We start from the raw sequence: 71,213 nt of genomic DNA on the forward strand, positions 1-71,213 counted from the left end.
AGCTCTTTTGAGGGCTCTTCCTCTTTCTTCCAGAGCAGTGGAAGCCTGTGTCTGTGTATCTTAGGGAAATAATATTTGTTCCTTTACAATGTGTCTACGTTGGAGGAATTTTAGAAAGATTTCCACCGTAGGCGCTGGCCTTTTCCTTTGCCCAGAGGTGCTCAATGCCTGCTCAGCCCCAGGCCTGCCCCCACTGTACCCCTTCCTGTAAGCTCCCACCCCAGCCCCACTTCTTCCCACCCATGCTCCGCCCCCTCCCCACCTCTTCCTCTCCCTCCCCTGAGTGCACCCCATCCCCACTCCTCCCCCGCCCTCCCAGTGCCTCCAGCATGCCGTGAAACAGCAGATTGTGGTGGGTGGGAAGTGCTGGGAGGGAGGGGGAGGAGTTGAGTGGCGGGGCCACTGGCAGACTGGAGGCACTGGCGGGGAGCTGGCTGCCAGTCCCACGGAGTTGGCACCTACGATTCCCACCAATGCTCCTGCTTGGTGTCCTAATATAGACAAGACTCTGGTGCACAGGCACCAATGTGCTTCTTTCTGGGTGGGTGCCCCACCCCCACTCCACTCCTTCCCATCCCCGCTGCACCTCCTCCCCCAAAGCCCTGCCCCCACCTCACCCCCTCCCCACAGCACTTCCCACCCACCGCCGAACAGCTGATCAGGGGGGTGGCTGGTGGGTGCTGAGCCCTGGAACACCCACAGAGTTGGCGCCTATGCTCTGGTGCTGTGAGTACTGGTTAAACCTGCTGAGTTAAACTGGTTAAACCTGCTGAGGAGGTTGTAGGGGAGACTAGAGGCCAGGGCCTGGAAATTCCTGGATGAAAGAGGATAGAGAAATGCACAATATCAGAGTTTTCACACGCAGGTACCCACTTACAAAAGAAAAAAAGTCCCCATGCTGGTTTTCAGCTTAGATTAGCAGGTTGTTCAGAATCAGCCGTGGAGCCAGGACTTAAATCCTGTTTTGGTTGAAAACCTGGGAGGGAGTCATGGTTCCAGCCCCAGGCCTTCCAGCTTTTGGCCTTCCGGCGAGACAGTGGGGCCTGCAAACCTTCCTGCCGAGCGTGCATTGTGTAAATGTGTCGTGACTATTCATGTAGATTCTTAATATAGATAACGGGCATCCTAATGACATAACACAATAGATCAGCACAGTTTCATTTTGCCGGGCACTGAACATGCTTCTGAAAAACACCCACATAATTACATCATTACCCTGGAGACCGGAGAGGTGGCTCGGGATTCATTCCAGAGCAGGCGAGGAAAGTTTGAAAACCTTCAGGGAAATGTTTCTTCGGGGGGCGGAATTTCTATAAACACACAGAGCTACACGTAAATTACCTGTGTCAGGCCCCGATCGTGGATTTTGCAAACAAAAAGGCTACCAAAATCTAATCAGAATTGGAATGGACTCAGAGGAGAGCCAGGACTATGATTAAACGAGTGGAAAACAAACCTTATAGGGTACATCTATAGGCACTGATTCCATGGGTGCTCTGGGGCTGGTGCACCCATGGGGAAAAAATGCGGCAGCCCCCCCACCCCACCCCCATTGCCTCCTGCCCACCAGCAGGCCCCGCAGACCAGTACCTCCCCCTCCCTCCCCGCGGCTCCCACCCACCGCGATCAGCTGTTTTGCGGCATGCAGGAAGCTGGGAGGGAGTGGGGAGGAGCGAGGACCTGGCACGCTTAGGGGAGGGGGTGGAACTGGTGGGAAGAGGCAGGGCAGGGGTGGAGCGGGGCAGGAAGAGGCAGGGTTTGGGTGAGGCCTTAGGGAAGGGGTAGAATGGGGGTGGGGCCTAGGGCAGCTGGGGGTCAAGCATCCCCTGGTACTTTGGAAAGTCAATGCCAGTGTCTACACTGCTCAAGCTAATACCTAAAAATAGCAGCGTGGCCCAGGCAGCGTGGTGGCGGCTCAGGGTAGCACCCGAGTACGGCTCCAGGGGAGCGGGTGGGGCTGCAATCCTTGGCTCCATAAACAGAGGAATCCCAAGTAGGAGCAGAGGGAATCTTGAGTACTGTGTTTGGCCCTGGTGCGACCGCTGCTGGGATCCTGTGTCCAGTTCTGGTGCCCACCATTCAAGGAGGATGTTGATAAATCGGAGATGGGTCAGAGAAGAGACACAGGGATGATCAAAGGGTTAGAAAACCTGCCTAGCAGTGATAGACTTAAGGAGCTTAATCTACTTAGCTAAACAAAGAGAAGACTTGATCCTAATCTATCAGCACCTACATGGGGAACAAATATTCCATCACGGTCTCTTCAGTCTAGCAGACTAACACAATCCAATGACTGGAAGCCATTTCTAGCGACAATGCAGCCTAGGAGGGTTGTCAGCACTTCACTGGCTTGCTAAAATCTGGTGTCTTGATTGTACTCTCATTCTCCCACCCTGAATCCAGGTGCTCTATTCATAGAATCATAGAATCATAGAATATCAGGGTTGGAAGGGACCCCAGAAGGTCATCTAGTCCAACCCCCTGCTCAAAGCAGGACCAATTCCCAGTTAAATCATCCCAGCCAGGGCTTTGTCAAGCCTGACCTTAAAAACCTCTAAGGAAGGAGATTCTACCACCTCCCTAGGTAACGCATTCCAGTGTTTCACCACCCTCTTAGTGAAAAAGTTTTTCCTAATATCCAATCTAAACCTCCCCCACTGCAACTTGAAACCATTACTCCTCGTTCTGTCATCTGCTACCATTGAGAACAGTCTAGAGCCATCCTCTTTGGAACCCCCTTTCAGGTAGTTGAAAGCAGCTATCAAATCCCCCCTCATTCTTCTCTTCTGCAGGCTAAACAATCCCAGCTCCCTCAGCCTCTCCTCATAACTCATGTGTTCCAGTCCCCTCATCATTTTTGTTGCCCTTCGCTGGATTCTCTCCAATTTATCCACATCCTTCTTGAAGTGTGGGGCCCAAAACTGGACACAGTACTCCAGATGAGGCCTCACCAATGTCGAATAGAGGGGAACGATCACGTCCCTCGATCTGCTCGCTATGCCCCTACTTATACATCCCAAAATGCCATTGGCCTTCTTGGCAACAAGGGCACACTGCTGACTCATATCCAGCTTCTCGTCCACTGTCACCCCTAGGTCCTTTTCTGCAGAACTGCTGCCTAGCCATTCGGTCCCTAGTCTGTAGCTGTGCATTGGGTTCTTCCGTCCTAAGTGCAGGACCCTGCACTTATCCTTATTGAACCTCATCAGATTCCTTTTGGCCCAATCTTCCAATTGGTCTAGGTCCTTCTGTATCCTATCCCTCCCCTCCAGCGTATCTACCACTCCTCCCAGTTTAGTATCATCCGCAAATTTGCTGAGAGTGCAATCCACACCATCCTCCAGATCATTTATGAAGATATTGAATAAAACCGGCCCCAGGACCGACCCTTGGGGCACTCCACTTGATACCGGCTGCCAACTAGACATGGAGCCATTGATCACTACCCGTTGAGCCCGACAATCTAGCCAGCTTTCTACCCACCTTATAGTGCATTCACAGAGTTTCAGGCCAGAAGGGATCATTAGATCTTCTAGTCTGACCTCCTGTATAGCGCAGGCCACTAAATTTGCCCCTTACCCCTGTATTGACCCCAGCAACCTGTGTTGGGCAAAAGCATCTTCCAGAACGGCATCCAGTCTCCATCTGAAACACTCAAGAGATGGAAAATCCACCACTTCTCTTGGGAGTTTGTTCCAGTGGTTACTCTCCCTCACTGGTAAATGTTTAGGCCTAATTTCAACCCTGAATATGTCTGGCTTCAGCTCCCAGCCGTTGGGTCTTGTTCTACCTTCCTCCACCGCCATATTCAAGCCACCTCTCAGTCAGCTTGAGCTCTTTAAATCTCTTATTGTAAGACATTTTCTCCAGCCCTTGCACCATAATGTGTGTATGAACTATAGATTGTCTCCTTTCTTATTTATCTGTACAGCCCTAGCACAATGGGAATTCAAACCCTTGACTGGGGTTCTTAGAATCATAGGGTTGGAGGGGGTCACTTAGTCTATCCCCCTTCGTCTAGCATTAACCTCTCCTGCAGTATTAATAACAGAGGTTGCGGGTGTTGCATACTTAAAGAGATTTTTTCTTCCCAGTGTTTTCTGTTAACAAGAAAAAGCAGTGTTTTAAAAAGTCTGGGGGGGGGGGAAATCATTCCCTCTCTCAGTTAATCAGGTTCTGTAACCTTAGCCCAGCTGATGTTCTAACCCTACCTGTTCTCTGGTCTTCCACCGAAACTTCCAGGGTAAACAAGACCTGGATTTTTAAGGGGGTGGGGAGGGACAGGCAGAAACTTATTTTTCCTTGAAATAAATAAATAAATAAAAGTCAGGCTGCCTTTAACCCTCATGAAGCATTAAAAAAGGGCACAAACCGTTTTTGTTTGTTTGTTTGTTTGGCCAGGTCACCTTTAATACAAAGACTGTCTGGCTTTCTTCAGCAGATGCATTCTCGATTGAAGTGGCTGGGTCAAAGGGTCCGGTAGAGTTATTTCTGGGCTATTTGAATTGGGATGGCTCCCAGAAACCCCCATCAGGGTGGGGGCACTATAAAAACAGATCATAAGACAGGGTCCGTGCCGGGAAACATTCGGCCCAGATCACCAATGGGAGTTAGGAGCCTAAACACCTTTAAGGATCTGGGCCTTTCTCTAATTTTATTTGCCTTTGCTTGTTGCCTGCTCCTCTCCTATCACTGAGTGACTGTCCCTTTAAGGGGAGATGGGTCCAGCCCTACCTGCAAAGCTCTTAGCTTACCTCCTCAGGTGGAGAAAGTGAACAAGGCCACATGGCAGGCAGGGCTTGGCAGGGGAGATAAAACAGAAGCCTGTAGCAAGCCAGAGGCGAGTAGGAAGATTCCAGGAAGCTGCTGCTCAGTACAGAGCAAGGTGTGACCCACAGCAGCAAGACTGAGCAGCAGCAGCAGATCCTGAAAAGCAGAACCCAGAGAGTGGGGTGAAGAGTGCCTAAAACTTAGACGGACAGGTAGAAAGACCAACTGACCATTAGGAAGGAGGAGGTCTGTGCCTAGCTTGAGATGTGGGATGGGAGATTCTTCTGTGTTTGTTTTGCATATCCTGGAAGGGGGTTGGCTTTTTCCCCCCTTAATGACTTAGCTGGAAAGCCAAGACACTGCAGCAACCAAACAAGACTGGAACATTTGGGGGAATCCAACCTGAGGGGAAACTGAGGCAGCAGCAAGCATAGACAGCACTGCTACACTTCCACTTCAGGATGGCTGCATTTAGATGATGAAGTGACCCCTGTGTAGTCTGAAAGACCCAGATCCTCAAAGGTATTTGGGTGCCTAACTCCTGTTGGGAGCCTAAATACCTTCGAGGAACTGGGCCTAAGTCTTTAAAGAGCTTGGTGGCTAGCAAGGCTCTGTGTAACTTAATAAATAACTGCGCACTAGGATAAAGAGACGAAAATGTACAGAAGAGGCAGCATGTTATTTTCAATCAGTGATTGGAATGGTTGAATAGCAGGGACTCGATTCCTAAGACTCCTTTGTGGTTAGATGGTCGCGGCCTTCTGTAAACTCGTCCATGCGAGGTGGAAAATACTCACAGCCCAGGGTGCTGTGACTTGGGCAGCGTACAGCTGTTTGTGGATTTATCTTCTCAACATCCCTGGGAGGCAGAGAACTGTCATTATCCCGCTTTTACAGAGGAGGAATTTAAGCCTAGAGAAGGTTTGCCGGAGTTGCTAATACCGTTATAGTGGAGATGCCGCTTATATGGGTAACGGGGTGCTTTTGCCGGTACAGCTTATATCAGTGCGGCCAATGAAATAAGCTATTCTGGCAAAAGCACTCTTGTGGGGATATAAGCTGCATCTCCATTAGCAGATCCCATGCTAGGGTTTTTGCCAACATACAACAAGTCACACCCCTGACGAAAATACATTTCCAGTGTAACCTTGGCCTTAAGCCCAGAGATTCAAGGACTTGTTCAAGGTCCCCCAGGGAGTTTGCGGAAGAGCAGGGAATTGAATCTAGACTGCCTGACCTCAACACCGGGTTTTAACCACAAAACCGGCCTACTTGACTTATGTGGGTTCAGGAAGGCAAAAACTACAACTTCAAACTCATCTTCCAATCATTGGGGCCCATTAGAAGTCCCACCACTGAGCGTGTCTACACTGCAAAAAAAGGGTGTTATCTAGGGTTAGCTAACCTGAGCTAAAATAGCAATGAAGACACAGCAACTTGGCTTTTGTCAGGTTAGCCACTCCTGTACAATGCCTTTAGGCTTTAACTCAAGCCACTAACTCAAGTTAAAAGTCTGACATCATTATTAGTTTAACCTGGGGTAGAACACCCCTTTTCCTTCAAGTATAGACAGAGTATAGACATGGGTCATTTACAACTAAACTTGAGAGCTAATAAGGATGACTCAGTCTTTTCATTGTCTTAATTCTCCTGCATATGAACAATACAAGTGTGTACAGGAAACGGCTCTCAGCCAGCCCTAGGAAACAGACTTTTATCCTAGACACCTCTGTGCTGAATACCAGGCCAATGCAGGGACACTATAAACAAACAGTTAGAAGCTATTGACTGCACCAAGTGCAAGAAGCAAGACAGCCTGGTTGGAGGATGATACTCTGGGGGTGGAGAAGGATGAAGGAACCAAGGTCGGGATATCTGCTGCCCAAGAATCAATGCGTCTGCCCCGCCACCCCTATTTGAGGCATCGCCACTAAGCGGTAGCTGCAACCAGAGCTGGCGTTTGTCTTTGGCTAAGACCTTCTGAAGTATTGTCTTTATGGAGACTGAAGAGCCCCAAACACCCCTCTAATAATCACGCCATGGGCTACATTCACAAAGATATTTAGGTACCTACGTCCAACCTTTAAGAACCTCAGGCATTCACAAAATTCCTGCTCAGCTGCTACCTAGCCCTGGGAGTGCCTAAATTTCTGCCATTAAAGTTCCCAAGGCTCCTACATTTCAGCTGGTGGGTGTGTGCACAGCCACCTACATCCTGGCACCGCCCAGCAAGGCAGTGCCTAGCTCACCTCTAAGCCTCTGGGATTCACAAACTAGGCATTCCTCCCCCACATAAATTGCCTTTGGGCCTCAATCCAGTGGCTGTGCTCAATTCCCTGCCTGCCCCTCTGCCCCCGAAGCTGTTCCACGGTGTATAAATACTGAACTATACCTGGGGTCAGAGAGAATCTGCCTCTAGCTCAGTGGTTAGGGCTCTCCCAGGGAGACGGGAGACCCACGTTCCAGTCCCCGGGCTCCAAAGTACATTTAAGTTATAGCTGCCAACACACAAGGGCAGCATATGCTCTGGATCTGACAACATGACCATAGTCACTGTGGGCCCTGTCTGGTATTCTCACAGAACATAATGGCATATTTCGAGGAGGGGGCAAGCTGAAGGTAGAAACAGACCCCCAAGTGCAGCCCATGTGACTAGTGAAACACTGAGGTCCATTAGCCCCGGTCCCACTGAAGAAGGAACAGGCAAGCCTGCAAAGAAGAGGCATCATTACACCTGTGGAACCTAGCACCAAAAGGGTCAGCAGCGGTGAGAACTGAGGATCTGCACAGAGCACTGAAAAGAAGTCACTGCCCGTTAAGGATGGAGGACACGCTGCCCGATCTAGCCAAGGCAAACGTGGTCAGTGTTTGTGACGGCTGGTGTATTGAGCTAGATCAGCCACACGGCCACCCTCTGCCCCGTCCTTTGGCAGGTTCTGCTGGGTACAAACACCTGTGGGCATCAGCCCAGCCCAGAGGTGTTTCAGTGTAAACTGAGCCAAGCACTAGAGGGACAACCAAGATTGTCATTCTTATTGTAAGAGAAGAGCCAAGGAAGAGGCAATCCAGGACCTTGATACCAAGCTGGGACAGCTCCTAAATGGGTGCCGGGAGCAGGGTACCAGTCTGAATGCCAACAAGCTGAAACAAACTGAGGTGCCCTCCATCAGCCGTCTGTTGTCCTCTGAAGGACTCTGGCCAGACACTGAGAGGCAGTAAGGAAATGATCAGAGTCGAGACTATGGAGGGAGTCCAGCGAGTTAGACGGGCGAGTTTTTCAGACTCTGGGCGCACCTGTCAGAAGCCCGTGAGCCCTGGAGACAGTTAACACACAATGATGCAATGTGGGAATGGTGAGAGACCCAAGAGCAGGCATCGGAAAGCATAAGAACAACCCTAAGCAAGGCTGCAGCCCTAACGTGCTACAGGAGAAGGCAGGAACCACGGAAGCTCCTTAAAAATGGAGGAGCCACTGGTGCCGGACCCGTGGCCCTGCCCCCGTGCCACCTGTCCCATGAGGCTCCACCCCTGCGCTGCCCATTCCCCCAAAGGAGAAATGATGGGCAGGACACAGAAACAGTTAATGCCAAGCTAGGAGGCAGTTGCTACAGCAACGGAGCCAGAACCTGAGGCCACTACCCATAGCTGACCAGGTCTGGGCCCAACCATCAAATAGCCAGACAACGCAATGGCGAGAGGCAACAGTCTCAGCTGCAGTGGCACACAGGTCACATGAGGTAGCTACGGACTCGGCACGGTGATGGAGCTGAACTGCAGAGCAGTGGCAGTCAGCCGGCATGCCCAGACAGATGGTGCCAAGGTCAGGACCAGGAGGACTTAGAAAGAGCCTCAGCGTCGGCTGGCCTGATGTAGGAGATTCAGAAGAAACAAGGAACATGAGCACTACAGGGGACCAACAGGATGCCACCCCTCAGAAGTCAGCAACTACTCCAACAGCTGCGAGAACACAAACAAGAAGGGCGGGGGGGTCACACTTGAAGGACTCTGAGAACTACCAGACTGCAATGGGCTGTCACTAAGGGCCATGTCTCCTGGGGTGGTCTATGTCCTCATAATCTCTGAACTCCCCAAGTCAGACAATGCTTGCACAACAGACACAACAACGATTAAAAAAGAGAGATGTGACAACCTGCATGGAACTTGGAGGGAGGTGCACAGGTTGCAAGGGGGAAGAGTTTGGAGGAGACCCCAGGGAGTCAGTTTGTGTGCACATGGCTGGAATACTAGTTACAAATGTGGCATCTCTGTAAATAATTCTCTTAATAAAAGAGCCAGGTTAGTTTCACAAGCGTGGAGGCCTTTCCTGGTATTATTCAGAACATGTTACATAAAACACTGTCCCCACTGACATGACAAAAAATAATTTGATTCAGAAAAATGAAGACAGGGGACCACCCGCCCCTTTTCTGTCACTGGAAGGGACTTTGACAAACCATGCAGACTCCCCACCACTTCCTCCAATTACTCCTTTGCCTCCACTTTCTTGTCGCACTTCAACTACTCCCCTCATTATTCCGCTTTCTATGGAGAAAGCAAGTATTATTATCCACACTGTAACTATGGAGGGACTGTGGTGACCTGGCTAGGCTAGGCTCTGCTAACTGTGAGGAGAGGCAGAGGCAAACCAATACAAAAGGGATCCTTTTAATTTGTTTTTTTAGAACTTTGTAAGGGAAAACTCAAATATTGTACCAGGAGCATAAATAATATAGAATATTACCAAGTACTCACTCCTTATCATAATAAACTATAGATTACCAACACATTGGGAGCTCGTACATGCTACTCTTCCTTACTCTGTGCCGTTAATACCAAATGCACTATTAACAAGAACAAAGGAGATTACTTAACAACATACTGTGTCACTTCAGCGAATAATTAACTTTTCCTCTTCTGGGCTGTACGTCCAGCTCCACTCTTTGCTGTCCTGTTCTTTGCTTTCTTTGGCTTGAAGTGCTCCTTAGATTCAATGTTCCTGAGGCTGTACCTCTTTTCACCGAGTTTATCCACAAACAGGGTTTCTTCACCTTATGGACCCTCACTTGTCCATTAGGCACCTTTGAACAGTGTTTCTTCAATAGCTGTTCACTCGGTCATTCTCTCTGTTCATACACTTTAGACCAGGGGTTCTCAACCTTTTGCTTTCTGAGGCCCACCCAACTTGCTACAAAAAATCCACAGCCCACGTGTGCCACAACAACTATTATACATATATATTCTACATATAAAAGCCAGGACCAACAATGGGGATAGCAAGCAGGGCAACTGCCGGGTCCCCGTGCCACAGTGGGGCTAAGTTACTCAGCTTTGGCTTCAGCCCTGAGTGGCAGGGCACGGGGCCCTGGGCTTCAGCCCCATGCAGTGGGGCTTCGGCTTTCTGCCCTGGGCCCCAGCAAGTCTAATGCTGGACTTGCTTGGCAGACCCCCTGAAACCTGCTGGCGGCCTCCCAGGGGCCCCTGGTTGAGAATCACTGGTTTAGATCCTTAGTAAGTGGGCGTCTTGTTTACTGCTTTCAGGATCTGTTTTAATCTAACACGGCTCTCTAATCTGTCCCTTTTTCACCAATTATATTTCTTTTCCGTTTTTTTCCCCTTGATACTCTCTCTCTCTGGTACATCTGTAGATTTTATTTCCCTTTACTTCCCTTCTCTAATAGTGTTTGCTCACATACCCTGGTTTGTTTTTGTTTCTGCTTCTCCTGACCTGAAGGCTTTCCTATTTTTCTGCTTTCCTCCTTCTCACTTCCCAGTCCCCTCCTTTCATTCTCCTATTCTTTTATGACTTCACCTTATATCCAGACTTCAGTTCGTCCGATAGCTCAGCATTTAGATTCCTATAGAATCGTAGGACTGGAAGGGACCTGCAGAGGTCTTCTAGTCCAGTCCCTTGCACTCAAGGCAGGACTTCGCCATCTCTAACAGGTTTTTTCCAGCTGCTCCCTTCAGGTGCCTTCCCAGCTCTCCAGCTCCAGTTGCCCTCATTGGCTGTCTGTCTCTCCCCAGGACAGCATTTTGTTCTGCTGCATCACATGCTAGTCCAGGTGTGGGCAAACTATGGCCTGCGGGCCCTGTCTGGCCCGTCAGAATTTTTAATCCGTCCCTCAAGCTCCCGCTGGGGAGCAGGGTCGGGCTCAGGGGCTTTCCATGTGGCTTCCGGACACAGCAGCATGTCCCCTCTCCGGCTCCTACGTGTAGGGGCAGCCACTGGGCTCCACACACTGCCCCTACCCCATTGGCTGGGAGCTGCAGGGGTGGCACCTGCGGACAGGGCAGCACGCTGAGCTGCCTGGCCAGTGCCGTGCCTCTGCATAGGAACCAGAGCAGGACATGCTGCTGCTACCAGGAGCTGCTTGAGGTAAGCACCGCCCGGAGCCTGCACCCCTGAGCCACCTCCCACCCCCTGCACCCCAACCCTCTGCCCCAGCCCTGATCCCCCTCCCACCCTCCAAACCCCTCAATCCCAGCCTAGAGCACCCTCCTGCACCCCAAACCCCTCATCCCCAGCCCCACCCCAGAGCCTGCACCCCCAGCCGGAGCCCCTCACCGCCCCACTCCCACACCCCAACCCCAATTTTGTAAGCATTCATGGCCCGCCATACAATTTCTATACCCAGATGTGGCCCTCAGCCCAAAAAGTTTGCCCACCCCTGTGCTCGTCCCAGGCTCAGGGTTACCACATATACACCACTAACATCTACTGGCTGCAACAGGGACTACTCAACTGTGTGTCATAGGTCTATATGCTGCTGCTAGCTAAGGGAGATTCTCCTTTAGCTCAGAGGGCAGAGGCCAGGGCTTTCAGAGCAGGAGGCTCAAAGTTCTAGCCTAAAAGTGATTACAACATAGAGCTAGAGGGTGTTCTACAAGCCTCCAAAAGATAAAGTCCTTGCTCTAAGGAGTTTGCATGTCGCTTTGATCTGTCTGGGGTCCAGTCACTGTGGGGTCTGGGCACAAAACACAAGTTTAAGCTAAGCTAAGCCCCTCATCCTCATAATATCTGAGCGCCTCACAGTCTTTAGTGAATTTATCCACATTGTGCAGGGGAGAAATTGAGGCCAGGAGAGACCAGGTGACTTGCCGGAGGACATGCAGGGAGCTTGTAGCCCTTGAGGAAGCAAGTCTGTCCTACAGCTCTGTTTAGCTACCGTTCCCGGTTTTGTGTCCCCCACGTAACCTCGCACAATCACAGCCCAGACCCAGCCGCCGGCTGCTGCGGGGTGGGGGGCCTCACGCCCACTATTGGAAGACAGGGCCCCGCTCCAGGACCAGAGCGTGCAAGGAACTGAGCCCACTGGTGCCTTCCATGATCTCGCCCCTGGGACGGGGGCCAGACTCAGGCAGAGTCGCCCTCCCCGCTAGCCCCGTTGCCCAGGATTGGGGGGCAAACCGGGCCATGAGCCGCCCCCCACCGCTGCCCCAGGTGGGGGAAGTGGCCTGGGAACTGCCCCGCTTCAGGGGGGGAACCGGGTCAGGTCCCCCCCGTGGTGTCCCGGGGGGGTGGTGGGGGGACCAGCTCGCTTTCCCCGGGGCTGCGGGGCTCTGGGCCAGGCTCGGGCCTACTCGGCCTCTCCCAGCAGCGGGCTAACGTAGGCAGCTCTCCCGACCCCGCGTGGAAGCTCCCGGCTGGGCCGCCAGGCGACTCCCCGGCTCCAACAGACCGCTGCCGACCCCAAGCACCGCGGAGCCCGGGCTCCCCCTGGCGGAGCCGGCGGGGAACGACACCGCCCCGCCCTGGCGGGAGGAACTACAACCCCCAGCATGCGCCGCTGCGGCCGCACGGCCTGCCGGGGGGGGCAACTCCGCCGGGCCGGCCGGGACTACGGCTCCCAGAAGGCCGCGCGACGGAACGGTGCCGGATATCCGGTGAAAAGAGAAGGTGTGAGGAAGCGGAGGGGAAAGAAGAAGGTCTGGGGGGCCTGGCTAGGACGGGACCATCATGGTAAGGGGGGGGCACCACTGTGGGGCTCTATGGAGGGATGTGGGTCTGGCTCCTTTTCCCGGGGGGATGGGCCCTCATCCCGAGGGGGAGGGATGTGGGTCTGGCTCCCTATCCCTGGTGGGAGGGGCACCATTGGGAGACTCTAAGGGGGGATGTGGGTCTGGCTCCCTAACTCTGTGGGAGGGGCACCATTGGAAGACCTTCTGGGGGGGGGATATGGGCCTGGCTCCCTCTTCAGCGTGGGGTGCCATTGGGTGGGATGTGGGTTTCATTCCTGGGAAAAGGGGGAAAATTGAGGGTCTTATAGGGGAGGGATTTGGGTCAGGATCCCCAGCCCCATGGATAATACTTTGTCCTGCCAGGAGTGCAAGGGAGAGGACTAGATGACCTCTTGAGGTCCATTCCAGGCCTATGATTCTGTGATTCTATCCCTCGGGGTTGTAGAGAGGCACCAGTGGTGGTTTCTCTGTAGGGGAAGGATGTGGGGGAGAGGCTCCCTATCCTGGGTGGGGAAAGGGGGTGCACCATTGGGGTATAAGCTCCCCCACCCCTGGGGAAGTAGGGAGCAGCCCCAGTGCCTGAGGAGGGAGGCTCTTGTAGGATAAGATATTTGGTAGGCAGGTAACAGAAGAAGATTGGGGCTGTAATTCTGACAGCACTCTTACTGCCGTGTGGGCTGTGTACAGGGGTTTCTCAGCCGCTGCTGACATGCAGCCGTCTCTGGTGTGGGATGCAGTAAGCTGTTTTTCAGGGGTCCCCTCGTCTAGCACCAACTGATTACGGAGATTGTCTTCTGCTTTACGGAGCAAGGGCAGGAGGCTCTGAGTTCTAGTCCCAGTTGTCTTTATGAATTTCCGAGGGGCCATGTGGTGTGGCATTGTGACAAGTGGGGAGATTTTAGATGATCACAGATTTGGGCTGATATTGTCCTCAACTAAGGGGTTCCTGGACCCCTTGAGTGGCCCCATCTGATCTAGTCTGGTTTAATCCAGGTGGCATAGGGGATTCATAATGACATCCAGTCGCTTCTGTGCCTAAGCCAGTTGTTCCAAGCTGTCATGGAGCTGAGTGAGCCAAAGCTATTACCATCTTGATGGGATGGTCGCAAAAAAACCCACCAGTTTCAGCCCTGGAGACTGAGGACCGAATTCGGTGTGCGTGCACATGTGTGTAATTGAATCGCAAAAGTTAGCGATGGAAAAGACCAATTCTCCAGTCCATTTCCTTGCAAATGCAGGAGTGTCCCCTTCAGTCTGACTCCTGGGGCCTTGACTAGTAGAGTTTGAAACACCCTAAGACAGTGATACTCAATAGGTCACCTGCAGGCCAAATGTGGCCTACCAAGGCTTCCTGTGTGGCCCACCAGCTCACCTTAAAAAATGTGTCTAATTAAACTCACAAACAGTGATGTGCTGCCTATCATTTGCCTATGACTTCCTTCGTTAGTAACTGACTGGATCTTAAGTTCTCACGACAGCATTGGCTAAAATTGCGCTTGGACACTGCCCATGTTTTCATGAGTGATGGAAATGGAGCCAAAAATGAATGTGAGTGAGAGCAAAAGGTGCAAAGTCAACAGTGAAACCCGAGCTGAACAGCAGATTTCCTTTTTATTATGCAAAAAGAAAAGGAGTACTTGTGGCACTTTAGAGACTAACCAATTTATTTGAGCATAAGCATCCGATGAAGTGAGCTGTAGCTCACGAAAGCTTATGCTCAAATAAATTTGTTAGTCTCCAAGGTGCCACAAGTACTCCTTTTCTTTTTGCGAATACAGACTAACACGGCTGCTACTCTGAAACCTGTCACTTTTTATTATGCTGCCTCATTTAAACGCAAACCCTTTGTGTTTAATGTGCCCCGTTTGTAAGGTCGTCAGCATGAGGCACCACTTTGAATCAAAGCACAGTAACTTCAATAAGGTCCTCGTGGCAATGTTGCAAGATGTGACAAAATTGAAAATTTGACGTGGTTGTAGCACACTTCAAATATCATTCTCCTAACATCAGCAACTGTATAGGGAAAAGCAATAACTGCTTCACTTCAGATACTGTTGGTACTAGCTAAAAAGAAAAGCCTTTCCTGGATGCCAGGCTTGCCAAGGAGTGCCATTGGAAATGCTGCAGGAGCTTTTTGCTGGACATAAAAACAAAGATGACCTAGTGAAACGTGTGAAGCAAGTTGCCCTGTCTGATTCCTCCACAGTGTGAAGACTGGAGATAATTTATGAGGATTATTTGTCAGCACTGCTTTCTGGTTTAAAAAAACGCCAAATATATGTTTCTTGCAGTGGAAGAATTAGGCGAGTTAAGTGACACTGCCCATCTATTGCTGTTAGATTTTTATGATGGTGAAATTGTCAGGAAGAATTTTGTGCTTAATACCATTAGAAACCTACATTACAGAAGAGAGCATTTTTGTAAAAAGTAAAAGGCTTTGGGGGGCGGGGGGAAGGTTCAGGTTTGCGGAAAGTAAACTTGCTTGTTACAGACGGAGGTCCCTCCATGGCAGGGAAAGAGAAGGGCTTTGCCTCACGTTTGGCAGTTCTACACCCTTCATTAAATACACTTCAGTGCATTATTCGCCAGATTGCCTTTGCGGTAAATTGTCTGGGGATTTTGAAGTGTGATGAGCTTAGTGAACTACATATGGCCAACTTCTAGCTTACAATATCGTCTGTTTAAAGCTATTTCACAAGATATTTCAGGCGAATATTGCAGCACAGTTGATGTTCGCTGGTTAAGTAGTGGCCGCGTGTTAGAGAGGTTTTGTGCACTTCAAAAAGAAATAATAGAATTTCCTTCAAACCACAAGACCAACAAGGCTTGCAAGTTCTGGAATTTTGAATGATGTCCCCTCTATGTCATAGGTAGCTTTTCTGTGCGATATTACTGTTCACTTGAATTCCCTCCATTTGCAGCTCCCAGGCCATGCAAGCAGTCTCAGGGATTTGTTTGAAAAAGTGTGTGTCTTTCAGAGGAATCTTGAAATCTTTCAGACAAACTTAACAGGAAAGATGGTGCACTTTCCCATATTGCATGTTGCTGCAGATAAAAACGATGCATGAATTCCTAAACCATCTGATGGAAAATTTCAAAATGCGATTTGAGAATTTTAAAATTTCAAAGGATTTGCTTTTGTTTGTGATCCATTTATTGTCTCTGTCGATGGACCTTGCCCTTCTGAAGCAAAGAACGTTCTTGATTCAATTGATGAAGATGCCTTTCAATTAAAAATTGTAAGTCTCCGGAGCTCAGATGTCTCGAAGGGAAAATTCAGAGAAGTGGGACTTTATGATTTCTGGATTCAATATGCTGACCAGTTTCAGAGTAGCCAGAATCTAGCCATTTATCTTTTAACGATCTTTAGATCAACGTACCCCTGCGAATCTGGGTTTTCTAGCGTGAACTTCATAAAAAACCAGCACCACAGTTGTGTGACATGAACATCTTCACCAGTGCACGCACCTTGCCCTGACCTCCCACACACCACTCTTCACAAAGCTTGCCGGAGATCCTCGATGTCACCTCTCCCATTAGAAAAAAGAAAAGGAGGACTTGTGGCACCTTAGAGACTAACAAATTTATTTGAGCATAAGCTTTCCACTGAATGCATCCAAGGAAGTGAGCTGAAAGCTTTTTGCGAATACAGACTAACACGGCTGCTACTCTGAAATCTCCCATTAGAGATTGCCACACACACAGGTAATAATGTTGATATATAAACTTTGTTAAAAGATAGAAACTCTAATACTTACGGTGCAGTCCAGGTCTTTATTGGCAGCTGAAGTTTTGTTTGCTTTGTTTTGTTTTTTTTGTCAGCCTTCTGCACAAATGGCCCGGCCCGCCTCTTGTTATACAATTCTCAAATTGGCCTGTGGGTCGATCTAATTGAGTATCACTGCCCTAAGCCAAGTGGCTTCCAACACTTCCCTCGGGGGGGCGATTTCATAGCCTAGCAGATCTTATGGTTGGAAAATGAATCCTGCTGAGAGCTGGCCAAATGCATGCGTGTCGCTCTGCAGCTTGGTGCACAGGGCACTGGCGTCTGCTATGGGTAGGGAGAGTGGTCACTTGGGATAAGCTATTACCAGCAGGAGAGTGAGTTTGTGTGTGTGGTTTTTGGAGGGGGGTGAGGGAGTGAGAGAACCTGGATTTGTGCAGGAAATGGCCCACCTTGATTATCATACACATTGTGAAGAGAGTGGTCACTTTGGATGGGCTATTACCAGCAGGAGAGTGAGTTGGGGGGGGGGGGGCGGAAAGTGAGAAAACCTGGATTTGTGCTGGAAATGGCCCAACTTGATGATCACTTTAGATAAGCTATTACCAGCAGGACAGTGGGGTGGGAGGAGGTATTGTTTCATGGTCTCTGTGTGTATATAATGTCTTCTGCAGTTTCCACGGTATGCATCTGATGAAGTGAGCTGTAGCTCACGAAAGCTCATGCTCAAATAAATTGGTTAGTCTCTAAGGTGCCACAAGTACTCCTTTTCTTTTTGCTATGGGTTTGACTCCCTGCTCTGCCTGCTTCAGAGCAGAGGTGTTCATCCCAGGTTGCTCCAAATCAGACCTGGTAGGGAGTTGAACCCACGTCCCAGGGCAGGGCCCAAAGCACCCAGCTGTAGCCAGTCTTTCTGACCCGAAAACCTTCATGACAAAAGTTTAATGGAAGCCAATAGGTCTCTGCGAAATGTTTTGGTTTGATGAGATCTTGGTGAATTTGTTCTGGCTAGCTCTAACTCTGACACGGAGTCTGTGTGTTCACTTTCCATTAACCTCCTGGCTAATGCGCCAATTAGTCCCCTCCCCAGCTGCTGCCCATCCTGCACATCCTCGAGGGGGTCACTAGAGTGAATCAGACCCCAGGACCCTCGGCCTGGCATTTCTCCCCTGCCATAAACTCTCTCAGGATTAGAAACAGTTCAGCCCTCCCATCTGCGGTGGGATCTGAGACGCCCTGATCTCCTGACGCAAAAGATCTCCCCATTCTGATCTGTTTTCTCGGCTGCCTGGCCCTTTGCTTTGACCCAGACAGGTCCTAACACATGCTGCACAAGCTCAAAACCAAGTCTCTTTGCTACAGAACAAGCCCACTCCAATGCTTGCTGGGAAGGTGGGGGCGGAGGGGGGACAGTGTTACTGTCTGTTGCCAGTTTAGAGATCCTCTGTCCGCCCACCCGTCTGAGTGGTTGTGTTGGGCGTAATCAAGGATGTTCTGAGCTTAGTATGTGGATGAGGAAAACGGAGTGGGCTCATGCCAGCCCCTTCACCCTGATGGGAGTGAACTCTGCAAGTAATGTTCAGTCTGAGCCCTAAGGCTCCTGAAAGAGATGGTTTTCTCCCTTGTTGCCCTTGGTGTTTGACACAGATGGGGCCACATGAAGCTCTCCCGCCTGATGTGATGTGTGGCTATAAAGGGAGGTCCCCTTGGAGTAGCTGCCCGGTCTCTCTGCCCTTGATGTTGCTAGCAATCTGCTCCGCTTGGACCCTGGTGGCCGGTAACTGCCGGGATGCAGAGGATGTACTAGCATGGCCGCTCTTGGGTTGCGCTGGGGGGCACTGAGGCCATCAGTTGTCTTGGCTGAGGGTGAGAGGGCTGCCTATCCCCCAGGGAGGGGGACTCAGAGCCTGGGGAGCGATGGAGGTTGGTTGGCGTGGGATCCAAACCCAGGGCTAGTGCAGAGATAAGGAGCAAGTGGCTGTTTGGTGACGTTGCAGGGCTCCGCAAGTAAAGCAGAGTAGTAGATAAATCCACATGGTCTGGCTGTGGGGGAGAGCTGGAGTTTGGAAAAGCCATACAGCACTCTCCACTGAGTGAGATCTTCCCTACCCTCAAACACGAAGCTTGGGTGAGTGGGGTGCTGCTGGAACTGGCCAACTCTCTGACCCTCCTGCCTGTCCTTCTCCTTGGTGAGGCCTGAATGTGGGACACAGGTCAAGACGGGAGTCCTGGGCTCCATTCTCTCTGCCACTGATTCACTGACACACCGACACACCTTGGACACCTCGCTTCCCCTCCCCTTGCTATCTGTGGAATGGGGACGGGCTACTTCCCAGCTAGTGACGTGAGGATTAGCTGCAGCGTGTGACGTGGTGTGAGATGTTTGGATGCTGAAGCCCAGCAAAATATAAGGAAAAACAAGCTTAAAATGCAGGGGTGTCTCTGCAGTGCTGCCTGTCCCCTGCATGTCTGCCTGCTGTCAATGGACTGGAAATGAGCAAGATCCCCCCCGTGGGTTTGTGCGACCAACCGGCTCTGTGCTGGAGCCATGCCAGCTGCTCGTCTGAATTTCCTCTGAGCAAGCCCTTTCTCCTGGCTCAGCAGAATGCAAGACCTTGCAGGCTGCTTGGACGACTCATGCCCTTCTCTGCTTAGCAAGGCCCTGCAGTATGGTGAGGCAGCTCCTTCTGGGGAGGAGCCATCTGCCGTGACCCCTCCCATGCTGCTGCTGATTCATAGATTCCAAGGCCAGCAGGAACCGTTGTGATCATCTAGACCAGAGGTGGGCAAAGTACGGCCCGGCCCGCGGGACCCTCCTGCCCAGCTCCTGGCCCGGGAGGCTCGCCCCCAGCCCCTCCCCCACTGCTCCCCCTCCCCCACTGCTCCCCCTCCCGCGCAGCCTCGTCTCACTGTGCCGCCAGCACAATGCTCTGGGCAGGGGGCTGCAGTGCCCGGCCTGACCCGGCGCACTGTGCCGTGTGGCACGGTTTTAGCTCCGCCAGCCACCGGTGCTCCAGGCAGTGCAGTAAGGGGGCAGGGAGCGGGGGGGGGGTCGGATAGAGGGCAGGGGAGTTCGGGGGGCGGTGAGGGGGTGGGGGTGTGGGTCGGGGTGGTCAGAGGGCGGGAAAGAGGGGGGTTGAATGGGGGCAGGGGTCCCAGGAGGGCAGTCAGGAAGGAGAGGAGGGGTTGGATGGGGTGGCAGGGGACAGTCAGGGGTTCTGGGGGCACTCAGGAAACAGGGAGAAGGGGTGGTTGGATGGGGCAGTGGTCCCGGGGGGGCCTGTCAGGGGGTGAGAAGCAGGGGGGTTGGATAGGGGTCAGGGGCCAGGCCACGCCTGGCTGTTTGGGGAGGCACAGCCTCCACTAACCAGCCCTCCACACAATTTTGGAAACCCGATGTGGCCCTCAGGCCAAAAAGTTTGCCCGCCCCTGATCTAGACTGAGCCCGTGGATAACCCAAGCCAGAAAACTGCCCCAAAACAGTCCTCAGAGCAGATCTTTTAGATAGACATCCAATCCTTGATTTAAACATGGTCAGTGCTGGAGAATCCACCGTGACCCTTGGTGAGTTTGTCTCCATGGTTAATTACTCTCCCTGTTAAAAATTGACCCCTTATTTCCAGTCTGAATTTGTCCAGCTTCCACTTTCAGCCGTTGGATTGTGTTAGACCGTCCTCTGCTAGACTGAAGAGCCCATTATTAAATGTTCGCCATGTAGATACTGATAGAGTGGGATTAAGTCATCCCTTAACCTTGTCTTTGTTAAAATAAATAAATTGAGCTCCTTGAATCTATCATTCTCATGGCTCTTCTCTGACCCCTCTCCAATTTATCCACATCCTTCTTGAATTGTGGGCACCAGAACTGGACAGAGGATTCCAGTAGCGGTCATCCCAGGGCCAACTACAGAGATAAAATCACATCTCTGCTCCTACTCGAGAGTCCCCTGTTGATGCATCCCAGGATTGCATTAGCTCTTGGCCACAGCGTCTTTAGGAGCCTGTGTTCAGCTGATCATCCACCACCACCCCTGAGTTTCTGTGAGTTGCTTGCTTTCCAGGATACAGTACCCGGTGCTGACACCCCAGAGGAGCTGTGCAAGCAGTGATCTCTCTGGCTGTTATGTGGGGCCTCGCTGTTATGGTGGGGTTCTTGGTGATGGGAAGGAGCCCTCAGAAAGGGAAGGAGGATCCACACAGGCCCGGCTTATGGCTGTGACATGAGACACAGGCTGGTGGGCGGAAGTGGAGGAAGGAGGCTGGACCAGCAGGGCAATGGACAGAGGAGTCGCAAACTATGCCTGTGGCTTCTCCTGCTCTGGGGTATCCCTGCGTCAACAACCCCCCTTGTTATCTGTTTTCCACACAGCCCAACAGAACGGGTGGGGTGGGAGGAGGCGCAAGACATGTTGTCTTTTGTGCACAGCCACGGGATGCCAGCGGGTGAAAGGAAGGGACAGGATCTTGTCAGAGGGAGCAGCTGACAAAGGGCCCCCGAAGTGGGGCAGGTTGGGAGAGACACCTGCTGAAGACGCCATGTTCGAAGGCAGTTCTGCATCTCTTTCCTCTGGGAGATACCTTGGTGAGGGGGAGATCTGCCCTGTCCTGTCCCGCACTCTGCCTGATTCTTGCTGTTGCTGTCCCTAGGAAGAGCTTCCAGGAGGCTAATGAACTACATGGGCCAGACAATGAGAACCAAGTTCCAGGGATCTTAGACCCTTGCCAGGGCAGTCTGCCTGGGGGAGCCGGTGCCCTTTTGGAGAGTGCCATGAAGGAGGTCTATGGGGGACACAGAATGACATGGGAAGAGCAGCTGGGACTTAGAGCAGCTCCCATGTCACTGATGGAGAATAACCTCACATGGGACTGGGAAAGTGACCTCTGCTTCTACCCCATACTGTGCCGACTGCTTGCTAAGGCACAGCTGTGCCTGCAGAAGGCACGGGCCACGCTGGGATGTTAGCGTACTTGGACAGACCCTCCTTCCAGGGTATGCTGCACCCACAGAGAGGCAACGGCTCCACCTCCATAAAGAAGTAGCCCCCAGACTCTACCGCGCAGCTGTTGCTGCTTAGCAGTCATGTTTATTACATGCCTAAAGACCAACCAAGATGGGGCCTCGTCGTGCAAGGTGCTGTACAAATGGTAGTGGACCGCCCTTGCCCCAAAGAGCTGGCAATCGAATAGACCAGACAGAGCCGAGGTGGGGCGAGGGGGCGAGCGTGAATAAAGCGATGGCAGTGACAGACATGTCCGTGCTGTGACTTTATTTTTGGGTGGGATTAGTTAGGGAGGGGATCAGAGAAATGGAAAGAGGAGGGGGAAGATGCAGGGGAGAACAGGGTGAGTGGGGCTGAGGGAGGGAGGGGGATGGAGCAAACAGCCAGTGAGCACAGGGCAGAGGAAGTCTAGATAGTTACAGAATTTTCTGCAGTTCAGAGTAAAGGTCCCTACATTGGTGGCTCCAGCTTTGAACAGCTGGGCTCTCTGCCAGCTGACATGAGGGAGAGGGGAGGCACCACCCTCCCGGGAGCCTGCGAGCCGCACCGTATTTGAGCAGCAGCATCCTGGGGGGGGGGGTGCTAGTGGTGGGGAGGGCTGGGTGGGATGCCCGTAACCCTGCCTGCTCTCTCTGCAGATTCGCTTCATCCTCATCCAGAACCGGGCTGGCAAGACGCGCCTGGCCAAGTGGTACATGCAGTTCGATGACGACGAGAAGCAGAAGCTCATCGAGGAGGTGCACGCCGTGGTCACGGTGCGAGACGCTAAGCACACCAACTTCGTGGAGGTAAGGCACCCCTGGCATGCCAAATGGGCAGCCAACCGACGCCCCAGCATACACTGCAGGCCTCTGAGGCTGTGGCAGGTGTAATCTCGCCCTCTCTGGTACAACCCTTCAATTTATACCAACCCTGATCTTGGAGATCTCCATGCCCGAGCCCTCCAGCTGCTGGGTCCTGCTGTGGCTGCAGCCCGTGTGTGGCTCTCGAGGCAGCTCCAAATACAGCATGCTCATTACACAGTCTAGGGGCGGTGGATCACCGCAGCTAAGAACCAGCCACCAGCTGCTCAGCCCTGATGCCCTTGAGCGGAGAGCCAGCTAGTCTGTTTGAGGCAAGCCCAGCCAGTTGCGTAGGGATTCACAATTCTCCTGGTATCTCTCCTCCAGCCACAAGCCATTAATGCCTCATCTCGTTGGAGTTGCTCCGATCAGCCTGGGGGCAGCAGGCCGACACTGAGCTGCTGTGATGTGATGACTGGACTGGTACGGGGGGTTGAGGGGGGGACAGACTTGGATTCTATTCCTGGCTGTGTCCTGGCCTGCTGGGTGACCTTGAGCAAGTCACTGCCTCGCTCTGTGCCTCAGTTTCCCCATCTGTAAAATGGGGCTAATGATTCTGCCCCCTCCTTCATAAAGCACTTTGAGGTCTCGGGGTGAAAAGCGCTAGACTAGAGCTAGGGATTTATTCTATAGGCTCGGCTATCACTGGTGATATGGGTGACCCCTTGGGCCATGCTGTCTCTGACTGCCTGCTCTATGCTCCAGAAGGGGGCTATCTGGGGGGGCTGGGGGGCTGTCTGATCCAGGGGCAGCACAGATGTCAGCTGGTCCTCTTCCTCTCTCTCCCAGTTCCGGAATTTTAAGATCATCTACCGCCGCTACGCGGGGCTGTACTTCTGCATCTGCGTGGATGTGAACGACAACAACCTGGCCTACCTGGAGGCCATCCACAACTTCGTGGAGGTGAGCACTGCCCACGGCCTCTGCCCTTCCCTTAGTTTGAGCCGTCTTGTGGCCTGGTCCTTTGTGCCAGCTCCTCAGAGGGACGGCAGCCCTAAAAAGACCGTGAGCTGCTTTCAACAGCCCCTCTCTGTGCTGGCAGGACAGTCAGCAGTTCCTGCCCCTCTGATCTCGGCTGTGATGGGACATAAAGACAGTGCCTCATCCTTCAGGTAGACTGGGGGCTGTGCCTGTGTTCAAGGGGGTCAGGGTTGCAGATTCCACTGGCTGCAAGGGATCTCCTTTGGTGCCCCTTTTGGGGCAGAGGCATATCCCGCCCAGGCAATGGTCTGACCCATTGTAGCGGCTGGAAGCTGAAACTAGAGGTAAGGTTGATACATTGGAACAGCTGATCCAGAGACAGGGGGAGATTTTTTCCATCCCTTGGAGTCTTAAATCCAGGCTGGCTGTGTCTTTCTAAACGACCCATGCTGGCTCAGGCAGGGATCCTGTGTGGGATTCTGTGGGCTGTGCTAATCAGGAGATCAGACTGGACAATCCCAATGGTCCCTTGTGGCTTTAGCATCTCTGACTGAAAGGTGGCGTGGCTCCTTCCTTCTCCCAGTCTCTGAAATCCAGCTCTCCTTTCTCTTGGCCCAGGTTTTGAATGAATATTTCCACAACGTCTGTGAACTCGACCTGGTCTTCAACTTCTACAAGGTGAGCTCAGCCCAGCGGAGAGGGGAGCGCGGGGCCCGTCACTGTGCAGTTCCATGCAGCTGCTGTATAACATGGTCTCGTGTCAGACGTACCTACAGGCTGGGGGACCCTATCGTGGGAAGCAGTGACTCTGAAAAAGAATTGGGGGATGGGGGTGGATAAGCAGCTGAACATGAGCTCCCACTGCAATGCTGTGGCCAAAAAGGCCAATGCGATCCTTGGATGCATCAACAGAGGTATCTCAAGTAGGAGTGGAGAGAATCATGTTTCTATGAGAAATTATTCTCCTTCTGTATTTGGCCCTGGTGCAACCGCTGCTGGAATCCTGTGTCCGGTTCTGGTGCCCACGGTCCAAGAAGGATGTCGATAAATTGGAGGGGGTCTGAGAAGAGCCACGAGAATGATTAAAGGATTAGGAAATATGCTTTATTGTGATGGATTCCAGGAGCTAAATCTATTTAGCTTAAGAAAGCGACTGTTAGGCAGGGACTTGATCCCAGTCTATCAGTACCTGCATAGGGAACAAATATTGAATAACTGGCTCTTCAGCCTAGCAGAGGAAGTCTCTAACGTGATCCAATAGCTGGAAGCTGAAGCCGGACAAATTCAGACTAAAAATTAGGAGTCAGTTTTTAACAGTGAGGTAACCACTGGGACATTTGACCAGGGGTCATGGTGGATTCTCCATCGCTGACAATTTTGAAATCAAGACTGGATGTTTTTCTAAGATCTGCTCTAGGAGTTGTTTTGGGGCCATTCTCTGGCCTGTGCTACACAGGAGATCAGACGAGATGATCCCAATGGTCCCTTCTGGCTGTGGAATCTATAAATCATTGCTGCGCTGAGCGTGCTTGGCTTCCCCATCTCCTGGGTGGGGAGGAGGAAGGATTAAACATTCAAAATATAACGTGTTAAATTGACAGCCCTTGTCCCTGATGACCCTTCCAGCTTCACAGGGCAGATCCCATGCAACCCTGTGGCATTCCGGTACATAAATCCCCGCTGCGAGTTGGAGGATTTTAGAGGGCTGGAATGTAGCAGGGAGAGGTTAAGCATGCTGGTCTCTATTTGATGGCTATGGACCCACTTGCCAGGCCTCAGTACCGTGAGGGTCCCTCTGTGCCAGGGTCACTCTGCTGCTCTGGGGGAGGACACAGGTGCCAGTCTTTTTACCCTCCCGTGGCACTTGGGATGCAGAAAATGGCAGAGGAAACAGCGTTGTCTTTGGAAATGCTTTTCGGTGCCACTTGATGGACGAACCCAGGTGCTGCATACCGGGCTACAGGTATGCTGCAGAGTTCCCCAGAGGGAGAGGCAGTGCTGAGGCTGTTCTCAGTGCGCCTTGCTCACGGGTGGTCTGTTTTTGTGGCAGGTTTACACCGTGGTGGACGAGATGTTCCTAGCCGGCGAGATCCGTGAGACAAGCCAAACGAAAGTCCTGAAACAGCTGCTTATGCTGCAGTCCTTGGAATGAGAGAACTGGATCGAATCGGCTCCGTGCCCCACCCTGCCTCTGGTCTCCTCCTTGCACCTAGTCCCTGAATCAGTGACTGTCTCAGAGCAAATGTAGCCACTCTCCACTGTGAGGAAGGGACGCCCCCTCAAATGGATCAGAACCACAAGTCGAAAATTTCAGTCCCACCTCCCCACACTCGAATGCGGCAGCTGAGATCCCGTGTGGGTGGGTCTAACGGGAGAGAGCAACTGTATTAAAAAAAAAAAAAAATCCTTTTAGGGCCCTGACACAACCATCCCCGAACCTCTGTGTTTTCCCTCCATATAACCAGCGTGCGCTGTCGTCGTCCCCCCGTTCGTGTGCCGAGTCTGCACTAGAAGTGGGACCGCAACTGTGTTACCCATTGGTGAGCGGCAGCCATACCGTATGGCCAGTGTTGTACTGAAATAAACCATCTGTGAAACGCTCCTTTCTCCGTGGTGGTCTCTGAAGAGCCCTGCAGAAGCAGGAGGGAGGGAATGGGGATGGGGTTCTTGGTGGTAGATTTGACATAAGGCTCTGAGGTACATGCAGGAAACTCCTGTTGGGTGTTGCTGTCTGGCATTGGGAGCAGGTCATGTTCTTAGTGGCCTCTGGTATTCCCCACTTTCAGAGCCTCTGCCGGTTCGACAGCACAGACTGTCACCAGAGCTGGTGGGGAACGATGTACGGGGGGAGAGGGTAGGTTTTTTCCCCCAAATTTTGCATGGACAACCTTGGCAAGAAAAACAGGACTATGTGTTTTCAGCCAAATGATTTCAATTCTGAAATGCTGCTGTGGTGCATGATGGGAGTTCAGGCACCTTATGCTCCCATTCTCCCCATAGGCTGGACTCCCTGGTTGGACTGCCACTCTCATGAGCCACCAGCGTCTTCCCTTTTGAAGGAAGGCAGTGCATCATGGGAGATGTAGTCTGGCTGGGGAGCCCAACCTGTAGAGGAGAACAGGAGCCATGCTTCACAGTTGCCATTTCAGGACTGAAATATTTTGGCTGTAATACTTAATATTTTGAGCTAAGTGGGTCTGGTCAGGAGCTGCTGTGTGACCTTCAGATGCTGCAGGGAGTTCACCATACACGCGGGGCTGTTGCTCTAATTGGCTTTCTCCAGAGCTTGGACTATGTACTGCTGAGGAATTTACCCTGGTGTCTCATGAAAGAGGCCAGGAGTACCAATCTCCAGAGCAGTCGTCCCCTGTTAGGGCTTTTCCCTCATGTTTTGTTTTTGTGGAGAATGCAGGCTGTCTTGGGGCAGCCCGGAATGCAGGGAAAGGTCCTTTCTTCCTGGGGTGAGGCCCAATTCTTTTTAAGGAAGGTCTGTCCTCTCACCGTGCATGAATGTTGCACTGAACCACTGCTTCCATCTCAGCTGGAGCCATGTTGGGCTAATAGCTGCACTGGTTCATTGGGCCCAGAATCCTGGATAAGATTTGTAGATCCCTCTCGGTAGCAGTCTGGTATCCTTGCTCCTTGTGCATCACGGTAATGGCTCAGAGATGGTGCCTACCTTGAATAATAAAACCTAGCTCTTACCACCCATAGCTTTCAAACGAGGACAGTATCACCATCCCCCATTTTAGAGATGGGGAAACTGAGGCACGGAGTAGGACTTGGCCTTAGGCCAGCAGCAGAGCTAGGAATAGAACCAAGCTCTCTTGTGTCCCAGTCTGGTGCTCTATCCACTAGGCATCACTGCCTCTCCCTAATTGCTGTGGTAGTACCCTGCCTGCAGCAACAGCCCCTGGATGTGTTTCTATTGGGGTCCCGCGGGGGTTGGTTCTTGGCCCTGCGCTATTTAGCATTTTTATTAATGACCTGGAAGAAAACATAAAATCATCCCTGATGAAGTTTGCAAATGACCCAAAAATTGGGGGAGTGGTAAACAATGAAGATGACAAGTCACTGACACAGAGCGATCTGGATCGCTTGGTAAGCTGGGTGCAAGCAAACGATATGTGTTTAATATCATATGACTAAATGTCAATATAGATATCTAGGAAGAACAAATGTGGGCTGTACGTACAGGAGGAGAGACTCTGAAAAAGGTCATCAACTGACCATGAGCTCCCAGCACGATGCTGTGGCTAAAAAGGCTAATGCGATCCAGGGATGTATAAACAGGAATTTCGAGTAGGAGCAAAGATTTTATTTTCCTTCTGGATTTGGCCCTGGTGTGACCGCTGCTGGGATCCTGTGTCCAGTTCTGGTGCCCGTAGTTTAAGAAGGATGTTGATTAAATTGGAGAGGGTGCAGAGAAGAGCCACGAGAATGATTAAGGCAGGTTTTCTAATCCTTTAAAGTGATAAATAGATAGACTCCAGGAGCTCAATCTTAACAAAGAGAAGGTTAAGGGGTGACTTGATCCCAGCCTATCAGTGCCAACACAGGGAACAAATATTTGATAATGGACTCTTCAGTCTGGCAGAGGAAGGTCTAGCATGATCCAATGGCTAGAAGTTGAAGCTAGACACATTCAGTTTTGGAAATGAGGTGTACATTTTTAACAGGGAGACTAATTAACCATTGGAACAATTTACCCAGGGTCGTGGTGGAGTCTCCATCATTGGCCATTTTAAAACCAAGCTTGGATGTTTTTTTCTAAAAGATCTGCTTTAGATCAATCAGGGCAGTCCTATGGCCTGTGTTGTCCATGGGGTCAGGCCAGAAAGTCACAATGGTTGCTTGGAATCTAGAACTTGATCTGGGATGCTTCAAAGGAAAGGGAAGGCCCAGAGGAAGTTAATGCCATGCTTGAGGACAGAGAGGAGCAATTAATCCCTGTGCTATGAGCATTTAATGACATCTCTCATCTTCACATGCAAAATTAGATCAGAAAATGCCCTGGACCCCCAGGCAGCGAATTCCACAAGCTTATTCCTTCTCAAACAGGTGACTGCCCTCTACTATGACCATGCACCTGCTTGTTCTTATGTTTACATGTAGCCTGTGATGAAGCAGTGGGACCGAGCCTAAAATACCGCTGCGCTGGAGAGATGCAGGCCGGTCCGTGTTTGATCCCTGTGCTTGCTAGTGCTGCCAGCTAGACCTGGATCTTCAGCCACCAGAGGGAGCCCTTACTGTGTATTCTAACCATGTGTAAAAGCGTTGCTTTATTCTCCCCTTGGATCATGGCTGCTATCCGTGGTTGCTGGGATGAAACGAAGAGGGGGAAAGCACCGGATGATCATCAAGCAAAGCAGCCTGAGCATAAAATGGATTATTTACTTTATTATTAGTCACACTGAGTACTGAGTGTCCTGAGAGCAGGACCCTTTAAGGCTGTGCAGTGTCCCAAGATCTGAGTGTCCTAAGATCAGGGCCCCGTCGGGCCGGGCGCTGCCCAGACACACAGTGACTGAGATCAGAGCCCCGTCGGGCTGGGCGCTGCCCAGACACACAGTGACCGAGATCAGGGCCCTGTTGTGCCAGGCAGCTGCCCAGACACACAGTAGGAGACAGTCCCCGTCCCAAAGAGCTGACAGTCTAAACAGACAATAGATGGGAGGAGATATTGAGGCACAGAGAAGAAGGGGCTTGCCCAAGGTCATTGGCAGAGCTGGGAACAGAGCGCAGGTGGTGCCTGGCATCCAGTGTCCCAGCAATTGCCTCATCACCAGAAGGGCTGCGAGCCCCTTTGCTTGGTCCGTGTAAAACTAGCTTACGCAGTACAATGGAGAACAATCGTGCACTGGCCTCCACCGAAGGACGACATGGCGCTTAATCAGCCCCCTTATGTGCAAACCCCATTCACAGCAATCCTGTTGGCTCTGTCTCTCCTCTTTTTCCTGAGACCCCTGCCTCCTCTGCCCAGCAAATGAACCCCATCTTTCCTTTTCCCTTCATCTCTCCTCTCATGCCTGGTGCTCCCTCCAGCTCCCACGGTGCCAGCCCCCCTGAAAGCTCTCATGTTCCCCCAAGCTCACATCTGCTGCCCTCCCAGCCCAGTTGAATTCGTTCCTATGCCGAGCACCTGTGGGTGAGGACCATCGCGTCTCCTCGCTCTGGCCCAGACTGGTTTGATCTTGTGTTCTGATGATTCCCTGGCTACTTTGCTGCATGCCCACTGGCGGAAGATCCTTCCTGTCTGAGGCTCTCCCCATGCGCTAAGAGGGCTTTAGGGTCTCTGGAGGTCACAGAGCTGTGGAAACAGGTATCACGTCTGTTCTCCTTTTAGTTCAGAGCCTGCTAAAGAATCCCCCAGCCCAAAAGTGTCCCAGAAGAAAAACAGGCCTGGGATAAGGGTCAGCCCTTACTAGGGGCATGCCGCATGTCTACACTGCAAACTTAAGTCAAGTCCACATACAGCCACCTCAGTAATTGCTGCAGTTTTTTATGTCCACACTACCCTCCTTCTGTCAGTGGTGCGCATCCTCACCAGGAGCGCTTGCATTGACTTAAGAGGGGCAGTGTGCGGGGCTGAGAACCTGGGCTCTCAGCTCCCCACTCCGAGCTTGGCTGCCACCCAGGCTCTCAGCTTCCCGCTCCCAGAAGAGCTAACCAGCTGGAGTCTGTCTCCCATGGGGAACAGGGAGCTGAGGCGGTAGCCAGGCTCACAGCTGGAGCCCTCCACCCGCCCCAGGGTGAGCATATCAGCTGTGAGCCTGGGGCAGGGTTCACAGCAGGGAGTCTACCAGCCCTTCATGTCAATTTCATGGCTCCAGCTGGGACCCCAGAGCTGCAGAGCCTAGCTGTGAAATTGATGAGAGTGACAGCCAACATCCCATGTAAGTAATGCAGTGTCTACACAGACATTGCATCACCCTAACTACGCTGGCAAAATCCCTACGCCTCTGGCGGAGGTGGAGTTATGTCGTCGGTTTAGTAGGGCACTTTCATCGGTGGGAGCAAGGCTGTAGTGTAGACACTGACATAATAAGGTCAATGTAAGCTGCCTTATGTTGCCCTGATGCTGTACTGCAGACCAGGCCTAGAAATAAGCCTTTCAAGGAAAGAGCCCTGGCCAACAGGATGTGGAGAGTATGAGCCAGTGGGCCCCATGTGGGCTGTGATGCACAGGCGTGCTGGATTACCTGCTGTGTTCACAGAGCGTGCTGGCTCTGAGGAGGAGGAATGCCTTAAGCAAACATTGCTCTTAACTGGCCAGGTTTTGGCCCTAAGGTGAGGTTTTATTAACAGCGAGATAACAAACACACCATAGTTACCTCACTGTAAATTCCTTTACAAGGCACAGAATGGAGGAACCATATCCTGCCAAGCAGGGAGTCCAGAAAGGATTAATGGATCATAGTGGACACACAACTGAACAGGAGCACCCAGTGAGATGCTCTTGCAGAAAGGGCTACTGCGATTTTTGGATGTATAAACAGTGGGGAGGTGAGTAGGAGTAGGAAGGGGATTTTCCCTCTGTGTATGGCACTGGGGAGACTGAGGCTGTGATATTGCCTCTGGTTGTGGTGTGGTGTCCACATTGTTAAAAGGGCATTGCGAGATTGGAGAGGGCACAGAGATGAGCCACAAAAATGGTCCCAAGCGCTGGAAAATTGCTTTAGAGTGATGGGCGCAAACACCTCAATCTGTTCAGCTTATCGAAAAAGATTTGAGAGGTCGCTTGATTACCCTGTACATTTAACTTTATGGGGAGAAAATACCAGGTGGTAAAGAGAAAAGGAGGACTTGTGGCACCTTAGAGACTAACCAATTTATTTGAGCATAAGCTTTCGTGAGCTACAGCTCACTTCATCGGATGCATACTGTGGAAAGTGTAGAAGATCTTCTTATACATACAAAGCATGAAAAAATGGGTGTTTACCACTACAAAAGGTTTTTTCTCCCCCCCACACTCTCCTGCTGGTAATAGCTTATCTAAAGTGATCACTCTCATTACAATGTGTATGATAATCAAGGTGGGCCATTTCCAGCACAAATCCAGGGTTTAACAAGAACGTCTGTGTGTGGGGGGGAGAAAACCTGGACTTGTGCTGGAAATGGCCCAACTTGATTATCATACACATTGTAAGGAGAGTGATCACTTTAGATAAGCTATTACCAGCAGGAGAGTGGGGTGGGGGGAGAGAAAACCTTTTGTAGTGATAAACACCCATTTTTTCATGATTTGTGTGTATAAAAAGATCTTCTATACTTTCCACAGTATGCATCCGATGAAGTGAGTTGTAGCTCATGAAAGCTTATGCTCAAATAAATTGGTTAGTCTCTAAGGTGCCACAAGTCCTCCTTTTCTTTTTGTGAATACAGACTAACACGGCTGTTACTCTGAAACAGGTGGTAAAGGGCTCTTTAATTCAGCAGAGAAAAAACAAGAACCAGTGGCTGGAAGTTAAAGCCAGACAAATTCCAACTCAGAACAAGGCACAGATTCTGTACAGTGCGGATGACTGAACACTGGAACAAACTGCCCCAGGAAGTGAGGGGTTCCCCATTTGTTGATGTCTCCAAATCCACGGTAGCTGCCTTCCTAGGAGATGCTTTAGGCCAGCACAAGTTATGTGACTCAATCCAGGGGTAAATGGATGGAATTCTCTGGCCTGTGGTCTACCGGAGATCAGATGAGATCAGACTAGATGATCTAATGGTCCCTTCTGGCTTCAAACGCTCCCTGAAAACCTGCTCTTTTCATTCTGAGCAGGCAGGTGTTTTGGGTCTCGGCTGCAAATGCTCCTCTCAGCTCCCAGCGTGAGCTCTGTTCAGCAGGAGCGAGAGACCTGGCAGCTTGACAGATGTCACTGCTGCTGATGTAACCTAGCTGGCTCTTTCATACTCACTATGTGGCTACCGTCACCTCTCGCAGTTCCATTACAGTGGAACCCAGCCCAGCCCCCGGATTTCCACATCCTTGGTGAGGTGATGCAATGTGCGGGTGGAATAACAGCATATAGCTTTGAACGTGTCAGAGGAGGAAACTGAATAGACTCAGTGTGAGTGGGGGAGGGAGGCTGGGCAACTCCTGGGTTCTCTGCCTGGCTCAGAGGCAGTGTGATTCAGGGTAGGTCTGTGCTGCACTCATAGGGTGTGAGTGCAGCTCAGGTGGGCATACCTGAGCTAGCCTGAATCTAGCTAACTTGGGTCCTGGCAGCACACTTCAGCACAGAGTTCCAGTGAGCTTGTACAGCTTCCCTGCTCCGGAGCTTGAGCTAGTTCGATTAAAGCTAGTTTGGGTACATCTAACCGAGCCACAGTCACACCCGGTGATCGCAGCAGAGACATACCCTGAATGGAGTCAGCTGGGGGCCAGGGCATCAGGGCTCATTCTGGCTCTGGGATGGAGCATAGCTTACAGGGTGTTCAAGCAAAGACACACTGAGCTTCTAGACTCCTGGGTGCTCTGCCACTGTTTTGCTGTGCGGTCTTGACCAAAGTCCGGTCTATACTAGAAAAGTAGGTTGATTTAACGACATTGATCGGGGTGTGAAAAATTCACATGCCTGAGCAATGTAGTTAAGCCACCTACGTCCCCTGATAGGCAGCGGTAGGTCGACGGAAGAATTATTTGGTCAACCTAGCTCCGGCCTCTCGGGGAGGAGGATGACCGCGCCTGTCCGCGTCGGTAGTGTTACATAGCCTCCTTTACAGTAAATAGAGTGATCGTGTTGTTCGAAGCATCAGCTGCAGCTCGGGAGAGTTCCCTTTCCTGTTGGTAAAGAGCTGGGTCACACCACAGGCTGAGCGCGACCCACGAATGAGCGAGAGCAACCTGATTCTCCTGTCATATGAAAGGGATCTGACTTCAAACCTCAGCCTAGGTGGCACTGACTCCTCGTTGTTTTTGCTGACACAGACTAACACGGCTACCGCTCTGAAACCCGTAGAACGCAGAGGCTTGCTATCCGAGCAGACTTCAGTGTGAGTTTATGAACAGCCTTTACATGGCGCAGCACTTTCATATCAAGATCAAGGCTTTTAGATTTCTGGATCTTTGAATCTTCGTGAGACTGAATGATCGATCACATCAAGACGTATCTTTTTGTTTCTTGTTTCATGAAAGTGAAGTTAAAAGAGGCTTCTGCCTGAGGTGGTGTTTTTCAGCAAGCACATGAACTTCCAAATGCAAGCACAGCCGCCCCCGCCCCCAGCACGTCACTGTCCTAGTTACAGGGCTGCATGTACTTCACACAGGCTCATTACACGGCACAACAGTGAGATGGGCAAACATTTCCAGGACCCTTTCACTGAGGGGGACGCAACTGGCTGAAGGCCGCAGAAAGACTTGGTGGTAGATGCAGTACAAACAGGTGCCCCCCCAGGGTGCCCCGAGGTGGCCCCTGTGGTTCCCTGCCTCAGTTTCCACTGAGTTCCCAGATAATGCAGTCACAGTCAAGACCTTTGAAATAATGCTCCCTTTCGCCTAAGGCCTAACGTATTAAATAACATTCTGCTCTCAGAAGGCCCCTTCCCACTCCCCCTTCAAGTTTAAGGTGTCACCGTCCTCCATCTAGGGACTGTACTTCCAGCCCTGGCCTCCAGACTGCCCCCAAGTTCAAGGGCTTCACAACTCTCCTTGCTGGGGCTGACCCAGCTGAGTTCTCGCTCCCCTCCCCGCCCCCACTAATCAGTCTCTTGATCTTCCCCAGGTGGCTCTAATAACCCCAAACCCCTATCAGCGTGGGCTGGGAGAAGGGGGAGCGTTGTCCCACCCACCCTACAGGCTCTGGTCCCAGGGCCCTTAAAGGAACAAATGGTCTGACGTGGCCCTAAACCTTCCCTCTCCCATACTGCTTCCCAAAACCACCTTCTTCTCTCCCAATGACACCTTCACTTGCTTCTCTGGACACATGGGATGGCGGAACTTACCTCCTCTGGCCTTAAACGGCTAGTCCCCCATTGCAAGCAGGAACAAAACCCGGGAGTCCTGGCTCCCAGCTCACTTCACTAGGTCCATAAGACCAGGCCAGTTGTTGCCTGATCTCCCTCCAGCCCCTGAAACACCCTTTGTTGATTTCAAGAGGGGGCATCCTCAGGAATACATTTTCTTCCTGTCCCTTGTGGCTCGAGCCCACACACAATGCACTGGCCTCATGCCATCCCCCATTTCCTGTCCCAGAGGGTGTAGCCTGGGTGTCCGCGCTCAAGAGTGGGTCCAGCTGATCTGCACCCCCATCTCCCAAATAGTGACATTTCAAATGTCAGCCAGGGACACAGCAATTGGATTCTCCCTTTGGTGAAATTCCAGGAGGACAGGGGACAGCTGGAGGGTGGTTACTAAAAATGGGAGATGGAATGACAGATTGTATTTCCTCTCAGGTATGTAGTGGGATTGGAGTTAAAGCAATTCATGGTCAGCTTCTACACCACCAGAGAGTAATCCCTGGCTCTTAGACAGCACTTTTCATCAGTAGAAATCTAAGTGCTCTACAAAGGGGGTGGAGCAATATCATTATCCCCATTTTACAGCTGGGGCAACTGAGGCACAGAGCAGGGAAGCAATGTTCCCCAAGGTCACCCAGGAGCAGAGCTACGAACAGAACTCAGGTTTCCGGAGTCCCAGTCCAGTGCTTTATCCACTAGGCCTTACTGCTAGGCCTTACCACTAGACCTTGCTGTTGAGCAGCTGGGACCAGAGAGGTTAAGAGCACTCGGCTGCCAGTGGCCCATTTCCTACAGCCCCTTCTGCTGGGTCAGGTAGCTTGCAACCACTGCTGGGAGAGGATGGGCTTGAAGACTAAAGTAACTGGCACTCCTGCACCATTCCCTGCAGCTGGAAATGGCTGTGGCTGGAACAGATGAGTGCTTCTTCTACAGACATAGCGCTCCTGCACTCCTCAGCTAACGGCTTGATTGGAGGTCCTCTAGGTGGGGTCCGTGGCTCAGCTGCTGTCTGCACAATCCTGCTGCAAGATGAACTATTTTGAGAACCCAGCAGTGGGTTTAATGGTATCTGAGTGGGCCAAGAAGTTAGCCAGTAGTCAGGGCCTTGCCAGATTGCTTCCATTAAGAGAAGAAATTGATGATGGAGCCAGGTATGTTCTTTGGTGTAATCCTCTTACAAAAGCCAGTCTCCTTCCATGCCGCAGGAACAAACACCACCAGTTTGATTGCTCACTATTTTCCATGCCTGCGTCTCAAGCCAGTCCTGTGCCCAAGAAGCTTTCTCTGCTCCCTCTCAGGCTACGCTCATGACTGCGTCTCTCGCTGTCTGCTGGCTCTCTCTTATCACACAGACAGCTTTCCAAAGAATCCTGTAGCCATGAAATCCCCCCTTATTCTCCCTGGGTTAGTTCTTGCTTCTACCTTGCTATGCAGCTCTGTGTCTTGGGCAGTGGCTTCTATTGTTTCTATCCCTGAGTATGTAAAAGGGGCGTAATTGCTTCTCCCATTTAGCCTGAATGAAGGCTGCTTAGCACACCAGGTCTGTGATGTCTGATGGAAAAAGACCTGCTTGGGGGCAGCTACAAACACCTTCCAGCAGATCAATAAGCTGCTGAATGAAAATGGGTGAGGATCACTGTGTTACATGGATGCTAAGGACTGGACTGGAGACACCAGCCTAGTCTCAGTATGTCTCTCCTTCCATCAGTCTATGCAGTTTTCACCATGGATGTAACAAGCTGCTCTTCAACCACACTACAAATGCAAATCAAACTGGGTGTTGGGAAGACACCTGCCCAACATGGCAGCAAATGCCAAAGCTCCAAGCAAAAAGCCTTCTGCTGGGTGACTAGCCCTTCACTCCACATTTAAATCTGCTTGCTAGCTGGCCAGCCATGCAAATGAGGCAGCTGCACTGCAAGGCTCTGCATATGGTCACAGACAGGGACGAGAGCAGGTGTGTTAGAGCAGGGGTTCTCAAACTGGGCGCTGGGACCCCTCAGGGGGTTGTGAGATTATTACATGGGGGGTCGCGAGCTGTCAGCCTCCACCCCAAACCCTGCTTTGCATCTCGCATTTATAATGCTGTTAATTATATTAAAAAGTGTTTTTAATTTATAAGGGGGGGGTCGCACTCAGAGGCTTTCTATTTGAAAGGGGTCCCCAGTACAAAAGTTTGAGAACCGCTGTGAGCACTACCCAAGCCAAACTGGATCAAACCCCGATCAGCTCCTTTATCTTAAGGCTACACTTGTGTGCCGTGGAAAGCAGAATCAAGGTGACTGATTTTTCCAGGGTTCCAAACCAAGGCAAACGTAAAACAAAGTGCAAGTCCTGGCTTAAAACCAAAAGCAGCTGAATAAATAGGTGCCAGAAGAGCCTGGAGCCCTGGATTTGTTGGGGAGAACAATCTATAAATCACCTGTGAAGCCAGCTCAGCAGCAATTAGAGAAAGGCCAAATTGAAAGGACTACGCCCCAACAAGCCAGACCTTGCACCTCATACTCTGTACAGTGTTTCTTAGGTAACCGTAGAAACTTTCTTATCAAAGGGGGTGCCCCGGGAGGGGAAAATGGAGATACATGGAGCCCAAGGCCAGAAGGGACCATATGATCCTCTAATCTGACCTCCTGCATAACCCGGGCCAGAGAATTCACCCAGTGATTGCTGCATCCAGCCCCTAACTTCTGGTTGAGCTAGAGCAGGGGTAGGCAGCCTATGGCACGTGTGCCAAAAACGGCACGCGGGCTCATTTTCAGTGGCACTCACACTGCCCGGGTCCTGGCAACCAGTCCTGGGGGCTCTGCTCCTGGCCTGGGGTACTGGCCGCCGGCCCCACTCAGCCCACTGCCAGCCCCGGGTCCCAGCCACTGGTCTGGGGGGCTCTGCTGCCAGCCTGGAGCTCTGCAGCTGCCCCCAGCTGTGGCTCACTGGCCCCAGCCTGGGGCAGTGAGGGGTGCAGACAGGGGCAAGAGGGGGCGCAGCTCAGCACCCCCACCTTAAAAATTGTTCCAGCGCCACTGTACTGGGATATTTTTAAGTCCCGATTTGCTGCTGACATCACTCTCACGCCACGTGGAACAGCGCGCTGCGTTTGACATTGAGATTAGAATGTACATGCAAGAACTGGAATCAGAATTTTCTGATCGATTTCAAGCGATTTGGGCCAATGCTTTCTTTTCTAATTAAACCTGAAAAGTTCAGTGAAAGCAACTTGGATTTGTCTGTATTTCAGTGGATGGGTGTTGAAGATTTCAAAATGCAGCTCATGCAGTTAAAAAGCTCAGAATTGTGGGCATCAAAGTTTGGAGATCTGCAGAGTGCACGTGAAGCTACTGAGAGAGATCATGGGGCCTCTATTCTGACCTGCTGGACGTCCCTGCCAGTGAAGTTTAACTGTTTGAATAAAGTTGCATTTGCAATGCTTTCTGCATTTGGATCCACATACTTGTGTGAACAGGTATTTTCAAACATGAAATCTGACCTCTGTCCCTCTCAGAGCCGGTTAACTACTGATCACTCAGAAGCCTGGGTGCAGTTTAAAGTATCCAAATACGTGCCAGACATTGGAAAACTCAGCAAGGAAAAGCAAGGGCAAGGATCACACTAATAAGATAAGATCTGCATTTTAATTTAATTTTAAATGAAGCTTCTTAAACATTTTAAAAACCTTATTTACTTTACATGCAACAATAATTCAGTTATATATTATAGACTTATAGAAAGAGACCTTCTAAAAATGTTAAAATGTATTTCTGGCACACGAAACCTTAAATTAGAGTGAATAAATGAAGACTCGGCACACCACTTCTGAAAGGTTGCCAACCCCTGAGCTAGAGCATCTCCTTTAGAAAGAACAGGAGGACTTGTGGCACCTTAGAGACTAACAAATTTGAGCATAAGCTTTTGTGGGCTACAGCCCACTTCATCGGATGCATAGAATGGAACATATAGTAAGAAGATATATATATACACACAGAGAACATGAAAAGGTGGAGTAAGAGGCTAATTAATTAAGATGAGCTATTATCAGCAGGAGAAAAAAACTTTTGTAGTGATAATCAAGATGGCCCATGTAGACAGTTGGCAAGAAGGAGTGAGGATACTTCACATGGGGAAATAGATTCAATTTATGTAATGACCCAGCCACTCCCAGTCCCAAGTTCATGGTATCTAGTTTGCATATTAATTCAAGCTCAGCAGTTTCTCTTTGGAGTCTGTTTTTGAAGCTTTTCTGTTGCAAAATTGCCACCTTTAAATCTGTTACTGAGTGGCCAGAGAGGTTGAAGTGTTATACCAGTTTTTGAATGTTATGATTCCTGATGTCAGATTTGTGTCCATAGAGACTGTCCGGTTTGGCCAATGTACATGGCAGAGGGGCATTGCTGGCACATGATGGCATGTATCAGATGTGCAGGTGAACGCATCCAGAAAGACATTCAGTCATTCCCAAAGCACCTATGTGATTTAATTCAGGGAAGTGCTATGGCTTGTTCTACACAGGAGATTAGATTAGATGGTGCCTGCTGGCCTGAGAGTCTAGCAATCCCGCGGCAGCCTGTCTCTGAGCACGTCCAATAACGCCTCTCAGCCTTATTCTGGGGGTTAGATTTGGCTCTCTCTCTTTCTGGGCAAGTTGGCTGCAGAACGTGCCTTGATCCGTTCAACCGCAGACTCTTACTGAAGTGTGCGGAACACTCTGCCCTGCATTTTCATGAAGAAATCTCAGCACTCAGGACAAAGGGTGGCCTCCATTAACCCCTTACCCTGCTCCCCCGCCCCCAAGTCTTTCCAAATCAGAAAGTCCCTCCCTCTCGTTTGCTGCCAGATGGGAGCTGGGCAGCCCTTGGAAAGGATCTTTCTCTTCTCCCAAGCTGGGACACAACAGGGGTTATCCACCTCCCCTCCTGGGGACCAGCAGAGGGTACCCCAGCCCCTGCCCCAACCCAGGTGGTCCCAGCCCTGCAAGGTGCCAAGTGCCCTCAGCTGGCATCAGCTGCTTTGGTTTAATAACTTTGCAAAAGCCAAACCCCACCCAAAGCTTTAATTGGAGACTGAAAGGCGAAGTGGGGACGGAATCGGTTCCCCCGCCAGGGACCAGAGCATTTGATGGCGCCAGAGCCTTGGCACGAGTGGATGCCAAAGGGCGCGTGCTGATGGCAGGAAGGGAGTGTTACTCTTTGCGTGCCATAAAAACTGCAGAATAATTAAGATGCTTATTTCTTGCTGCATCTTGCGCAGAAAATTCCCCTGCCCAAGGCGCCAGAGCCAAGCCAATAATGACTGGGTAATTAGCGTGAGAATGTGGGCAGTTAGCACAGAAAGGCTGCAGCTCTCTTCCAAGTGCTCTGCATGCCCACTGCTGCCAGAGCTGGCCAGGTTAACTAGAACCCTGGGACAAAGCACCCAACTGACCCATCAGTGCTATTCATGACCCACTTAGCGCTAACCCCCTTGGTAAATCTAACTGCAGAGGCAGGGCACTGCCACCAGACCAGGAGCCCTGTTGGATGTTGGGGGCTTGAGTTCAGGACTCCTCTCCGTTCTGCTCTGAAGGCCATTCCGAGAGGCACAGGATCCCCACAGCTTTGCAGAATCTCAAGCCCAAGCCCTGCTCGTTGCCAGCCCTCCTGGTTGCCAGGAAGTTCTCTAATCACCCATCCCATTGTAAGAACAAGGATGTTCCCAAGCTGAACCCTGCTAATGAGGAAGCCGCTTGTTGAGTCAGCCATCTGACTTCTCATTAAGGGGGTCCTCGTGAGGGATCCCATGGTGGGGGAGGAGAGTGGTTCCTGAAAGCAACGGCCAAGGTGGGCAAGGGACACAGCCGCTGCCAGGCTTGGCTGAGCCTGGAGTTCACAGGTTGAGTGCGACGTGAGCAGAATGTGTCTGCCTGGCAGGCTCTGTGATTTTTTAATTAACAAGCAATAGACAAAGTCCAGCTCATCTTGCCCAGCACCATCCGCCCTTCTCATAGATACGTGCAGGAGGAGCTGACTTTTCACAGCGCTCTGGGGGCGTCTCCCGGAGCAGCCTCCCACAACAGGTGACTCCTGGTCAGGGTAGGAGGCCACGAATAACAGTTGCATGGGGGTAATTCAGGACAGAATGTCACAACCGCCGCAGCGGAGGGGAGCCTGGGACTAAACGGACAAGGGGACTGGATTTTCTTCTTTCTCGTGCACTCAATCCTGGGATCTTTCTGATATGAACACGAAGAAGGATGAGGCTGGTGCCCATGACAAGCTAGATGTAGCAGAAGGTTAGATTCACAGGGAGAACACGATTGCTCCAGGGACAGGATTCTGCAGCCCGTATTGCAGTGCCTAGGGACCAGATACATCCCAGTCTTGCCACTCAGATGCCTAACTCCCATTGAAATCGGGGGGAGTTAGGTGCCTATATACATTTGAGGATCTGGGCCTCAGTGCAGAGACTGCTCGAGATCAGCGCTGACAAGAGCACCAGCCACTCTAAAAGGGAGCAGCGCTGGGCTGGGGACAGGAAGCTCACCCCCACTCCATCCCCCTCAAAGCTCCCAGAGGCACCATATGAAAATACTCACCCCCAGCTCTGCTTATCTCAAAGCACTTTACAAAGGAGGCCAGTCTCATTAATCCCACTTTACAGATGGGGAAATTGAGGCACCAAGAGGGGCCATGACTTGCCCAAGGTCACCCAGCAGCCCAGCCAGGAGTAGAACCCAGGCTGTCCAAGTCCCAGTCCAGGAGTCTATTGTATGTCACCGTGTGCCCTATGCTTCATTTTAGAAACAATGTTAAATCTCATGCTTCAGGGCTTAAACTGGTCCCTAAATTATAAGGGATCAGGAGGGAACCTCACGTGGGGGGGTAGTTTATTCCACCTCTGCCAATGCGGGGTACCCCTTCCTCTAAAGCAGTTGGTGCTGGCCACTGTCAGAGTTGGGATACTGGGTTAGAGGGATCTTAAGCCTGATCCAGTCTGGCTAACCCTAAGTTCCTGCACTTGTGCAAACCGAGGTCTGCTAGGAAGAGCATGAATCTGGATGAGCCTCGTGGGGAATTTAGAAATATTCAAAATGTTTAAAACAAGTGTGTGTAGCTTGGCCAGGCCCCCACTAGGAGGGGACATGAGGACAATCGAGAAGTATTAGATTAGACAAATATGGGATGCACAGGGGCAAACCACTTAGCTACTCGTAAGCCAGCTGATCAGTTTCTGAATGGGATTCTCTGAAAGGGCAGCCTGCGGTAGGAGGGGACTGGACACAATGACCCAGGAAGTCCCTGCCAGTCCAATGTTCCTATTAACAGTGTCAGGAGTGAGGGCATGTGGCTGGACTGGGACCTGCTAGCTACCCCCAGTTGAAAGCTCTAATTGGCCAGATCGCCTGACTGGATGAGCGGCCTTGCCAGGACTTCTCTTGAGCCCAGCAGTAGCACTTGGTCAGTGGCTGCCCAACGCCGATGCCGGCAGCTGTGGTCATTTCTATGCCTGCCTTGTTCCTCGCCTTGCTCCAGCCCTGCTCGGTTTCAGACTCGTGGTTCCTGAACCCAGCTTGACCCTTGACCCTGAACTCCCGGATCTTGACTCTGGCTCTGACCACTAGACCAGACTGTCCCCATCCATGACACACCAACAAATTGTTCAGGGTGGTAGCCGGGGTTATAACTTGGCCAACTGGGAGGTATGACTGAGTGATCTGCTCTTTTAAATACCAGAGGGCTGACCTAGACAGTCCTGTTTACTCCTCAGATGTGACTGAGAAGGGGACAGGTGTTCTCTATAATAAACCAGGATGTCATTAAAGAGAGGGGAATAGGAAAGTCTCTGGGAGAGGCTGGCAGAATCCCCTGGGGGAGGCAGTGGGAAGCTGAAGGGGAAAACGAGCCTCCAGGGAGAAAGCCCTGGGAGTGGTTCTGGGAAAGACTTAACTGTAGCCCAGAAGGGGCTGAGATTGGAGCCCAGAAATTGGGTTGAAGAGCAGCTGAAGAGGGACGGAGGAATTGCTTGCTTGTTTGGACTTTGGTTCTCCTTGAAGCGGTTAAATTAGTTTAGTGGCATGGTTGGAGGGCCCCAGCCATGTCCTCAGCACTGACCTGCGTGGGGTAGGCTCAGAGGACTCACCTTGTTGGGGAAACTGAGGTAAGGCACTGCACAGACCGCTGGAGCTCAGAGGATGAGAGATGGGTGGAGTCTCTGCAATGCTAGGTCTTGCCAGGAGGGGGCAGTCTGGATGGCAAGTCTTGTAGCAGGATGCAATTAAGAACTGGAGAGTTTAGGATAATTACTACTGGGATGGCTTCTGGCCAGCGAGATGAGATGTCTAACAGGTTGGGGGAGCCCCGTCACCAAGGACATTTGAAAACCAGACTGGACAAATCCAAAGCAGCATTTTGGGCCAACCAACGTGGGGAGTGGGAGGGAAGAGAAGGTCGCAGTCACCAGTGAGAGATGATGAAGGTATAAATCAAAAGGGCTTCAGCTGAAGTCTCACCTCATCAGGGTGGGTCTGGTCCCTGGTTCAGTCCAAGAAGATCCAACTCTCTCAAGAACACTGTGCTGATAAGGCCCCACTGGGATGCAGGAGTTCCGTGGGCCCAGTTGGTTCCTGCTACATTTCCTGCTCCCTGGATGCAATGATGGCAGACATTTCTCCTAGACAGCGACCGGGTTGGGTCTGTCCACCCAGAGTCCCATCCTGCAGCCATCCTCAGCTCCCGGGGGCTTCAGACAGCAGCAGCAGGATCAGGTGAGGAAGGAGCTGAGGTCATGCACCCCTGCTGATGGTGCATCCTCTGCAGCTGCTTGGGTTTGCGCTGGAGAGGCTGCGGCTTTAATTTCCCTTCCTGTTGCAACAGTTTTATACCTTTTGGCTTAGTGCAGCTGGGCTGTCTGTAGCAGAGAGAAGACAGGTGGCTGACACAAAAAAAAGAGAACAAAGGGCCAAATCCTCCCTTTCACAGACAGATCAGATACCTGTAGAGTTGCCAGCTCTTGTGACTTTATCGTGGTTTTCTTAAATCTCCAGAACCCGGACTCGTGGGTTTCAGGAAGCATCTTAGCTTCCGTGTTAAAAATAAGTATGTTTCTAGCCATTGTGGCGGCAGAAAAAAGCTTGAAGACATGGCCCAAGTGTGACCCTAAACCAGAAAGCAAAAAAACAAAAAATGCCAGGACTTTACATCTCATTATTAAGCCATTCATGATTTTTGAGGCCAGATTTGTGGTCTTTAAACATTTGGGGTTTGCAGTCCAGAGTCTGACCTGCAGCTCCTGGATTTATGGTGCCCTCTGTTGTGGGAGAGATCTGTATTTGTGTGGTCATGGCCTGCTAAAGTTGTGGGTCCTGGGATCTGCCAGCGACAACCCCATGGGACTCTGGTTGCCCCTTCCCAACTCTCCCAGCCTTCCTCAGAAACTCAGAGGGAGAGAGATCCACTGCTCCAAACACGCATTGTAAGCTGGGATATCATTAAAGGGAAACATGCCATGATATGTTCAGTGAAACACTTACATTTGCCCACACCCCCTATCTGCTACACACAGATGATTTGCAACCTGGCCGCCCCAGAGGCGCCAGTGCTGATCACATGGGTGTGGGTGTGTGTGTGGGGGGGTCCTTTCCACTCCATGTGGCTCACCTGGCCCATTTTCCATGGACTCCCTTCTGTACAGAGGAAGAAGGATGGGGGCAGACACAGAAGTGGGCAGACCTACAGAGCAAGAGGCTCTAGAGAGATAGGGCTATAAATACAGGAGACAGGGAAAGGACAGCGGAGGAACAAGTGGTGGGAGACCAAAAAACAGCAGAGAAAAGAAGAGAGATCGAAGCCTTTGATGTGTCCCTAGGGGGTCAGAAATGTATTTCCCTGGGCAGCCAGCTGTTTGGCCCTGCACCTTTAATTCCCAGCCAACCCATTTAGGATTCTTTGGTCTTAGCAAAGTTCTCCCGGCTGAATTAATATGCCTGGCGGTATTTCCACAGCTCTACGCCAGCACAGTCCTTTCCTGAGCTATGAGGAGATTCCATGGGCTATTGCTGTACCTCCTGCTATGGATCCCAAAATGGTACAAATCTTTGCTGTTCTTTCAGCCTCCTGTAGCATATGCTCTGTGATCCCTACGTAACACTCGCCTCCACCTCCACCTCTGCATAACACCACCAGCCTCAGCCCCATATAATGCTTCTGTCTGCTGTCACACCCATGTAACTGACCTTTGTGTTTGAGTTGCTCCCCTTGGCCATATGCGCCACTCTGTATAAACCCCGCTTGTCCTCTTCTAACACCCCACTGCACTGCTGTACAACATCCCATCACCTCATACAATGCTCACCAGCCTGGAGAGAACATTCCCCTCAACTCCTATAATGCATTCCCTCAGCCCATGCTTTCCATCATCTTTATATAACATAAGAAGCGCCATCTCACCCAGTACCCTGTCTTCCGACAGTGGCCAGTGCCAGATACTTCAGAAGGAATGACCGGAACAGGGCAATTACCGAGCAATCCATCCTGTCATCCAGTCCGAGCTTCTGGCAGTCAGAGGTTTAGGGACACCAGGAGCATGGGGTTGCATCTCTGACCATTTTGGCTCATAGCCATTGATGGATCTCTCCTCCATGAACCAATCCAATTCTTTTTTGAATTTTGTTATGCTTTTGGCCTTCACACCGTCCCCTGGCAAGGAGTTCCACAGATTACTATGCACTGGGTGAAGAAGTTTGTTTTAAACCTGCTGCCTTTTAATTTAATTGGGTGACTCCTGGTTTTTGTGTTACTTGAAGGGGTAAATAACACTTCCCTAGTCACTTTCTCCATACCATTCATGATTGTATAGACCACTCTCATATTCTCCCCCGCCTTAGTCATCTCTTTTCTAAACAGAACTGTCCCATACTTTTTAATCATATGGAAGCTGTTCCATACCCCTAGTCATTTTTGTTGCCCTTCTCTGTACCTTCTCCAATTTTAAAATATCTTTTTTGAGATGGGGCGACCAGAGCTGCATGCAGTATTCAAGCTCCGGGTGTACTGTGGCTTTATACAGTAACATTATGATATTTACTGTCTTATTATCTATCCCTTTCTTAATGGTTCCTAATATTGGTAGCTTTTTTGACTGCACATTGAGCAGATGTTTTCAGAGAACTAGCCACAATGACTCCAAGATCTTTCTTGAGTGGTAACAGCTAATTTAGACCCCATCATGTTGTATGTGTAGCTGGAATTATTTTTTCCAGTGTGCATTACTTTGGAATAATGTTCTATTCTCTTATAGTTCCATTCCAACAGAAATTATTTGAGGGTAGGTCTCTGGCCTGTGCTAGACAGGAGGTCAGACCAGATGATCCCAGTGGTCCCTTCTGGCCTTGGAATCTATGAATATTCCCTTCACTCCCTTGCCCCCCACCCTGTCCACTGCGACCCAGGAACTTCTTGATGCCAACATGTAGAGAGCACAGCAGTCGCTGAGGTTTATAGGGATCCCTGGGATCAGGTATAAGCATCATAGGGGGACATGTGAAGCCTCTACTGAAAGCCAGTAGCCCGTTGGTCATCATAGTCATTGCAAAACATTTAAGAAGTTATTTATCTTTCCTGGAAATTATGTTCTTAAAGCCTTGAAACTAAAGGCAGATGCCCAGGAGATGACAGGCCTCAGATAGGTGCTGTCCTAGCAGGGAGCAGCAGACATTTCTCTCTGTCTGGTTGTACATATTCCCAATGAAGGCCTATTTGCATTATTGCTCCTGCTGCCAATCAAGAGATTGTGAAGTCCCAAGAGAGGAAAGTAGGGTGACCAGACAGCAAGTGTGAAAAATCGGGATGGGGGTGGGGGTAATAGGCTTCTATATAAGAAAAAGCTGCAAATATCGGGACTGTCCCTATAAAATCGGGACATCTGGTCACCCTAGAGGAGAGCTGCAGGAAAAAATCCCCAAAAGCACTAGGGAGTATCCTGTTTACAAGTAAAGAGAATGGATTTGTGGGGAGGGGGAAATATAACTGTGTGTATTGCAACACAGCCTGGTTCCTTCTCCAAGGAGACGAACAATCCACTTTTTCTGCCTTATTATGCAGCCTGGCTGAAAAACACTGCCAGGACATGGGGTGAACTAAACTTCATTAGGCAGGAAAGTATCCAGTTAGTGAAGTCAAGGCTCTAGAATGTGTGCTGTGGTTTTATTTTACCTGCAACTATTGGTTTGCAATACTGTCACTCGCTACTTCTAGACCCTCGAGCCTTTGTTAAATAAACTTACACTTGTTTTCACTATACACATACCTGAGTGCGGTCAGTTACGTGGCCCTGTGATTCAGGGTGGGCTGGGCTGTTCTTTTGCAAGCAGGGGATCTGTGAATACTGCAAGTGTCCAGTGAAAAAAGGGCGGGATACTCCAGGGAGACACTCTGGCACCTATCGCTAGCCTGCAGAAGGACAGCAGAGCTGGTGCGGGTGGGGAGGGCAGTGCTTTTGTTACCCATCGAGTCAGGGAGCTGACCGCTGGCAGGCACAGACCAGGGCTTCTCATGCTAAGGGCAGGTGGGAGCGAGGAGCCCTTAGCCCTGGGAGCCCCTGTAATGGGGCTCAAGACTCACTGCTGGCAAGTCTTCTTGTGGCTCCCTGGAGATTAACTTGCCACCGGTCAGGCTCCCTTTGCCCTGCGGTCGCTCAGCTCATGGTCTCAATCACACCCTCCAGGACTCAGGATAGTCTCCTTCTTTGTGACTCAGCCCTCCGGCCAGCTCACTTCAGTTCTCCCCTTCCAGGGGTCTGCCAGTGTCTCTCTGGACAAGCTGTCCTTCTGCCATGCCAGGCCATCCTCCATTCTACATCCAGGGCTGTGCCACTTCCCCAGTGGGGAATCCAGGCCTGCCCTCTACTGCAGGCTCCAGCCCAGGGACCCTATGCTTTGCAGCTAGAGTCTACTTACTCCCAGACCTGGTTGCTACTTCCCTGCACTCCCTCCTACTTGCTTCTTCTGTCCCCTTGCACATCAGGGTTTACCTCCCAGTCCGAGCTTCCTTCACTTTCCCGGAGCTCCTTCCACGACCCTGTAATCTCTAACAAACTTCCCCCCTGCCAGGGAGCAACTGTAGGCTGTTCTTAGCTTTATAGAAACCCCACCTGTTCCTACCCAGGTGAGCGTCAGCCTTAATTAAGCATTATGGATCCCTGGCTCCCCTCCAGGTGCAGCCTATGTGATGAATTAGACCATCTAGCTACCTGCACCTCTTCAGAACTTGTGTGGGGTGAACACCCCATCACAACCCCCAGGAAATGTCATACCTGCCCCTCCCCCCATATAACACTTTCTTTACACCTTGCTGACCTAGTGGAAGGATGACCTTGTATTTCACACACAGGCTTTAGATTCAGGACCTGTGGGTTCAATGATTAGCTCTATTACAGGTTCCCTGGGTGACAGTGGGAAGTCATGGCCTCGCTCTGTGCCTCAGTTTCCCCATCTGTTTTAAAAAATGACACTATTGATTCTTCCCTCCCTCCCATGTGGATGAGACTGACTCCAAAAGGGCTCCAAGGGCCTCTGAGAGAAGGTGTTATGTCAGTGCCAATCATAACTGCCCGTGCTCCCTCCACCTCATTATAATGCTCTTCCTAGACGGTCCCTCCCCAGTATATCACAAGCCTGACTCCCCATTGCCTTGTGTCCTCTTTCTATGGACACACTCCCCTATAGGAGGAATCAGCTTAGTTTGCAGCAAGGGAGATTTAGATTAGATAGGAGGAAAAACTTTCCACCTCTATGGCTAGGTAAGCACTGGAGCAGATTACCGAGGGGGGTTGTAGATTCCCCATGGTTGGAGGTTTCTCAGGACAGGCTAGGCAAACACCAGTCAGAGATGATCTAGGGGGATGGATGTAAGTTACCCCTTCCTGCTCCATGTTTCTACGACTCTATGATCTATACCAGGGCAAAGTGGGTATAAGACATGCATGTGGCAGCAGACGTGTGAATGACAACCCAAGGTGCAAGGCAATGGGGGATTAGGCCCAAGCAATCCTCGAGCCTGTATAATGCTCCTCTGTTCAGCCCAGTGGTATGCGGCCTGCTTTACAAAAGATCCAGCTGAGCCCGATCACATGCTGAAACACCCTCACCAGAGCAGGGCTGCGGATGGAAGGAGGGACTAATGGGCCCCTATGGGACAGTGGGACACAGAGAAACCTCTCTAGGCTGGTCCAGACTTGGCTGTCAGACACCTCCCCGAGGAGCAGAGAAAACCCACGCACAGAAAGGTGAGCCTTGAGACGTCGCAGGTACATTGCCATGGAGACTGCAGCTCCAGCCATGGAGGATGCCTCTGGAGAGAACGTTACTGCCATGGAAACGCCTACTTTCATACATGAGCCTGGCGTCCCTTCTTGCTGCGAGGTGGCAGGGCTGTTTGTAACACTCTGCGGCTATTACATCAGTGATGCACTTTGGAAATGGGCCTGGGAGAGAGACCCTCCTGGATCAAAGAAAGTCTGATCCAAATGGATCAGTTCACTGCTGGGAGGGGTTTTGTGTGTGACAGCCAGACAATAATAATCCTTAGCTTTTAGCAACAGTAGCTCTCAACACACTTTACAAAGGAGGATGGTATCATTATCCCAATTTTACAGATGGGGAAACTGAGGCAGAGAGCACCCCAGTAACTTGTCTAATGTCACCCATCTGGTCAGTGGCAGAGCCAGGCATAGAAGCCTGATCTCCTAAGCCACAGTCACTGTGCTAGCCTCTGGGCCATACTATCTCCCACTCTATGGGTCAGGGGTAGCAGAGAATCAGATATTGCTAACCAGTATTGTCTGTTTCTTTGTACTCCCCTGTCTGTCTGTCTCCACCTGGTGTCTCTTGTCTTCAATTGTCAGCTCTTAGGGGCAGTCATTTTGATCAGTGTTTGCACAGCACCTGGCACAATGGGGAGCTGGTCAGTGACTGCGGCTCTTAAGTGCTGCCATTATAAACCCAACAGCAAAATAAAAATGTACAGTACTGGGCACAGTGGGGTCCTGGTCTATGAGAGGGGCTCCGAGGTGCCGTAATATCCCTAATAACAATACAAATGTACAGTGCCCAGCACAATGGGGTCCTAGTCTCTGACTGGGGCTCCTAGACTCCAGGGTAATACACATAATCCATAATAGTGGTCAGACCAGCACATCTCTAGTGTAGACAAGGTCCCTACCACTCCTCTTCCTCCTCTGCCCCTCCACCATGTGCAGACAACCCCCCCATTGTGGATTTCTGGCCTGTCATTGTTAATGATCTCTCCATCTCTAGCCCGCATGCTGCTTGCTATGATGTCCTTGTCCTTTCTTCCTCCCTGTCAATGAGCCAATGAATTTCTGATTCTCTCTCCTCCAGCCACATGGAACAACAGCAGGCCTGAAATGCTATCCAGCATCTGTCCGCCACCCCGCTGTAATGCCTGCCATAGGCTGTGGGGCTGCTTTCCTTACCACCCCAGTCACCCTTCTAATTGCTGTGGTGAGTTATTCCAACTCCATGCTCCTGCGGCTGTCACTTTGCTGTGACAGCTTCATCGGCTCATTATGTCTGAGTCCCAGCTTCTGATGTTAGCAGCTGCCTTCAGAGGAACCTGCCATCTGTCACCTCTCTATGCAGCTTTGAGGCAGGATATAAGTAAGCGTGGATGGAGAGGGAGGGAAGGATGGGCAAGCAGAACGCCAAAGCATCCACTGAATTCATCCCGACTTAAATAGGTGAAGAGCCCACCAACAAGGATGACCAGATGTCCTGATTTTAAAGGGACAGTCCCGATATTTGCAGCTTTTTCTTACATAGGCTTCTATTACCTCCCCCATCCTGATTTTTCAAACTTGCTATCCAGTCACCCGACCACTGACTCCAAGATGTTTTGGTTTGACATACTTGATCCAGGCAAGAAATTAATCCAGGGAAGTCCTATGGCCTGTGTTATGTAGAAGGCCAGACTAGATGGTCATTACGGTTCCTTCTGTCTTTGAATCTAAAAATAAAATCATCCTGTGTTGCTTCGGTTGGAAATTTGGCTGGAGATTGTCTTGGAAGACAATGTAAAACTGATCTCCTGTATCTTGTTATACAGGACTTGCTCTTCTACACTGCACAGCTGTTGGTTCCTCCACCTGGTGTCTTCAGTCTGGTACAAAGCGTGTGGCCCACCTAGAGGGAGCAATCAGACTGTGTGTTCACATTGCACTTTACAGTCATCCTCATAACACACCTGGAAAATTGTATTATTACAACCATTTTATAGCTAGGGAAACTGATGCACAGGGCAGGGATGTGACTTGGCTCAGGCTACACCGCCATTAGGTGAGAGAGTGAGGAATACAACACAGGCCTTTTTGACTTACAACTAGAGCTGGGTGAATTTTTTGGGGTGAATAGTAAATTCACCCAGAAAAGCATTTTTCAGGGTACGGAAATTATTTGCGAATTTGGGCCAAATTTGACTCATAATTCTAGCTGGAAAACACCCAACAGATTTTTTTTTCTCCCAAAAAACCCCCTGACCATTTGGGAACAAAACATTTCAACTTTCCATTTAGAAGTAAACGTTTCATTTTGAAAATTAGCTAGATTCATTTTTCAGAAATCTCCCCAAAAACAAACAAATGAGTGAAAAGCACCAAAAAAGAAACAAAACCAACCACCCATATTTCATTTAGTTTCAGGGTGAGGTTGTTCCCCCCACCCACTTTTCCATTTTGAGTGGTTTTTGATCCAAACTGAAATTTTTTCTTCGGTCCGGCCCCTGCATAGAAAAACCAAGGATTCTCTTGGCTCTACTTCCAAGCCCTATGTCAGCACCTTCAGGGCATGCCATCTCCCTTGCGGCAGGATGCATGTATTGTAGCGGAAAGGTAGTGTCAGGGTGGGCTCTTCTCTCTGGGTTTCCTTTAGGAATTTGGGCAGCAAGATCATTCCTGGGAGAAGGATGAGAGAAGCCCCTGCATTCCTTCTTTCTCCCCCAGCAATCCCCTCAATTCTCCCCACATCCTCTTTCTTGGCCTGAAACCGAGCCCAGCTCCCAGAATCTCTCCCAAGCTCCCTGCCTGAAGGAGCCTACAGTCTAATAGTAGCTTCAGCAGCGGTCACACTAGTGGCTTGTGTGCCCGAAGCTCTGCGATTCAGACACACAAGGGTGCTGTGATGGGGCTTTCACCCCTCGCTAGCCCTGGAGGGGTTAATATAGGCAAGAGAGGCCAAATAGTCACAGGCTGCATCTGGAGGGGGAGATGGGACACAATGAGGCTTAATTGGAGATGAAGCTCAACTGGGCAGAAACAGGTGGGGCTTCTATAAAGCCAGAGAGGTGGTGACAGAGAGTGGGGCTGGTTTGGTGTTACAATCAGAGTCCTGGATACAAGAGAAGGGGGAGCGTGTACGCACACGCCTGTAACAGGCAGTGTGGGAAGCAATCCAGGGAAGGAGCAGTGAGGGCTGGGAGAATAAAGCCCTAAGCTGCTGGGCTCAGGGTCCCTGGACTGGAACCTGGTGTAAAGGGGGGGCCTGGGTTCCCCTACAAGCCCCTGTGGTGGCAGACTAGGGGCAGCATCTTTGGGGTCTGCGGGGACAGTTTGGAAGGAGACTTTGATATTAGCTCACATGGGGGTGGAATGTCAGTGTGGGTTGGCCGGGGGGCTAAGCTACGAAGAGGAAAGCACTGCAGCTCTGGGACCAGGAGAGAGGCTATGGAGCAAGTGAGTGGGACAACAGGCTGAGCAACTGCAGGAAAGGGCATCAGACCATGTGGCAGGAGAGGATACAAAGGGATCAAAGCGCTGAAGTCCCACTCTCTTTCCACCAGGTGGCCTAGTCTCTTTGGGTGCTCAGCTTCCCCCCTCCCACTGCCCCCCCCCCCCAATGCCCTTCCTTCAGCAAACAGATGGGAGGGAGGGGTTTGAAACAGGGCACTTGGAAGGTGTGGTGTTTAGATGCTGCTTGTAATTATTAGAACTGGGAGCACTGTCTGTTGGGAGTCTGAAAGGACAGGAAACAGGAACGGGGGGGAAGTTGAGGAGGCGGAATGAGAGCTACCGAGGGTGCAGCAGCAGCTTGGTAAAGAGGTTTCCACTTTAAAAATAAAGTCCTGTTGAAGTTTGTTAGTACTTTGCCTGGTTGCTACAACAGAAGGATGCAAGCCAAGAGGCCAAAATGGAAACAGCCAGCCCAGGCAGGTTCAGGAGAAGAGATTCGAGCCCTGGGGGCATCTCTCACCACCTGTTGCTGCAATCCGAAGAAGTCGTGGAACTGGGGAAAGGCGAGACGCCAACATCTAAAATTACCCTCTATAAAAAGGAAGAGATTGCGTAACATGGAGGAACATCATGGTCTATTTCAGGGCCTGGTTTTCGGGATCTGAAGTACTCACAGGAAGCAGCAAAAGTGAGGAAAAAGGAAGTATAATTTCAGTAAGGGAGAGGGAGAAGCAAGTGGCCAACCAGCGTGGTGATATTTGGCTGTTTCACCCACACAGAGAATAACCTGGGTGCCTCATGCACAGGCCCATGCCTGGGCAACCCCTTTGTGAGCCTGCTATCTGGGCAATTCCTTTGCAACCATGATGCCCTTACCAGGCTGGTAGCAGAGTGCCCTCTTCTCAGAGCTCAATCCTCTGCTTGTCTTCCATTGAAATATTAGGCACCAATTCAGCTAATGGTAACACCCCCCCCTGCCCCGCCCATGAAATATACCCAGCTGGGGGTCAGTATTCTTTACATGGATTTTGTTTGGGACAGATATTTGTCCCAGAAGAGATAGTCCTGGTGCTGCTGATACTTAGATACGTGTGTTGCCCCTGTGGCCCGAATAGTTGGCCGGTATCCAGGGCCTTATAGGGTGGTTTCCATTGGGATGAGAAATCGGTGAGATGAGTCAGGTATAGTCATGGCTGTAACTTTGTTTATGTACAGAAAATGTCCAGAGTCCTGTTTCCCCAAACACTGTGGAAACAGCTGCAGGCAGTTTCCTTGCTCAGAAATCCCCCCACTTGCAACCTCCAACAAGCTCTGTGCCCAAGAAGGCCTGTCCATGCGCTTCCTCTCAAGTTCATGCTCGCAGCTCCTTCCCCAGGTTCTCTGCCACCCATCCCCACAGCCAATCTCCTAGCCTCTGTGTTTTGCAGACAGGGAAATCCCTCAGGTCCCATTAATTGTGATGTGCCATGAGGCCTTGGGTGGTTGCTCCCATTGTCTGACACTCTTTTTGCTACATAAAGAAGCTTGATTGCTCCTTTGGTGGAGCCTGAAATAGGGTGTGTGGCACAATCACTGGTTTTAATGAGGGCTGTGATTATCTGCAGGTCTCATACCCACCAGATGGCAGCCACTAGCCCCTTTCAGCATAACAGGTGCTTTCTCCCATGGTTTCATCCTTGAAACCGAAGAGTCTCTTACCTCAGAGCATTTGCACACGGACTAAGATGGAGTCCTGTGAGCACACTGTGTTCCTAACACCTAGCGTCAAAAGGAAAGGGTTGTTTACAACTCCCAGAGCTCTCACCCCGGAGTTCTAGACAGAGCTGTGCTAAGACCAGTGCTACCTCCTGGAAAACTGGGGGAACTGCTATTGTAATTTCCCCCTCGCCGACAACCTTTTGTTTAACCAAAATTAAGCACTTTAAGGAAATCCAAGTGATTCCTAATATACAGGTTCCACTTAAACAAGATGCTTCCTACAAAGCCATCAGGATAAACCATTTCCCTGCTGCATAACATAACATGAATGCAAGGCAAAATACAGACCTGGGATGTCCCATTTGAAATGGGTGCACCAGCTGAACACTGCAAAATGCCACTGCCACATAGGGTATGTCTACACTACGGAATAAGGTCGAATTTATAGAAGTCGATTTTTTAGAAATCGGTTTTATATATTCGAGTGTGTGTGTCCCCACAGAAAATGCTCTAAGTGCATTAACTTGGCGGAGTGCTTCCACAGTACCGAGGCTAGAGTCGACTTCCGGAGTGTTGCACTGTGGATAGCTATCCCACAGTTCCCGCAGTCTCCGCTGCCCATTGGAATTCTGGGTTGAGATCCCATTGCCTGATGGGGCTAAAACATTGTTGCGGGTGGTTCTGGGTACATATCGTCAGGCCCCCGTTTCCTCCCTCCCTCCGTGAAAGCAAGGGCAGACAATCGTTTCGCGCCTTTTTTCCTGAGTTACCTGTGCAGACGCCATACCACGGCAAGCATGGAGCCCGCTCAGGTAACCGTCACCCTATGACTCCTGGGTGCTGGCAGACGTGGTATGGCATTGCTACACAGTAGCAGCAACCCCTTGCCTTGTGGCAGCAGATGGTACAGTACGACTGGTAGCCGTCATCGTCATGTCCGAGGTGCTCCTGGCCACGTCGGCTGGGAGCGCCTGGACAGACATGGGCGCAGGGACTAAATTTGGAGTGACTTGACCAGGTCATTCTCTTTAGTCCTGCAGTCAGTCCTATCAAACCGTCTTATGGTGAGCAGACAGGCGATACGGATTGCTAGCAGTCGTACTGTACCATCTTCTGCCGGGCAGGCAAGAGATGAGGATGGCTAGCAGTCGTACTGTACCATCTTCTGCCGAGCAGCCATGAGATGTGGATGGCATGCAGTCCTTCTGCACCGTCTGCTGCCAGCCAAAGATGTAAAAGATAGATGGAGTGGATCAAAACAAGAAATAGACCAGATTTGTTTTGTACTCATTTGCCTCCTCCCCTGTCTAGGGGACTCATTCCTCTAGGTCACACTGCAGTCACTCACAGAGAAGGTGCAGCGAGGTAAATCTAGCCATGTATCAATCAGAGGCCAGGCTAACCTCCTCGTTCCAATAAGAACAATAACTTAGGTGCACCATTTCTTATTGGAACCCTCCGTGAAGTCCTGCCTGAAATACTCCTTGATGTAAAGACACCCCCTTTGTTGATTTTAGCTCCCTGAAGCCAACCCTGTAAGCCGTGTCGTCAGTCGCCCCTCCCTCCGTCAGAGCAACGGCAGACAATTGTTCTGCGCCTTTTTTCTGTGCAGACGCCATACCAAGGCAAGCATGGAGGCCGCTCAGCTCACTTTGGCAATTAGGAGCACATTAAACACCACACGCATTTTCCAGCAGTATATGCAGCACCAGAACCGGGCAAAGCAATGGACCTCAGAGCAACCTTGTCATCCTTCCAGACAACCCTGCAAAAAATTAGTCTAGCTATTAGCTAATGATAAGAAGATGCTGTGAAAGAGCCAAGAAATGCTAGATTAGGACTGTGCAAAATGTTTGCAATGACCCTTATAACCCTCAAGACTTGAGGTTTTTGCAGTTAATTGAGAATTTCTCCAAAACAGGCCAATTTGATTTTAAAAAAAACGCCTGTAAAATGTGTTAGTTTTTCTGAATTATCAACAGGACTAATTTCAAAAGAACCAAATCTCATTTTGAAGCAAAAAACCTAAAAAACTCAAAGCGTTCCAAATTCAGTCTGGACAGAGATCAGTTTTTACACTGCAATGTATGAGATTTCTATGTCAAATCAACCATTATGCAAACATTTGTGAAATTTCTGGCCCTGGAACAAAATTGGGAAAAAACATTTTGGGGAAGTGGGGAGGAGGGGAACATTTTTCAAAATTGTTGTCATTTTTGCACATTATTGGTAATAAGACACTGGCAGGGAATAGCTATCGTGAAAAACACCGATATGCTATCAAAGAGATAAGCTCTTATCAGTGTTTTCCTGAAATAGACTTTCCCCAAATAGGAACAGATTGACGTCTGGGGCCTATAGGATATATTTCTATAAAATCCTGCTCACAGGTAAATCATCAAGCAAAACTGCGGGTGGTAGATGTGAATTGAAGCTCATTGGGTAAAAAAGGCTCAAGAAGAAGGATTTGTTCCCTGTAGTTGACACAGTAGATATTATTATTATTATTTATTATTGATTATCAGGAGGAGGTATTTTTAGAACAAATAACAGGAGTATCCAAAGCACAGGACCTGGTGGTAATGGGGGACTTTAACTACCAATATATCTGTTGGAAAAACAACACAGATCAACACAAGCTGCGTTGGGGACAACTTTTAGTTTCAGAAGATGGAGGAAGTAACATGGGGGATGTCTATTTTATATTTGATTCTGACTAGTAGGAAGGAACTGGTTGAGAATCTGATGGTGGAAAGTAAGTTGGGTGACCACAAAATTGTAGATTTCATCATGATTCTAAGGAAGAAGAAGTGAAAGCAGCAGAATAAAGACAATGGACCTCAACAAAGCAGACTAACAAATTCTGAGCATTGGTAGATATGGTTCCTGGGAAGGGTATCTAAGGGATAAGGGAGTATAGGAGAGTTGGCAGTTTCTAAAAGAGACAAATATTAAAAGCACAGCAGCAAAGTACCCCGCTAGGGAGGAAAAGATAGGAATAACAGTAAGAGACAAATATGGCAGCTCTTTAATGACCTGAAAATCAAAAAGGAATTGTAGAAAAATGGAAACAAAGACAAATTTCTAAGGATGAGTACAACAGAATAGCACAAGCATGCCGATCAAAGGCAGCTCGAGTACTTCTACACAAGCATCAGTCACACCATGGGCTTGCAGTATAGACATACTTGCCATATAACTGAGAATCAGGCCTTTCATTTTCCAGGGAAGTTCTTGTCATAAGTTTTGAGGGAAGGCGCTTAGGCCCTGCCCACTCTCTGCCTGCATACTAGTCTGAAGCTGTCTCCATGGTTTTATGGTTTGGTCTTGTGGGTTATTTGGCTTGGCTTGGAACACAGCAAACTATTTATCTAAGAGCTTTTTTATTCCCCCTACAGGAGCAGCTGGCTAATAAGTTTATTTTCCTTCTAGGTAACCTAGCCAATGAATTGTTTTCTCCAGCTCCCTTTGAATTGGATCTACTGAAAAACAGGCAGAATTGGGCAAGAAAGAAATTGGACCATCCAGGTTTCTCAGCGCTTACGCCCCAGTGGGAGTTTGCTGGCTTAGAGTCCCTGGAAGTCCTGACATTAGGATCTGGCTCATTGGATTTCCATCTGAAAGTACAACACGCCACATGCCCTCTCTTAAACAGGGGACTCTCTATAATCCATCGCCAGGCACCTGCTGAGAAACTGCTCATAATCCTGGTGGCTCCAGCTTCCAACCATCTAGTGTCCTGTCTCCAGCTCCCCATAGAAGATCTGTTTTGGGAGGAGGTGGTCTTCCATTCTCATGACAGCTTAGTGTTAAGATTTCAAATGCATCAGAAAAGTCACCAATGGAGAGCACTTGCACTCTCATGTGGTCTCATTGATCAGTAACTGGTTAAACGACAGGAAACAAAGGGTAGGAATAAATGGTCAGTTCTCACAGTGGAGAGAGGTAAATATCTGGATCCCCCAGAGATCTATACTGGGAACAGTGTTGTTCAACATATTAATAAATGATCTGGAAAAAGGGGTAAACAGTGAGGTGGGAAAGTTTGCAGAGCATACAAAACTACTCAAGATAGTTAAATCTAAAGCAGACTGTAAAGAATTACAAAGGGATCTCACAAAACTGAGATGAAATTCAATGTTGATAAATGCAAAGTAGTGTGCATTGGAAAACATAATTCCAACAACACATACAAAATGATGGGGTTTAAATTAGCTGTCACCACTCAGGAAAGAGATCTTGGAGTCATTGTGGATAGTTCTCTGAAAACATCTGCTCAGTGTGCAGCAGCCATCAAAAAAGCAAACAGAATGTTATGAACTATTAGGAAAGGGATAGATTATAAGACAGTAAATATCATAATACCTCTATATAAAGCCGTGGTATGGCCACACCTTGAATACTGTGTGCTGTTCTGGTCACTTCATCTCAAACAAGATATATTAGAATTGGAAAAGGTATAGAAAAGGACAACATAAATGATTAGTGGGATGGATCAGCTGCCATATGTGGAGAGATTAAAAAAACAGGGACTGTTCAGCTTGGAAAAGAGAAGACGGGGAGGGCTATGATAGAGGTCTAAAAAATCATGAATGGAGAAAGAGAATAAGGAAGTGTTGCTTAGCCCTTCACATCACACAAGAACCAGGGGGTCACCTAATGAAATTAATAGGCAGTCAAGTTTAAAACAAACAAAAGGAAGCACTTCTTCACACAATGCACAGTCAACCTGTGGAACTCATTGCCAGGGGATGTTGTGAAGGTCAACAATATAACTGGATTAAAAAAAGAATTAGATAAGTTAATAGAAGAGAGGTCCATCAATGGCTATTAGCCTAGACGGTCAGGGACACAACCCCATGCTCTGGGTGTCCCTAAGCCTCTGACAGACACTGGGACTGGACAACAGGGGATGGATCACTCAATAATTACCCTGTTTTGTTCATTTCCTCTGAAGCATCTGGCATTGGCCACTGTTAGGAGATAGGCTACTGGGCTAGATGGATCATTGGTCTGACCCCCTCCCCATTCTTATATTCATAGAATCATAGAATCATAGAATATCAGGGTTGGAAGGGACCTCAGGAGGTCATCTAGTCCAACCCCCTGCTCAAAGCAGGATCAATCCCCAATTAAATCATCCCAGCCAGGGCTTTGTCAAGCCTGACCTTAAAAACTTCTAAGGAAGGAGATTCTACCACCTCCCTAGGTAACGCATTCCAGTGTTTCACCACCCTCCTAGAGAAAAAGTTTTTCCTAATATCCAACCTAAACCTCCCCCACTGCAACTTGAGACCATTACTCCTTGTCCTGTCCTCTTCTACCACTGAGAATAGTCTAGAACCATCCTCTCTGGAACCACCTCTCAGGTAGTTGAAAGCAGCTATCAAATCCTCCCTCATTCTTCTCTTCTGCAGACTAAACAATCCCAGTTCCCTCAGCCTCTCCTCATAAGTCATGTGTTCCAGACCCCTAATCATTTTTGTTGCCCTTCGCTGGACTCTCTCCAATTTATCCACATCCTTCTTGTAGTGTGGGGCCCAAAACTGGACACAGTACTCCAGATGAGGCCTCACCAACGTCGAATAGAGGGGAACGATCACATCCCTCGATCTGCTCGCTAATCCCCTACTTATACATCCCAAAATGCCATTGGCCTTCTTGGCAACAAGGGCACACTGCTGACTCATATCCAGCTTCTCGTCCATTGTCACCCCTAGGTCCTTTTCCACAGAACTGCTGTCTAGCCATTCGGTCCCTAGTCTGTAGCTGTGCATTGGGTTCTTCCATCCTAAGTGCAGGACCCTGCACTTATCCTTATTGAACCTCATCAGATTTCTTTTGGCCCAATCCTCCAATTTGTCTAGGTCCCTCTGTATCCTATCCCTGCCCTCCAGTGTATCTACCTCTCCTCCTAGTTTAGTATCATCCGCAAATCTGCTGAGAGTGCAATCCCCACCATCTTCCAGATCATTTATGAAGATATTGAACAAAACCGGCCCCAGGACCGACCCCTGGGGCACTCCACTTGACACCGGCTGCCAACTAGACATGGAGCCATTGATCACTACCCGTTGAGCCCGACAATCTAGCCAACTTTCTACCCACCTTATAGTGCATTCATCCAGCCCATACTTCTTTAACTTGCTGACAAGAATACTGTGGCAGACCCTGTCAAAAGCTTTGCTAAAGTCAAGAAACAATACATCCACTGCTTTCCCTTCATCCACAGAACCAGTAATCTCATCATAGAAGGCGATTAGATTAGTCAGGCATGACCTTCCCTTGGTGAATATTCTTATGTGTCTAGCACTATTCTTATGTGTCTAAAACATCAATATCTCAAGAAGTCTGTTTTCATTATATAAAGATCATGTCTATTCCAAACTAGGGTATAGCACAAGGGATAAGTGACTTATTCTTTGGGACGACACTCTTATTGGTCATTTGTCTTTTAACCAAACAGCTTACAATCTACCATTTTTAATACATTTACAATTGCAATCAACGATTCTTATGAAATATCCTATATGAGGCACAAATCATAACTACTGGCACTTATTAACATTTTTCACAGCACAATATAAACAAAAACAATTCAGAATGTAAAGGCAAAATAGAAGTTATAAAGCTGCATTCCAGAGTGTGTGTAAACACATATGGGGGTAATAAAGTATTGTTTTATGGCTATGGAGGTATCATCCTCTTTGACATTTTTGGTGCCTGTCACTGGTTGACAGAAAGCAGAGATTTCGTAGGAATTAACCTGAGCATTTCATTTAATTAACTAAGCAACTAAAACCATAAGCACGTTAGCGATCATGTTCTCGAAGTATCATGTGTGTGAAAATAATTGTGTCTTCCAATATTCAATAAAGGCAAAGGCTGTCGAGGAACCCTGGCTGGGAAGCTACTGTGAAAGGTCCCAGAAGTTAGTTTAAAATATGTTTCCATGTCAGTATATAACTATTTATGTTGGAGTGGTAATTGTTCCACTCTCCTCAGCATTGGTGAGACCTCGCTGTAGTGCTGTGTCCAGTTTTGGGAATCATTCTTTAAGAAAGCTGTGAACAAACTGGAGAGTCCAGAGGAGAGCAACAAAAATGATCAGAGGTTTAGAAAACGTGGCCTGTGACTCAAGGTGAAAAGAATTGGGCATGTTTGGTCTAGTGAAGAGAAGGCTACGAGGGCACATAACAGACTTCAAATATGTAAAAGGTTGTTATAAAGAAAATGGTGATCTATTATCATCCATATCAACCAAGGGTAGGATAAGAAGAATCAGCTACATGTGCAGCAAGGGAGATTTAGGTTAGATATTAGATTAATAGATTCCTAGGCCAGAAGGAACCATTGTGATCCAGTCTGACCTCCTGAATAACACAGGCCATAGAACTTCCCCAAAATAATTGCTAGAGCAGAAGTGGGCAAACTTATTGGCCCGAGGGCCACATCTGGGTGGGAAAATTGTATGCAGGGCCATGAATGTAGGGCTGGGGCAGGGTGTTGAGGTGTGGGAGGGAGTGCGGCGTGCAGGAAGGGGCTCAGAACAAGAAGTCAGCGAGCAGGAGGAGTGCAGGGTGTGGCAGGGGGCTCAGGGCAGGAGGTTGGGGGCTCAGGGCAGGGAGTTAGGATGCAGGAGGGGTGCAGGGTGCAGGAGGGGGCTCAGGGCAGGGGTTTGGGGTGCAGAAGGGATGTGGCAGGGGGCTCAAGGCAGGGAGTTAGGGGGCTCAGAGCAGGGGGGTTAGGGTGCAGGAGGGGTTCGGGGTGTGGGCTCAGGCCTGGCACTGCTTACCTCAAGTGGCTCCAGGGTAGCAGCGGTGCGCAGCGGGGCTAAGGCAGGCTCCCTGCCTGCCCTGGCCCCGCGCTGCTTCCAGAAGTGGCCAGCATGTCTGGCAGTGGCACCTGGGGTGGCATGGGGCAGGCAGCTCCAAACTGCGCTGCTGTCACCTGGGAGTACAACCCCTGAAGCGCACACTGTCCACAGTTCCCCGTTCCCGGCCAATGGGAACTGCAGGGTGCGGTGCCTGCGGGCGAGGGCAGCACACAGAGCCCTCTGTCCCGCCCCCAGAGGCCGCGGTGACGTGGTGCCGGCTGCTTCTGGGAGTGGTGTGGGGTCAGGGCAGGCAGGGAGCCTGCCTTAGTCCTGCTGCGCCACGGGGCTGGCAATCCTGCAGGCTTCATTGAAAGTCCTTATGCGCCAGATTCGGCCCACGGGCCATAGTTTTCCCTCCCCTGTGCTAGAGCATATTTTTTATAAAAACATTAAATTTGGATTTAAAAATGGGCAGTGATGGAGAATCCACCATGACCTTTGATAAGTTTTGTGACGTTGCACCCCATAATGCTTTATAGAAACATGCTTATGAATGTAAATATGACATAACTGGAATATGTTTTATGCTTCATATGCCATGTAACATATCTCTGCAAAGGTTATGATCTACTGAATATATTAATCCTATTTGTATGCATGTATCATTTTTATATTTGAAGTTATGAATATTGGCTTTGTACTTGTTTGATTTTAAGTAGGCTTAGTAAGGCATTTGGTCAGCTTCTTAAGAAAGGAATTTGCAAGTTAAGTGCCCAATCAAGAAACACTTAATGAACAATGGACCTTGGAATTCTCCAATCCACATAAGAAGTCTACCTGGGGACTTTCAAGGTAACATGTGAGTAATGGCTGCCACCTGTAAAGTTCTGAGTCATGCTTGGACATGTGACTTGCCCAGGTGACTCCAAAACTCCATCTTGCTGGTGGATTCTGCATAGGAGAGAGGAAGGGGTCTCCACCCACAAGAGAAAGTCTATTTAAGCCCCTGGGAGACCCCTCCATTTTGTCTTTGGCTGGCTCAAAAGGTAGCTTCTCCACCCCCAAATAATACCTGAAAGAAACTGTAACAAAGGAGAGTAACCATAGGGGTGTGAGTGATTGCTGGACCCAGACTAGAAGGAGGCTAGTTTGTAAAAGAAGCTTATTGGAACATCTCTGAGGGTGAGATTCCATCTGTAATAGCTTTCTTACTGTATTAGGCTTAGACTTGCATATTTTATTTTATTTTGCATGGTAATTCACTTTGTTCTGTCTGTTATTACTTGGAACCACTTAAATCCTACTTTTTGTATTTAATAAAATCATTTTTTACTTATTAATAAACCCAGAGTATGTATTAACACCTGGGGGGAGGAGGAGGTGGCAAACAGCTGTGTATATCTCTCTATCTGTGTTATAGAGGGTGAACAATTTATGAGTTTATCCTGTATAAGCTTTACACAGGGTAAAAAGGATTTATTTTAGGGTTTGGACCCCATTGGGAGCTGGGCATCTGAGTGTTGGAGACAGGAACACTTCTTAAGCTGTTTTCAGTTTAGGCTGCACCTTTTGGGGGACATTTTTCAAACTGCATTCCTGCATTAGTTGCAGAAAGTGGCAATCCAGGAATTCAGTCTACTTTAGGGGAAGCAGAGAAGGTACCTGCAAGTAGTAAACCTGTAAGGAAGGCTAGGCCACCAGTTTGGCATCATGATTACATGTTTTCATAGTTTGTTCTTCTGATCATTTTTTTTGTTATGTAGATGCAAGGATGTTTCTTTTTAGAAAGGGGAAGCAGGGTAACCAAGTTACTGTGCTGTCTGACAGCAGGAAGGGAGCTGCCTCTGTCCCCTCTTCCAGTAATAAATACATGTTCTGTTCTTATTAAGATCATGTGTGTGTCGTCATTGCAGGGAACCCTGCCTGCTTGTGCTAACCCACCAAGAAAGAGACCGCAAGGTCACATGACAGTAGCATAGCTAAGGCCCTTCATGTTCAGTTTTTGTTTTGTTTCACATTTCCCAGGAATTTGTCAGTGTTTATTAGAAATGAAAATGAAGGACCAGCAGGTAGAGGGATGCAGACTACCCAGTAGTCACGGGGAGCTTTCCACTCCCTGCTGACCTTTTGCTGCAGAAGGCAGGTGGTCTCAACTGCCAGAACCCAGCTCCCCAGCTCATCTCACTTCTCCACTGTGCTGCAGCAAGCAACTACCACTCGGCCATTACCTTTGTCTGCACAGGTGCATTACGCCGTCCAGCGGGGATGCTGTGAGGGCAGATCTGCTCCAGAAAGGAGATGCCCATTTCTCCTTCCAGAGCTGGGAGCCAGGTCTGGGGAGTTCCAGCACTTCTAAAATTTGGGTGAAAAATCGGTAAAATCAAAATAATTGATTTTTTTTGAAACCCAGGAATTTTTCAGAAAAAATTGATAAAACCTGAAAATGAAAGGCCCTAATCACAAAATGAAACAGTTTATAGATGGGGAAAGAAATTTTGTCTACAGGTGGGTGAATCCAGGTTGGTCTTGGATGATCATGGATAACATAAATGGTTTATAAATGGGCAAAGGTGAGTGATCTTGACCAAGTGCTATGAAACTGAAGATAATATTTAACTAAATTAATTAAAAGAAGCCAAGCTAGAGCTAGTCTTGAGACAGGTAAATTAATGATTCTGAATCTTGCATTCAAATTAAATCCTGCTATTAAGGGGTGACTTGATCATAACATGGGGAATAAAAAATTGATAATGGGCTCCTCGGTCCAGCAGAACATGATCTAAAGGTTGGAAGTTGAAGCTAGACAAATTTAGATTGGATATAAGGTGCAAATTTTTAATAGGGAGGGTAATTTACCAAAGGTTGTGGTGGATTCTCCATCACCGGCAATTTTAAAATTGAGATTGGATGTTTGCAAGGTTGTTGTAGCCATGTTGGTCCCAGGATTATTAGAGAGACAACGTGGGTGACAAGGTGAGACCAACTTCTGTTGGTGAAAGAGACAAGCTTTTGAGCTACACAGAGCTCTTCTTCAGGTCTGGTGGCAAGTCTACACTTAAAAGTCTAGTGCTTTACTGAAGATGCTCTAAGATGACGGGAGAGAGAGCTCTCCTGTTGGTGTAGTTAATCCACCTTCCCAAGAGGTAGTAGCTATGTCAGTGGGAGAAGCTCTCCCGTTCAAAAGAAAAGGAGTACTTGTGGCACCTTAGAGACTAACCAATTTATTTGAGCATAAGCTTTCGTGAGCTACAGCTCACTTCATCAGATGCATACTGTAGAAAGTGCAGTAGATCTTTTTATACACACAAAGCATAAAAAGATACCTCCTCCCACCCCACTCTCCTGCTGGTAATAGCTTATCTAAAGTGATCACTCTCCTTACAATGTGTATGATAATCAAGTTGGGCCATTTCCAGCACAAATCCAGTGTTTAACAAGAACGTCTTGGGGGGGTAGGAAAAAACAAGGGGAAATAGGTTAACTTGCATAATGACTTAGCCACTCCCAGTCTCTATTCAAGCCTAAGTTAATTGTATCCAATTTGCAAATGAATTCCAATTCAACAGTTTCTTGCTGTAGTCTGGATCTGAAGTTTTTTTGTTGTAATAGAGCAACTTTCATGTCTGTAATCGCGTGACCGGAGAGATTGAAGTGTTCTCCCTGAAAAAGCACAAGATCAAATCCGCACAGACACACCCCTGGAACCCCGACCTGGGATATTCTATCTACTACCCAAGATCCATAAACCTGGAAATCCTGGGTGCCCCATCATCTCAGGCATTGGCACTCTGACAGCAGGATTGTCTGGCTATGTAGACTCCCTCCTCAGGCCCTACGCTACCAGCACTCTCAGCTACCTTCGAGACACCACTGGCTTCCTGAGGAAACTACAATCCATCGGTGATCTTCCTGATAACATCATCCTGGCCACTATGGATGTAGAAGCCCTCTATACCAACATTCCACACAAAGATGGACTACAAACCGTCAAGAACACTATCCCCGATAATGTCACGGCTAACCTGGTGGCTGAACTTTGTGACTTTGTCCTTACCCATAACTATTTTACATTTGGGGACAATGTATACCTTCAGATCAGCGGCACTGCTATGGGTACCTGCATGGCCCCACAGTATGCCAACATTTTTATGGCTGACTTAGAACAACGCTTCCTCAGCTCTCGTCCCCTAACGCCCCGACTCTACTTGCGCTATATTGATGACATCTTCATCATCTGGACCCATGGAAAAGAAGCTCTTGAGGAATTCCACTATGATTTCAACAATTTCCATCAACCTCAGCCTGGTCCAGTCCACACAAGAGATCCACTTCCTGGACACTACAGTGCTAATAAACGATGGTCACATAACCACCACCCTCTATCGGAAACCTACTGACCACTATGCCTACCTACATGCCTCCAGCTTTCACCCTGACCACACCACACAATCCATCGTCTACAGCCAAGCTCTGCAATACAACCGCATTTGCTCCAACCCCTCAGACAGAGACAAACACCTACAAGAGCTCTATCAAGCATTCTTACAACTACAATACCCACCTGCGGAAGTGAAGAAACAGATTGATAGAGCCAGAAGAGTTCCCAGAAGTCTCCTACTACAGGACAGGCCTAACAAAGAAAATAACAGAACGCCACTAGCCGTCACCTTCAGCCCCCAACTAAAACCCCTCCAATGCATTATTAAGGATCTACAACCTATCCTGAAGGATGACCCAACACACTCACAAATCCTGGGAGACAGGCCAGTCCTTGCCTACAGACAGCCCCCCAACCTGAAGCAAATACTCACCAGCAACCACATACCACACAACAGAACCACTAACCCAGGAACCTATCCTTGCAACAAAGCCCGTTGCCAACTGTGCCCACATATCTATTCAGGGGACACCATCACAGGGCCTAATAACATCAGCCACACTATCAGAGGCTTGTTCACCTGCACATCCACCAATGTGATATATGCCATCATGTGCCAGCAATGCCCCTCTGCCATGTACATTGGTCAAACTGGACAGTCTCTACGTAAAAGAATAAATGGACACAAATCAGATGTCAAGAATGATAACATTCATAAACCAGTCGGAGAACACTTCAATATCTCTGGTCACGCGATTACAGATATGAAAGTTGTGATATTACAACAAAAAAACTTCAAATCCAGACTCCAGCGAGAAACTGTTGAATTGGAATTCATTTGCAAATTTGATACAATTAAATTAGGCTTGAATAGAGACTGGGAGTGGCTAAGTCATTATGCAAGGTAACCTATTTCCCCTTGTTTTTTACTACCCCCCCCTCCCCTTAGACATTCTTGTTAAACGCTGGATTTGTGGTGGAAATGGCCCACCTTGATTATCATACACATTGTAAGGAGAGTGGTCACTTTAGATAAGCTATTACCAGCAGGAGAGTGGGGTGGGAGGAGGTATTTTTTCATGCTTTGTGTGTATATAAAAAGATCTTCTACACTTTCCACAGTATGCATCCGATGAAGTGAGCTGTAGCTCATGAAAGCTTATGCTCAAATAAATTGGTTAGTCTCTAAGGTGCCACAAGTACTCCTTTTCTTTTTTGCGAATACAGACTAACACGGCTGTACTCTGAAATCTCCCGTTCAAGAAGTTCTAGACATATTGAACTAAAAGAGACTGGAGTGGTCCTGACTACTAGGTGTGTTGACCAAACCGACAACCCTGCTGGCGCTGAGACTGAAAAAAAATTAAAGGATCTAGACAAGCTACTCCAGCAATTGGCCACACAACAGCAACGACACCCAGCCATATACATGTTGTGCCCTATCACATAGAAACTGAACCAGGAAAAAGGATGCATGAAAACTTGAGACCATTAATGAGACGTGGGAGAATTACATGAAAGGCTAGATCTAGGGATAGTGGAAGGGTCCCACAGCAACTGGCAGAGCCCAATCATCCTTGTGTCAAGAAAAGATGGAACAACAAGGTTCTGCATTGTCTTCCCAAAGGTGGTGTTCCCGACACGTGTCCAAGTTTGACGCTGAGAGTAGATGAACTATTGGAGAGGCTAGGGGACCACTAGGCACATCACCACCCTTGATTTGACTAAATGATATTGGCAGATCTGCTTACTTGCAGAATCACAAGAAAAGACCGCCTTCTCTAGGACCTTCAGACTCTACCCATTTAAAGTGACACCCTTCGGCCTGCACGGAGCAGCAGCCACCTTCTAGAGGCTGATGAACAAAGTACTAAGACCACACAACTGATATACAGTGGCATTCTTTGGCATTATCATTGTGTACAGCAAGACTCGGGATGACCACCTACATACCTCGTAGAGATCTTACGGGCCCTCAAAAATGCACGGCTGATGGCAAACCCATCTAAGTGTAAATTGGCCAGCTGGGAGGTGACCTACCTGGGCAATACGGTGTGGGGTGGATGCCTGCGACCTTTGGTAGGAAAGGTGCAGGTTTTGCAAGGTTGCCTGTCATCTGCACTTGGTGCAGTCTTTCTAGGGGTCCCAGCTTGCTCTTAACTAGACCCCTTCAATTTGCCATTGAGACGTTAAGATGCTATCTATGGGGGCAATCATTTTGTTGGGTGAGTGATCACGCACCCCTCAGCTGCTTATTCAGCATGAAGGACCTGTGATGGGTTGGATCACAGTCCTTGGGACTGTCAACTGATGTGCTGAGACTATCTCTAAGCCCATTTTCCCTGGCAGCCTGGGACTTCAGAACCCTGCCTGTTTGTGCCAGACACGCTAGCCTGTTACAGACACAGACCCAGATCTGAACCACGTCCCCCACAAGCTGCAGGCTTAACTCCTGAACTTACTGCCAGAGACTTGGACACTGTCCATGGTGGAGGCAGTACATGTAAAATCCCTGTTCGACTCTGGTTACATTCCCTTTTAGTACCTTTAAACCATATGATGTCATTCATAGGTGTTCTAGCAAGGTTTGGGGTTCCTGGTCCCCGGGTGCCTGAAAACAGGTTGGGGTGTATTATTGCTAACAGAATGCAAAGAGCAATATCTGTTAAAGTGTCTTGGCATTTAGCCACCAATGCCATGAGGCGGTGTGCCTCAGTTTCCCCTTCCACACAGCAGCGTTGGCCGGTTATGCTCTTGCTGCTGTGTCAAGCTTCCAGCCTGTTTACAGGTATATGCTGAAAAGTTGTCACCATCCTTAGCATGTACAAAAGTATTTTCCACAAATCAGGTATGTCCCACATCTTTAAAGGGTTTACCACTAGTATTAACTTATTTGTCTTGATCCATAGATGAAGTAGCAAAAGATACAAAATTAACAGCAAGTCTATGGCGGACAGGGTTTGTTCACACAATTTAGCTTGTTTAGTGTCTATTGCATTTCCCCATTCTTTTGTGTATCCTGGTAGGCGCTCTGATGCAGATTCTTCTGCCTCTTTGAAGACGTTTTTTAATTCAGGCATGTGTTTGAGGCTTTGGCAAGGAAAGGGTGCACTGCAACCATGCCTACTCCCAGCCCCTACCTCTGGAAATTCTTTGCGTCGGACCCTACACACTTGTGAAGTTTCCCTAAGGCAAAGTTTTTCTTCCTCCTGCCTTGAAGAGACAGTTTTATCTCTTACAAGCGTAGCAGGAACAACATCTTCTAATGGAATGCTTTGGATTGGCAAGACCCCCTTGAACACCCCACTCTCTGTTACCCAAAGGTCAGCTGGGGGGGCATTCCCCTCCAGGAGATCTGACCCCCAGTCTTCGCTTAAAAAAGGATTTACAGGAGAGGGGTCTGGCATCTTAAATGCAGATTTTTTACCCCCCTCTTGGGGAAGAGCCTCCCTACAAAAGGTGGGCAGATGCTCCGGTCCCCCCTCACCTTCCATCTGGACTTCCCTCTCTGGGCTCCCCTCTGGGTCAGACACTCCTGTGTCCCCCAGAAGGGAAGGTGACCCTGGTCCAGCTGTGGGCTCACAGCTACCAGCTATGACAGACCCTTCACTGGTCAGCAAAATCCACCCCCTCCCTTTCCTGCAGGTTGGGCTTATAGAATCATAGAATATCAGGCTTGGAAGGGACCTCAGGAGGTCATCTAGTCCAACCCCCTGCTCAAAGCAGGACCAATCCCCAATTAAATCATCCCAGCCAGGGCTTTGTCAAGCCTGACCTTAAAAACTCCTAAGGAAGGAGATTCTACCACCTCCCTAGGTAACGCATTCCAGTGTTTCACCACCCTCCTAGTGAAAAAGTTTTTCCTAATATCCAACCTAAACCTCCCCCACTGCAACTTGAGACCATTACTCCTTGTCCTGTCCTCTTCTACCATCGAGAATAGTCTAGAACCATCCTCTCTGGAACCACTTCTCAGGTAGTTGAAAGCAGCTATCAAATCCCCCCTCATTCTTCTCTTCTGCAGACTAAACAATCCCAGTTCCCTCAGCCTCTCCTCATAAGTCATGTGTTCCAGACCCCTAATCATTTTTGTTGCCCTTCGCTGGACTCTCTCCAATTTATCCACATCCTTCTTGCAGTGTGGGGCCCAAAACTGGACACAGTACTCCAGATGAGGCCTCACCAATGTCGAACAGAGGGGGACGATCACATCCCTCGATCTGCTCGCTATGCCCCTACTTATACATCCCAAAATGCCATTTGCCTTCTTGGCAACAAGGGCACACTGGTGACTCATATCCAGCTTCTCGTCCACTGTCACCCCTAGGTCCTTTTCCGCAGAACTGCTGTCTAGCCATTCGGTCCCTAGTCTGTAGCTGTGCATTGGGTTCTTCCATCCTAAGTGCAGGACCCTGCACTTATCCTTATTGAACCTCATCAGATTTCTTTTGGCCCAATCCTCCAATTTGTCTAGGTCCCTCTGTATCCTATCCCTGCCCTCCAGCGTATCTACCACTCCTCCTAGTTTAGTATCATCCGCAAATTTGCTGAGAGTGCAATCCACACCATCCTCCAGATCATTTATGAAGATATTGAACAAAACCGGCCCCAGGACCGACCCTGGGGCACTCCACTTGACACCGGCTGCCAACTAGACATGGAGCCATTGATCACTACCCGTTTAGCCCGACAATCTAGCCAACTTTCTACCCACCTTATAGTGCATTCATCCAGCCCATACTTCCTTAACTTGCTGACAAGAATACTGTGGGAGACTGTGTCAAAAGCTTTGCTAAAGTCAAGAAACAATACATCCACTGCTTTCCCTTCATCTACAAAACCAGTAATCTCATCATAGAAGGCGATTAGATTAGTCCGGCATGACCTTCCCTTGGTGAATCCATGCTGACTGTTCCTGATCACTTTCCTCTCATGTAAGTGCTTCAGGATTGATTCTTTGAGGACCTGCTCCATGATTTTTCCGGGGACTGAGGTGAGGCTGACTGGCCTGTAGTTCCCAGGATCCTCCTTCTTCCCTTTTTTAAAGATTGGCACTACATTAGCCTTTTTCCAGTCATCTGGGACTTCCCCCGTTCGCCACAAGTTTTCAAAGATCATGGCCAATGGCTCTGCAATCACAGCCGCCAATTCCTTTAGCACTCTCGGATGCAACTCGTCCTGACCCATGGACTTGTGCATGTCCAGCTTTTCTAAATAGTCCCTAACCACCTCTTTCTCCACAGAGGGCTGGCCATCTACTCCCCATGCTGTGATGCCCAGTGCAGCAGTCTGGGAGCTGACCTTGTTAGTGAAGACAGAGGCAAAAAAAGCATTGAGTACATTAGCTTTTTCCACATCCTCTGTCACTAAGTTGCCTCCCTCATTCAGTAAGGGGCCCACACTTTCCTTGGCTTTCTTCTTGTTGCCAACATACCTGAAGAAACCTT

General features: G+C 49.5%; 1 protein-coding gene across 2 annotated transcripts; it reads left to right on the forward strand.

Annotated features, from left to right (window-relative positions):
* The first annotated feature begins 12,635 nt into the window (after positions 1–12,635).
* Positions 12,636–25,815, forward strand: AP2S1 (adaptor related protein complex 2 subunit sigma 1). 2 transcript variants are annotated; one of them, XM_073321608.2, is made up of 5 exons: positions 12,636–12,730; positions 22,091–22,240; positions 23,084–23,197; positions 23,834–23,893; positions 25,266–25,815. In XM_073321608.2, exons 1-5 carry the CDS (start codon positions 12,728–12,730, stop codon positions 25,365–25,367), a joined length of 429 nt encoding a protein of 142 aa, XP_073177709.1. In that variant the 5' UTR covers positions 12,636–12,727; the 3' UTR covers positions 25,368–25,815. The 2 variants fall into 2 exon arrangements, with proteins under 2 accessions (XP_073177709.1, XP_073177710.1); XM_073321609.2 differs by lacking the exon at positions 12,636–12,730 and adding an exon at positions 21,049–21,583.
* The last annotated feature ends 45,398 nt before the right edge of the window (positions 25,816–71,213 follow it).

This window comes from Lepidochelys kempii, chromosome 23 (genome assembly GCF_965140285.1).
Source record: "Lepidochelys kempii isolate rLepKem1 chromosome 23, rLepKem1.hap1, whole genome shotgun sequence".
Taxonomy (NCBI): Eukaryota; Metazoa; Chordata; order Testudines; family Cheloniidae; genus Lepidochelys; species Lepidochelys kempii.

What these genes read in the sequence shown, in the direction of transcription:
- AP2S1 (XM_073321609.2), top strand. Translation starts at nt 21,533, where the DNA reads ATGTTTATTACATGCCTAAAGACCAACCAAGATGGGGCCTCGTCGTGC. An exon ending in ATGGGGCCTCGTCGTGCAAG is followed by an intron (nt 21,584 to 22,090) that starts GTGCTGTACAAA and finishes CTCTCTCTGCAG; the next exon opens with ATTCGCTTCATCCTCATCCA. An exon ending in TGGTCTTCAACTTCTACAAG is followed by an intron (nt 23,894 to 25,265) that starts GTGAGCTCAGCC and finishes TTTTTGTGGCAG; the next exon opens with GTTTACACCGTGGTGGACGA.